This window comes from Mesocricetus auratus, unplaced genomic scaffold (genome assembly GCF_017639785.1).
Source record: "Mesocricetus auratus isolate SY011 unplaced genomic scaffold, BCM_Maur_2.0 Super-Scaffold_100001, whole genome shotgun sequence".
NCBI classification, from domain to species: Eukaryota; Metazoa; Chordata; class Mammalia; order Rodentia; family Cricetidae; genus Mesocricetus; species Mesocricetus auratus.
This window is the reverse complement of record NW_024429187.1, coordinates 467,293-539,184: the sequence shown is the minus strand read 5'-3', so window position 1 is coordinate 539,184 and position 71,892 is coordinate 467,293. Positions and strand designations below refer to the sequence as shown.

Genomic DNA, 71,892 nt, shown 5'->3' with positions numbered 1-71,892 from the left:
CAGTTATTTGTCTGTAAAAGCTCCTAGCCTTGAAAAGGAACTGCCTGTACTGAGCCTGAAGATATTGCAACATTAATTTATAGACTCACTTTCTCCTGCAATGTCTGATGAAGTGACCTATGCAACACTTATGCTTCAGGATTCTTCAAGAGTGAGAAGTAAACAGGATGGAAATAACCTAAGAAAAGAAGGTAAGAGCTTAGATGAAGCACCCTATCTATAGTCTTTGGAATGACAGGTGTTAAGCGCTTCGAGATGCGGGCTTTGACACTGAAGCGGAGGGAGAGGGTGCAATATAATCCACAAAATAGAGACAAACAGTCCTAGATGTGTCAGCAGAGTGAGTGTCCTTAAGAGAATATATGGGGCTTTCAAGACCAGTGTGAATTGTATGGAATCACTGTCATGAAGCTTTTCACTGTAGGAAAAAAATTAATGGATATGTCAGAGACTGGGTCTGGGAGTGAGAGATTCCTATTTATAGCCATCCTTGACTCTTATGTCTTGTCAGCAATATCAGAGAAATGTTTTTCTAGAAGCCAAAAAGGATTCTTAAATATGTAGAGGAAGCTCTGCTAGTGTGTGGTATAATTTGCGGAAGAAGTCAAGTACAGTTAAATCTCAAGTGAACAAGAGCTAGCTTTTTGTCTTACGATGTTTTTAATTTAAGGTCATTGGAAACCCAGGTATAACTTGGAGCATTTTTCAATAATAAATGCTATCTATGCACAGCTTTATTGAAGTGTAGTTGTAAAATAAATAATATCACCAGTTTTGCAGTTATGTAGATGGGAACGCTGAGTCTCAAAGAAGCTAGGTAGTTTGTCTAAGTTTCTACAAGTGTGTGGTGGGCAGAGTCTTCCAGTGTGGGCTCATTCCCTTAGGCCCAGCTAGCAGACATGACAAGTCTCTAGAGTAGGACATCACTGAATACAGAAGACTGTCTTCTTCTCTTCCAAAGTCCTAGAATTATATGAATTGTTTTTTTCTGCTTTTTGGATTTTCTGTGTGTGTGTGTGTGTGTGTGTGTGTGTGTGTGTGTGTGTGTGTGTGTGTTCATCAGGGAGAGGATATACAGTAAACAGCATAGAGTTTGTGGTCTTTACTAAAGGTGAGATGATTATGCATCTCTGTCTTGTTCTGTCTTGTAATTCTCATTCTAATTTTTGAGGAAAGGGGTCATGTGACTATCCTACATGTGCTACCATACTCACCTAGAAAAAAGATTGTGTGAATCAAGGAAGAGGAGGGTGACAGATATTTTCATGACAAACATGGTCCAAGAGTTGCCTGCTGGTTCTCTGGGCTATTTGCAGACTAGACTATACATTTTCATCGAGGGTTAATTTACTATTTATAACAGTATAAATAATGTCTTAAAAGTTATTTAAAAGTATAATCTACCTTTATAAGAAAAGTAAACCATCTCCTTTTGGAGATTTGTGCCTTAAAATTCAGGGTCTCTGCTGTTGCCAGCATCATTCAAGAGTACTCATTTCCACACCTCATTCGCAAAATCAGTGGACTTGAGGAAGAAAGATGGGGGCTAATTTTAAAAATAAAAAAAACAAATTAAGAGAAATTCACTCTTAAAATGGGGAGCTGAGGGGGGACCATCTCATGTTTCATATTAGCAATTTCTAAACAGTGTTAAAAAACAAGGGAAATTTTTAATATTGAGACACTTCCTCAGTGGGAGAAACAGCCCCGAGTGTAACACCATGCTATGGTTCTATTTGCTCATCCTCTTTTGGCTTCCAGAACACCCAGCTCAATCCTCCATTTGGCGAGGAGCTGCCTTGAGTCTGATGACCCTCTGCCTGTTGCTGGTGACAGGACTGGTGACCTTGGGGATTATATGTAAGTGAACTTGTATTAAACAAAAGATAAGCAGTTATTTAAAAGAAAAAACTTGTACAATATGCAAATCCATGAAAGACATAGTTCTAGCATGCAAATCTTCAAATAACTTCTGCTACCCCAGATCTGCTCCATTCTCCACCACACCTTCAAAGAGCACTAACAAGGGGCCTATTTTACTGCTATGGGAATTCAAGCCCCCCCCCCCCCTCCCCAGTAATTTTTGTCTTTTGATGAACTAGATCACACTGTGAGGAAGACTCTTCTTAGTAACTGGTTAAAATTGAGAAGCTCATTTCTGAACAGACAAACCCATTTGTTATTCTCAGTTAAAAACAGGAAAGCAAGCTAGAGATGTATTTGCAGAAGGACATGAACGTCATTTACCTTGAAATTTAGCAGAAGGCTAACTAAATCTGCTCACCCATGGCCTTCCTGGGGGGAGAGAAAACACTAAAGTGGCAGCAACAACCTTACTTGCCTGAATGAGGAAAAACACATAGAGAAGGAAGAGAGGGGTGTGAATTACAACATACCTGGAAGAAAGAATTGAACCATCTATGTGTCTCACAGTGGAAGCCACTCTCTAGCAGACCCTAAGAGAAGATTATCTTGATTCATATGGACAGGGTAGGGTACTGTGCATTCTAGTACATGGAAAGACATCCCCTGAGGGATGATAGAAGTCCTTCTGTGCATATTTTTGTCTGATTGGTTAATAAATAAAGCACTGTTGGCCAATAGGGAAGCAAGATAGGTGGGACTGGGACTAGGAGTTGAGGAGGATTCTGGGAAATGTAGTCAAGAGTGGGGAGTCGCCATGTGATCCTGGGAGAAGAGGTCACAAATCTGGCATTCTCAGTAAGATAAGACCTTACAAAAATATGTATTATTATGGGTTAATAATTAAGTCAGAGCTAGCCATTAAGAAACCATAGCAAATGGCCAATAGCTTCATAATTAATATAGCATCCTGTGTGTTCATTTGGGACTGACGTGACTCTGGGACCAGGCTGGGGGGAAGAAAACATGTTTCTTATGGTGCCCAATGTCATTTGCATGAATTTCCATGTAGAATGACAAAAGCTTAAAAGGGATTTTTAGAAACAAAGGAAGAGAGACTAGCACAGCTTCTTAGTAGCAGCATTTTCTCCAGTGGGCTTTGTTTTGCTAGAGACAAGGAAAGACTTGCATAACCACTGCTGGAGGTAAACTTACATCTACCATCTTGGAAAGACAGCAGTTAAAACAGCCACGGCTTTGATTTTTAGCAATGTTTTCTAGCAGATAACAGACATGTGGTCAGAAAATCATAAAAATTTAGAGTAAAGTGAGATTCAGATAAAGTAAAACCTCTAAAAGTTATATGGTATTAAAAAATACATGTAGGCTTGGAAGAGAAAAAGAAACCGGATAATGGCTGGGTGTGGTGGCACAAGCCTTTAATCCTAGCACTCCAGAGGCAAAGGCAGGTGGATTTCCCCCACAGAAAAACCCTGTCTCAGAGAAAATAAATAAATAAATAAAAGTAAAATAAATAGAGTAATAATAATAATTAGATAAGTTAAAAAAACATATAAAGATGGAAAATACACAGAGAGTCTCAGTAAGACAAGACATTATAAAAATATATATTAGTAATTATGGGTCAATAGTTAAGTCAGAGCTAGCCATGAGAAACCATAGCAAATGGCCAACAGCTTCATAATTAATATAGCATCCTGCGTGTTCATTTGGGATGGACGTGTCTCTGGGACCAGGCTGGCGGGAAGAATGCAAGGTACAGAGGGTATATACATTATAAAATATAAAGTATGAGGGTGTTTTGGTCAGCACCCATTTGCAGGTGATTCATAATCAAAAGAGTTTATTGGAAGATGCTGTATAATTTACTGTTTCTTGTTGATGTGACAAAAAAAGCAGCTTAAACAAGGAAAGGTTTACTTTGGTTCATGGTTTAGTTAAGATGGAATACAGTTCCTCATGGAACTGGCGTGTACGGTAGTTGATCGCACTACTTCAACAGTCAGAGAGCAGAGGGAGATGAATGTCACGTTCAGCTTGCTTCCTCCTTTTATTCAGTCTAGGTCCTCAGACCAGGGGATGGTGCTATTGACACTCAAGGGGGTGGAGGGAACTTCTTATTTCAGTGAAATTTCTCTGGAAATGCCCATATAAACACATCCCGAAATTTGTCTCCTAGGTGATTCTATAGCCTGCCACATTGACAATAAAGATTAATCATCATAGACACTAATGTCTCCCATGCTCTATTCACTTATTTCCTTATATGAAAGGCTTCGTTGGTAGTTATTATTTGGAAATATGAACACAGACTATTCATCTTGTTCTTAGGAAATGAAATCTGATACTCCTGTTGAGGTAACAGATACTCAGTAGATACTGTTAGGAGAATATGTAGCTTATCTTTTAAAAGATGCATGCCCCCAAAACAAATGAAAATAAAATCATGTTGCTGCATCATGAAATGCACTGTAATTTTCTGTAAAGTGCAACGCTTTTGTTGCAGTGGTTGCTACATGCAGTGTGCTAATGAATCACTGGAAGAGCTTAATAAAAATGTTTTTAAATAGATACATGGATCCAAAACTAGAAATGGTTAGAATGGACCAGGACCAATCTGGGATTATTGGAAAGACCCTGTCAAGTATGAAAGAAAGGGAAGAGAGAGATGGGGGTTGAGCAAGAGGACCTGGTGCTTGCTATAGAGAAGGAAGAGGGAGGGAGGAGAGGGTAAGGAAGAAAGAGGGAGGAAAAGAAAAAAGAAAAGAAAGAAAGAGGGAGAGAAATGAAGGAGAGAAAGGAGGGAGAAAAGAGAAAATGAAGAAGGAGGAAGAGAAGGAAAAGGAGGAGGAGTAAAGGGTTAGAGAAAGACTTCCCAGTGGCCTGGGGATCACACTCTCCAGTCAGCTTGGCAGCCTTGTGACAATGGCAGGGAACATGCGCTTGTCTCGTTATGTCTTGCAGTTTTGCAGATGTCAAACGATATTAACTTGGATTCAGAGAAGTTGAATCAACTTCAGAAAGTCATCTACCCACAGCAGGACAATCTGTCTGAGCCACTGAACATCTCCAGGAAAGGTCCCTCAGAGGAATATCTCCAGTCTCAGATCTCTGCCCTCCTGGAGAGACAGTGGCAGATGGCTACCAAGCTCTGCAAGGAATTCCTCACCCACACTTCTGGTAATTTGACTTACATCTGCAGAAAGGCCAGATCAAGCCTGTCACCCTGATCAAAGTCCCCACATATAGCACAGTACTTAGAAGTTGTGTTCTTTAGCAATCCCTTGACCATGTCATTCTAAATGTATGAAGGACAAAGAAATACAGATGTTTCTTTAATACTTCAGAAAGTACATATTTTGGAATCATTTCCAAATGCTATCAGCCAGGATACTTCTCACTTTATCAACCCCTTTGAGATGCTCTGGTTATCATAAGAATACTAAAAGGCTGGGCCTACAAAGAGTATTTCCATTGTCCAACGCCCAGTCAGGGTTACTCCGCTTCCAGAGGGTCCTAGCACAGTATGTTTCAGGACACTTGCACTCAGATCTGTTGTCTGTATGCATGCCTCAGTTTCTAAAGGTTTCTGCAGTCACCCCACAGAATGTGTACTTTTCAGTATAATTTCCTTTTCAGACCACAAGTGCAATCCTTGTCCCAAGACCTGGCAATGGCATGGAAACAGTTGCTATTATTTCACAACCCACGAAGAGAAATCCTGGAGTGACAGCAGAAAGGACTGCACAGACAAGAATGCCACTCTGGTGAAGATTGACAGCTTCAAAGAAAGGGTAAGACTGAGCTTCTTCCCCAGCTATAGAAATTGTCCACACAGTGAAAAATAAATATGTAATGCTTCTTTTTCATGATAGGAAATTAGTGGATTTTGAAAAAGATCTAATAAATGAGTTGAGGAACTGGGTGTGGAACCCAGGACATAGCTTATGCTAAGAAAGTGATCTACTGCTGAGCTATCCCCAGATAATAAATGAACTTAATGAATTTTTAATCTTGCCTCCTCAAACCGGCAGATGGCTTCTCACTTGTTCTGCTCTCTCCCTCCCCCAGGATTTCCTTCAGTCACAACCATCACTCACACTCTCTTTCTTTTGGCTGGGATTGTCCTGGAACTCAACTGTCAGGCACTGGCTGTGGGAAGATGGTTCATCTCCCTCTCTAACCTTGTAAGTATCAATCTGTTGGGGCTGGAAGATCAAGATTTCCTTAGAACTTTGAGAAAAATTATGTAAAATGACAGAATTAGAATCCTAGATATGAAAAAAAGAAGTACACTGCTTGAAAAGAGAGAGAGTTTCAGCAGGGAACACATTGAGAGCTGGTAAGTAATTCCATCTATTTGTCAAGCTGAGAGCAATGCGCTGAACATCATGTGCTGTTTAACTACTTTCCTTATTAAGCATGTATAGCTAATAGTATGCTCAAAGTACTTTGCAAACATAAACCCTTGAAAGATGCACTTTCATATCTCCACTACAAAATAAAAATGTTACCACAGAAAGATTCTCTGACATACCTAAGATTGCCCAGTTCAAACAGGATCAAATCAAGATGGAACATTTTAGATCACCTGTTCATCCACTCAGCTGTTTTATCCCACCCTGCACAACCTTCAAGGGTGGTGTTTGTCATTAGGACACACATTTAAGCATTGACACAAAGTACTCGTCTGAAGGAATTGTTGCCAGTTTCCCACAGAAAGTAAGTGTGAACCACCTGATTAGCTGCTGGATTAGTTTCAGGATGCAGACCACCAGTTAGGTCCCATGCATGTCCTGACAAAATGCATTACTGCAGACTCTCAATGACAGTAGAAGTCAGCATAAAAAATGCTTCAAAGTCTTGCCCAGCCTGATCTTCTGTACTTTTCCAAAGACTCCTAAGAAAGAAGTCCAGACTCACTGGGAGCCAGCAACCCAGGGGCCATGTAGTCTCAGGCTGGACTTGAAGGGGAAGCCAGTGGGTATATGGTGTGAGTTGGGAGATGAAAACTAGTTTTTGTTTTATCTACAAGATGGTACCAAGGGATAAATCCTTATTTTCTCAAGAACAAGTTTTGTTTTAACTTTAATGTTTAAAACTTAGTTTTGTATTTATTGATTTGGGGAGGTCAGGGTTGTATGGTTCCAGGGCACACGAGTAGAGGTGAGAGGCCAACCTTCAAGAATAAGTTCTCTGCTTCCAGTATCTGGGTTGGGGGAATTGAACTCAAATCATGAGGCTTGGTAGCAAGCGCTCTCACCCACTGAGTCATCTCAAAAACACTTTTTTAAAGCAAGGATTGGAAAGATCACTCAGTAGTTAAAAGCATCACCCAGAAATAACTGACAACGACCTGTAACTCCAGCTGCAGGAGATTTGGCGCCCTCTGTGGGCGCCTACACACATGTATATTCTGATCATGGTCTTCCCACCCTCACCTCTCCTCCCAGATTCTCTCCACCTCCCCATGCATCCAACTCTACACCTCTTCTCTCTCTCTTTAGAAAGCAAACAAGCCAATAAAAAATGTGATCAGTGTCAGGCATGGATTCCCTCTGATAGAGTAAGCCTTAAATTCAATCAGATAGTGGCTGGCTACAGCGTTGTGCCTCTATTGCACTAATATTTCATGCAGAATTGAATATATTCTTCTTAAAGAAATATTTTGCTGGGATCACAACTAATCTGGAATTACAGATGTTGATGCTTGTGGGGGTCTTATAATAGTATGGACTTTCCCTCTCAAGGTGACCGAGAACACTTAAGTCTAGTTAAGTTTCATATGTAATAATATTAATCAGTTTAAATCAATTACTTTCCAGATTTAGCTATCAGGAGCATGCCAGGTTCAACAGATCCAGAGGCTGCGCTTATTTTGAAAGAGGGAACATTTACATTTCTCGCTGTAGTGCTGAAATTTTTTGGATTTGTGAGAAGACAGCTTCCCTGGTGAAGATTGAAGATTTGGATTGATCTGACTCGTCTAAGTGTATCAAGAGGAAGGGTCTATTGCAAACACATGTGAGAAAGGAGGAAGCTATGGTATTTGAGTAAAAAACTGAATAAAAAGTAGATGTACTTCAACTTTCCCACAGATGAATTTGCTTTACAAAACATTCTCAACTTCACTGTCTGACCCTCTGACCTACTGTACGCATTACTCGGGTCTTATAATGATCCTGAGTACCCAAGGAGAAACATGTCATTTAAGTTTGTCTCTCAATAATCATGGTGATACTTAGATATTAACCACCAGAGCAGCATGGGCCATGTAAGGGAACGAGTTCCAGGAGAACCCTGTTATAAAGACTGCCCTGTCATACAGGTCTTTCAGGGATTCCAAAGTAAAGGAGCTGGGACAGCAGTGCTATATGACTGAACTACAAATGCTTTACTGTTTTAGAGACTGTCTGTCTGAACCCATTTAAAAAGCTAAGTGTTAGCATCCATGTACAGAGTAACTCTGCTTTGTCTTCCTATGAAGCTACACTACCAGTTATCATAACTGATAGCCTAGATGAAGTAGGATAAATACTGTCTTAAATACTTTTATCAATTATTTAAACTGATAATATTCAAGCTACTTATTTTGCACTCTTGGTATTACCAGAATAATAAATATGTTTATTCTCTTAATAGTAATATGCCATTTCATCTTATTTGCTGTATGTATGAGTATCAGGTATGTGTGTGTGGGTATGAACATACGTGTGGATACTTGTACCTGTGCACATGTGTGGAGATCAGAGAAGCACACCGAATGTATTCCTCTATCACTCCCCACCTTACCTTTGATGCAAAGTCTCTCCCTGAACCTGGAGCTTGTGGATTTTCTTTTCTGCTAGGCTGGAAGCCAGAAATCTCCAGCATCTTCCCATCTCTGCTCACTAGGTGCTGGGCTTAAGGCATGTACTTGACCACACCTGACTTGTTATTGGGGTGCTAGGATCTGAACACAAGTCCTCAGATTTGCTCAGCAAGTACTCAGAACTGCTAAGACATCTTTCCATCACTGCTTCACTTTCTTCAGAAAAATATTAGAATATTATTTGGATACATGTTATCAGAACAATTACTTTTTAAAACTTGCTGAAACAGTTTGCCCACATCCCTGCAAAAGATAAATACTGTAAATCCAGGCATTGGGAATCTTTCTGGAGAAAAATTACTTATTTAAGGTTGTTTAAAAAGATAGGGTTTTGATTTTTCTCTTCAAATAATTATACACCAATTGCAGAGTTGCCATCTAAAAAGAATAATAATTAACTTGTGATACCAATTTGAACAGTGGCCTAAAATTTACTGAAAAAAAAAAAATGGATTGCATTCTGAGTACTGTTAATAGTTGCTTGAAGAGACAACTTCACAATATTACACAGTAGCTTATTATCTTTAAAATGTTAAAATTATGGTATCATTATCATATAATATATATCCAATGGAATTCTAAAATAAGGCAATAAGACTAAGGGTAAATATCTTTTTTTTCTTTTATCATTTTTTATTTTAATTTTAAATAGCTTGTTTTACATGTCAATCCCAGTTCCCTCTCCCTCCCCTCCTCCCGCACTCCCCTTCCCCTCCAGCCTCCCACCCTATTGCCAAATCCTTCCACATAGGGGATGCCTAGAGTCTGTCATTTCACTCTGGGTAGGGTCCAGGCACTCCCCTAAGAGTCCAGGCTGAGAGAGCATCCCTCTTTGTGCTATGGGCACACGATGACTGTTTGTATTCCAGGGATAGACACTGATCCACAGCTCAGGGCCCCATAGGTTGCCCAGGCCTTCTCGCTGACACTCACATTTGGGGGGGTCCAGATCAGTCCCATGCTGGCCTCCCCACTGTCAGTCTGGGGTCTAAGAGCTCTCCCCTGTTCAGATCAGCTGTCTCTGCTGGTTTTGCCAGCCCATTCTTTGCCAATTTGCTCATCACTCCTCTCTCTGTCACTGGGTTCCTTGGGTTCAGTTCAGTGCTTAATTGTGTGTTTGCCTCTGCTTCCATTAATCACTGGATGAAGGCTCCCGGATGGTTATAGACATCAAGTTCATTATCAGGAAGGGGCATTCGAGGTGGTCTCTCCACTATTGCTTAGCTTGCCAATTGGTGTTATCCCTTTAGATCACTCGAGGTCACTCTGGTGCCTGATCTGTCTTCTAAACTATGATTCCCTCTTCCCCCTATTCTACCCCCACCCACTCAACTTCCTGTTCCCCCATGACCTACTCTCTCTTCCTCTTCTCCCCCTCTCTTCTTCCCAGCTCCCACTCCCCCCCCATCCCTCGCTGTGTTCCCCATCCATTCAGAGGATCTTGTCTCAATCCTCTTCTCTTGGGTACTATGCATATATGCATATCTTTTAGGTTCTTTCCTGTTTCCCAGACTCTCTATCAGTGGAAGTGCAGACTGGCACTATCCTGATCCATGTCTAAAATCCATATATGAGTCAGTACATGCCATGTTTGTCTTTTTGCGACTGGGTTACCTCACTCAGGATGATTTCTTCCAGTGCTATCCATTTACCTGCGAATTTCAAGATTCCATTGTTTTTTTCTGCTGAGTAATACTCCATTGTGTAAATGTACCACAATTTCTCCACCCACTCTTCAGTTGAGGGGCATCTAGGTTGCTTCCAGGTTCTGGCTATTACAAATAATGCTGCTATGAACATAGTGGAGCAGATGCCCTTGTTGTATGAATTTGCCTCATTTGGATATATGCCTAAGAGTGGAATTGCTGGGTCTTGTGGTAGATTAATTCCCATTTTCCTGAGGAATCTCCATACTGATTTCCAAAGAGGCTGTACGAGTTGGCACTCCCACCAGCAGTGGAGTAGTGTTCCCCTCTCTCCACATCCTCTCCAGCATAAATTGTCTTTGGTGTTTTTGATTTTAGCCATTCTGACAGGAGTAAGATGGTATCTCAGAGTTGTTTTGATTTGCATTTCCCTGATGGCTAAGGATGTTGAGCACTTTCTTAAGTGTCTCTTGGCCATTTTAGCCTCCTCTATTGAGAATTCTCTGTTTAGTTCTGTACCCCACCTTTTAATTGGATCCTTTGGTGTTTTGGAGACTTGTTTCTTGAGTTCTTTGTAAATTTTGGAGATTAGCCCTCTGTCAGATGTAGGGTAGTGAATATCTTTTCCCATTCTGTGGACTGCCTTTTTGTCTTGTTGACTGTGTCCTTTGCCTTACAGAAGCTTTTTAGTTTCAGGAGGTCCCATTTGTTAATTGTCGATCTCAGTGTCTGTGCCACTGGTATTATGTTTAGGAAGTGGTCTCCTGTACCAACTCGTTGAAGACTATTTCCCACTTTCTCTTCTAAAAGTTTCATTGTGGCTGGATTTATGTTGAGGTCTTTGATCCATTTGGACTTAAGTTTTGTACAAGGCGATAAACATGGATCTATCTACAGTCTTCTGCATACCAGTACCCAGTTATGCCAGCACCATTTGTTGAAGATGCTTTCTCTTTTCCATTGTACAGTTTTAGCTTCTTTGTCAAAAATCAAGTGTTCATAGGTGTGTGGGTTAAAATTAGGGCTTTCAATTCGGTTCCATTGGTCTACCTGCCTATTTTTGTGCCAATACCAAGCTGTTTTCAGGACTATAGCTCTATAATAGAGCTTGAAGTCAGGTATGGTGATGCCTCCTGAAGTTCCTTTATTGTATAGGGTTGTTTTGGCTATCCTGGGCCTTTTGTTTTTCCATATAAAGTTGATTAATGTTCTTTCCAGGTCCTTGAAGAATTGTGATGGAATTTTGATAGGGATTGCATTGAATCTGTAGACTGCTTTTGGCAAGATTGCCATTTTTATTATGTTGATCCTACCAATCCAAGAGCATGGGAGATCTTTCCATTTTCTGGTATCTTCTTTGATTTTTTTCTTTAAAGACACAAAGTTCTTGATATATAGGTCTTTCACTTCCTTGGTTAACATTATCCCCAGATATTTGATGCTGTTTTTGGCTATTGTAAAGGGTGATGTTTCTCTAATTTCTTTCTCAGTCACTTCATCATCTGTATATAATAGGGCCACTGAACTCAAAAAAAAGGGTAAATATCTAATAAGACTACAAACTGAATGTAAACACACATTTTAAAGTACAGGATATTACTTTCATCATAATGTAAGTGCATAAGGCCTACTAATTTTCACTCAGGTCTGAATCAAAAATGAAATATATAACGAAATAGATGCTTTGCTTTTCCATTTCTCATAAGCAGGTTCCTTTCACTCTCTCACACAAAGTATAATTACTCATTAAACATCAAAACTCTGCTCTGACTCCCACACATTTGAGTTTCTCTTTATTCCCATGGGAAAGATGATTTCTCCTGCTTTCCCTCCATTTCTACCGAAAGAATCTGCTATTTATAAACTAATCATCTTTGCTTGTTTTTTTGTTCCCATAAAGAAGTGATAATTTTCTCCTGGTATCTGACTTTTGCACTCATTCAAAAAGAAACTTTGTCTAACCTCACAAAGGCTCTGGATTTTGATAAGGTCAGGCCACTCACCCCAGGCCCCCTGGATCTTGCTGTCACCACATGATCCCCAGTATCCTTTGAAGAAATAAGGGTATCTAGATGCATCCATTCCTGGGGGTCCATTGCCTTTGTGTGTCAGAACACATAGCTGGCATCTGAGACGGGAATTGTTCCCAGGGATTTTTCTTTTGTCTCTTACCCTGTCTCCTGAGAGATGATAGAAAGACAGATGTATGATGGTAGATAGGTGGATGCCGATAGATATTTGTAGACCATGTTGCAGATCTACAGGATCAGATGTCTGGGAAGGTAAGACTGGAAAATATATATATTTGATAAACTCTGCAATGTTTTGTAGGATCACAGCCTGAATAAATGGCCTCAGTACAAATTTCCTGGGTAGACAGGTTGTATATGGCACTTTTTTGTTGCTGTGATTAAGATACCATGACTAAGGCAATTTATAGAAGAAAGGGTTTGCTTGGGCTTATAGTTCCATAGTGATGTGGGTAGACATGGCAAAAAGTAGAAGCTATGGTACCACGGCAGAAAGACGAGAGATCACATCTTTAACTGAAAGTACAACAGAGCACAAAGGACTGGAGGTACAGTGAGGCTTTGTACCTGCAAAGCCCGTGCCCCACTAACATGCTTTGTCCAACAAGGTCACTCCTTACAAACTTCCTCAAACAGTGTCAGCACCTAGGAAGCAAGTGCTCAAATACCTGAGCTTATAGGGGGCAGCCTTGTCCAAACCTCAATACAGATAAAAATACTGGTGTCAGTGTCAGAGTAGATGGCTCTCTTTGAAGCACTAGGAAAAACAATTCTTATTCAGGGAACACTGCACAAGAGGAGGGAGACGGAGAATGGGGGTGTCCTAGGTTTTTTAAATTGCTGTGAAGAGGCACCGTGACCACGGCAACTCTTATAAATGAAAACATTTAACTGAGGTGTCTCGCTTTCAGTTTCAGAGTTTCAGTCCATTATCATCAGGATGGAGAGCATGGTGGCGTGCAGGCTGACGTGGTGCAGGAACTGAGAGTCCTGCATCTTGGCTCAGAAGCAACAAGATGACTGACTGTCACACTGAGTGAAGCTTGAGAAGAGAGACCCCACAGTGACAAACCTTCCTCCAACAAGGCCATACCTCCTAATGGTGCCATTCCCTTTGGGGGCCATTTTCTTTGACATCACCAAAGGAAGCCTGAGGGGATGAGGGACACCAGGAGAACAAGGGCCTCTAAATTAACTGAGCAGAGCTAATATGAACTCACGGAGACTGAAGTGACTAGCACAGGACTTGCACTACCCAGGTCGGCACCAGATCCTCTGTGCAAATATTACAGCTTCCAATTTAGGTTTTTTCCCATTTTTTATTTTTTTGATTTCATTTTATATTCCAACCACAGTTCTCCCTCCCACCCTCCCTCCCCTCCCCGCAAGCTTACCCCCAGTACACTCCTCCACACAGGTAAAGGCTTCCATGAGGAGTCAACATTGTCTGGTACAATAGCTTGGGACAGACCCTCTGACATGCATTAAGACTGAACATGGCTTTCCACCATAGGGAATGTGTTAAAGGACAAGCCAGGTTATCCAGGCCTGTTTTATAAACACTATAAAATAAGTCCAGCATTAAAATAGTCCAATATTACCTTAGAGCCATTGATGTATAGACTGTTCTTAGATGACAACCAATTTAGTGGGGTTGTTTATTTGTTTGTTTGCTTTCCTAGTTGAACGTATAAACTCCTCCCTCTCTACTTGGGGTTCATCATGCTCTTACCCAAGACATGCTTCTATCCATGAGCCCTGATGTGTAATGCTTTGTGTGAACCTGGGTCTGTCTACTTGTTCAGTTTCTTGGCATCTCCTACCTTCAGCAGTTGGTTCTTGTACACTGAGTTTTTCTAGACACAGTTTTAAAGCAAAGGAGATCAAAAGACAAAAAGAAATAATGATAATTTTGGTAAATTTGCCATTGTAACCAAAATATTGTGGGGTTGACATTTAAAAAGTTCATAAAAACAATAGCATAGAATGTAGAACCAGAAGCAAATGTACAAATTTGCAGCCAGTTTAGTTTTGGTAAGAAACTGTGTCATCAGTAAACAATGGTGGGAAAGCTGGGTCTTTATCTGTAGAAGATGAGGTTGAGCTTCTTTCTCTCCCTTTATTCGAATCAATTCCAATGAATTAAGGATACAAATACAAGACTAGGAACTGAAATTACTAAAATAAAGCATAGGAGAAATGGTTCATGAAATTGTTCAGGGCAAAGAATTTTTGGATATGTCCCCAAAAGCACAGGCAAACAAGACAAAATACACAGGTGGAGTTATGTTGAGCTTAAAGACCACCTGTTACGGGAAACAACTGAATGAAAATGACTGCAGAATGGGGGAAATATTTATAAAACACCCATCTGACAGAGAATTATGACCAAGACTGTACAAAGAACTCAAACAATTCAATAATAAAAGAAAGCAAATAATTTGATTAAGAAAGCATCTCATTGATAAATAAATAAAGAAAATGTGATATCGGAGAAAGATAACTCAAAATTATGAGAAGGGAGGGGATATAAAGAAGTTGGCTATGGGAAGAGTTGGGGCAGTGAATGTGTCCAAATACTGTTTGAAATTCTCAAAAAATTACTAAAAATATTTTTTAAAGAAAAGGCTGAGATGGGGGATCACAAGGAGTTTGAAACCAGTCTAGCCTGGGCTATATAAAAAATCTAAGGCAAGCCTTAGCAACATAGTAAAGTCCTATCTTTCAACAAAGCAAGACACCCACCAATAAATAAATAATGAGAAAATACAATATATACACAGAATGAAATATTATTCAACCATAAACATGGAATTTTGACATTTGTAATAGCATGAATTAAAACAGAGACTATTATGTTAAATGAAGTATGCTATGTTAAACTAATCAGTTACAGAAAGGGCAAAAGCCACATGTCCTCATTTACATGTGGAAACTAAAATGTTATCTCATATCAGTAGAGAGCAGAGGAATGGTTATGGAGTCTGGGATGAGTGTAGAGGAAGAAGAATAGATATAGCCATAAGTACTTGGTGCAGTTTACTGAAAAACAGAACCTTTAATAATCAATAGCACATTGGATAACTATGGTTGGTAACAAATTCTATGATTTAAATTACCTAGTAAAGACTTTGAATGTTCCTAGTGTAAATAAATCATAAATATGTGAGGTGATTAATATGACAATTCTTCATTGGATCATCAAACACAGAGATGTCACACTGTGCTCCACGGATGTGTACAACCACTGTGAGTCAAAAAAAGCATATATATGTATGTGATTTTAAAGATCCTTTTTTCCTCTGGTGTGTGTGTGTGTGTGTGTGTGTGTGTATGTGTGTGTGTGTGTGTGTAAAACAAATGATATATACTAAGGAGCTGTCTAGTGACTACCAACTAAGTCTAGCTATTATTTCTAGCACAATGTCCTGTGTGTTGAATGACAGATTCTTGCAGTCCTTCTAGTCGGTACCCTGCCCCCCAGAATGCTCTGTATGGCTCTCACTACTGATGTCTTCTTACATGGAAATGCTCAACATTGTGCTGGTTAGGTTTGTTTGTTTGTTTTGTCATCTTGACAGAAGCCTGGGTCATCTGGGAAGGGAACCTCAGTTGAGAGAATGCCTTCATAAGATTATCCAGTAGAGAAGTCTGTGGGGCATCTTCATGTATAACGTTTGATGTGGAAGGGCCCATCTCACTGGGAAGTGTCCTGGGCAGGTGGTCCTGAAAAGGCAAGTTAGGCAAGTTATGGAGAAAAATCCAGTAAGCTGCACTCTCCATGACTCGGTTTCAGTTCCTATTTGCAAGTTCCTGCTTTGGGTTTTGTAATCAAATCTATAAGGGAAATAAACCATGACCTTTAGGCCATGGTATCTTTACTATAGAAATAGAAAGTAAACTAGGACAACTCTTTATCTCTCTATCTACTGTTTGTTTCAGGAAAACCACCAATGTGGGGAAAGATATTTTTTCATGCAGCCAAGCAGCCACTCATGGGGATAAAAGAGCAGGAGCTAATGACCAGCAGCAGGTGGGAACACACCAGATCAGTCCAGACAATTCCTAGAGCTGGGGCTGCTGCTCATGGGTTATTTTTATATTTCCTGTGTCCACCGTGAGATGGCGGCCAGAAATGAAGTAGACAAAGATATCATTTTTGCCCATTCACATTCCTCATTCTTTATTAGTTGAAAACTATGAAGAAACAAAACAAAACCTGGAAGAACTGATTAAAAGGTCATTATTTCCAGTTAACTAACTCTGTTTCTGAGAAAATCAGCCCTCAGGAGTAAACTCATGTGGGAAATCCTTCACCTCTTAGGTTTGATTCAATACTTTTGTTGGTTTAATTTTTTTCTAAAAAGAGGGGTGAGCACATTTTAATCCACCATGTATATGTTTTTGTATATCAACTGAATACACACACACACACACACACACACACGAGAGAGAGAGAGAGAGAGAGAGAGAGAGAGAGAGAGAGAGAGAGACTTTCTTCAGAAAACCACTTCTGTGCTCTTACACTTGGTCTTTGCTGTCAACTCTTAGAGATAATTTAACTGCTGTAATTATTTGATGGTAATTGGTTTTCAGGGTTTTCCCCCTTGGTTTCAAATAAACAGGAAGACCATGAATCCAAACAAGACAGAAACACACAAGTTTGAGTTTATTCTGGACTATCTAGCAAACTCCTGCCTCAATAAACAAACAAGCAACAAGCTTTATTAGTGTGTATGGTAGCATCATACATGGAAAATGTCAGACACAGAGTGAAGGACACACCTGACCTCACTGTGGTATGAACTGGGTTCTGACAACAAAAAACATTGGTGTGCAGCAGAAATAAAATTAGATCATCATGGAAAGAAATGGCTTGTGTCCCATTTCTGCCAGAAAGGAATTTTGGTAGACAGTAACTAATCCTACTCCTTCTAGTCACACTGTTATGTAACACTCTCTAGAGATGCAGCACTCTCTATCCAGAGCTTTGTATAGAAGGTCCACTGTGGGACATATATCATCAAAAATTAGTAGACATTAAACATTAGAAACAAGTCTTCATAATAATTAGTGGTTACTTTCTTTACACAAATGTAGAATTTCCTTCATTGTTCTCCAAAGCAGTGAGTCTTTTAGTTTCATCTAGTATCATTTTCTCCATGAAAAATAATCTATGATTTCCATTTTAGAAAACTCTAGGATGACAAGCACTCTAACATATTCCTAACTCCTTTATGGCCACAAGACATCCAGTTAAAGGACATTAGGTATATAGTTTTTCATGACAGTATTTTCTTAACCAAGTTAGAGATCTGATTTTTATTATACTTTGGATTTTACTCCAAGATGAAGTGATTGTTGAACATAAGCCAGAAAATGGTTTTAACTTAGTAAATCAAATATTTCTATTAACTTATTAAATCTTTATACTAAAGGCCTGTCTTCAAAGCCTCATTAATTACATCAAAAACAGGACTGGAAAAATAACTAAAAGTTAAGAGAGCTTTCTGTAGAATCGTGAGAACCACATGTGACCCTCCATCCCCCAATTATCAAGCCAGGCCTGCCACACAGTAAGGGAGAAAGTACATTATCTCTGATGCCCTCTTCTGGCCTCCATCTGCACACATACACAAGGGAATTTAAAGAGAGAAAAAAATAATATAAGGATAGTTTTGTTATTTCACTTCGTAATTCATTATTTCCATATTTCATATTCTGAGAGCCCTTGGAATTTGCTCTTATTAAACCTGACCATGCTTCAGAAATGGCGCTTAACTTTTATAGACATTCTTTCCATTGGATTGCATTCATTTGAAACTTATACTTTTACAGTGTATGGTGTTCAAAGGACACAAAGTATATTAAGACTTTTACTTTAGTGGACTATCATTTAAATTGTGGAGTTCTACAGTTCTTTCTGTCTTTCTTCCTTTTTTTTTTTTTTTTTTTTGACACAGGCCGGGTCTCATGTATTCTTTTTTTTTTTTTTTATTTTCCAGTTTAAATTTAGATAAGAAACGAGGTTGCTTCACAAGTCAGTTCCAGGTCCCTCTCCCTTTCCCTCCCCTCCTCCCATGCCCTCCCCCCAACCCCCCCCCGTTATCCCCTCATTCCCCCAGGGAGGGTGAGGCCCTCCATGGGGGTGTCCATAGTCTGTCATTTCATATAGGGCAGGGCCTAGACCTTCCCCAAGAGTTCAGGGTGAGAGTGCACCTCACATTGTTCTATGGGAGTCCAAAATCCGTGTGTATACTTGGGATGGGTACTGATCTGCTGCCCAAGGCTCAATAGATTCCCTAGGCCTCCTCACTGACACCCAGATTCAGGGGGTCTTGATCCCATGCTGGATTCCCAGGCTGATGCCTGGGATTCAAGAGTTAACCTTTGTCTGGTCAGCTGTTTCTGGGGGTTAAACCAGCCCAGTCTTAATCCCTTTGGTCATCAGTCCTCCCTCTCTGTTACTGGCTTTCTTGAGTTCAGCTCAGTACTTAACCGTGGGAGTCTACAGTTCTACAGTTCTTTCTTTCTTCCTTCCCTTTTTTTTTTTTTTTTTGACACAGGCCAGGTCTCATGTATTCTTGAAGTCACTATATAGGTGAAGATTAAAATGAACTTCTAATCCTCCTGCCTGCACTTTCAGAATTCTAGGATCACAGGCTGCCTTAGTTTGTTTTCTGTTGCTTTCTGTAGGCCTAGTGATGCTGCTGTAATGTATTTTCTCTTGCATACCCAAAGGAGGCTCCATTTAAAGATGCAAGTCAAATCCATATAACTATTAAATATGGCTTCCCAAAACTGTGTGGGCTTTTGGGAAAATCTCTAAAGTTCCTAAATGCAACTGGGAGACTGTAGGTGTCTGTGAAACCAAGTGAAATCTAATAGCAAACCCAAATATTCTGAAGGAAAAGAGCCACCTGTAAAATGAGGGGACACAGGCTGAGGGGACCAGTAAAGGTTCCTACTTGCTAGGTGGGGGGCGGGGCGGGGCGGGGCGGGGCGGGGCGGTCTCACTGTGTAGCTGAGGCTGGTGCACAACTCAGCTGTCCTGCATCAGCCTCCTGAGTGCTGAGACTATAGATATCGCACACCGCGCCTCATTAAGTATCGTTCAGTGCCTTCCATAGCGGGTAGGATTAGATGGGAGTGGCGTGGCGGCTGCTGCATGTGAAGACACGTCTTCTATTTCTAGCAGGGTTAGACCTATGTAGTGGTTTTCCAGCAAAAGGGTCCCTAATCCCGCAGCTCCCTTTCATAAAACACCAGGGGAAAGTTCTTCCATACCACCACGAGGCGGCAGTATCCCTTCAGGGATAAAACTGGTTCCTCCCACCCTCAGGAAGGTTTTCTTGGTTGGCATTCGGTATTGGGCATGATATTTTACTCTTTCGGCTTTTTTGCTCTTGGGGTCGAGGGGCACAACCCACCTCCCCAGTAAATAACACACAGAGACTTGTTCTTCGTTATGACAACCCATCCTTAGCTTGGCTTATTTTTTGCCTGCTTAAGTTATCCCATCTACCATTTCCCTCGGGGCTTTTGTCTTTCTTATTCTGTATAACTTACTTTTCTTCTTACTCCGTGGCTGGCTGGGTGGCTCGCCCCTGACGTCCTCCAATTCTTGTTCTCTTCTGCTTTCTCTTCCTCAGTTGTCGTTGTCTGCCTGCCAGCCCTGCCTATCCTTGCTCCTGTCTCTGTATTGGCCATTCAGCGATTTATTAAACCACCAGGTGTTTTAGATAGGCAAAGAATCACAGCTTCACAGAGTTAAACAAATGCAGCATAAACAAAAGTCACACGCTTTAAAATAATATTCTACCAGAATTCTGGGTGTCCAGATTCTATTCTGGGACATATCTTCTAACAGCTATTCATTCCTGATAGTTGTTCAGCTGCTGGCACTAGAAATTGCTTTAGGGAACAAACTTAAGAATAGAATTCAAAACTTCTGGATTCAAAAGTCTATATTTAAAAGTACTAAGATTCAGTTCCACTGCTGCCAGATGTATTGATAGAACACTACACACACCAGCAAATGCTTATAGATTATTGTTACCTGGAACCAAGTGACAATAGTCTCTTAGATTTCAGAAGACAAAAACATGTTACAGTAGTAGAGCATTAGGGTACGTATAGAGAAATAAATAACTTGACGTTTGCCGGTGTCCTCTAAAGTTTGCAGACCTTGCAGAAATTAATGGCTGAGGGAAAGCTTTGATTTTTCTCCCAGTGCTCATGTCAAAGTCACTCCTGTGTTCTCTAGCTCAAGAGTTGGATTCCAGAAAAATAAACTTTAACATTGGAACCCCCAAGCTATTGATTTATAATTTAAGACAGCTTTACAACCTTCAGAGACTTTTCCAAGGGACCCTAACCAAGAATGAGCCTGATGGAACTTGTATAAGACACAGATAAAGCTGAAGACCAGAGCCCCCGGTACCCTGACCCTGTTATGTAATACTCCCAAATCTCTGAAACTTCATTCTCCTTTTTTATTTTTTCTGAAGGCAGATATACTTTGTTTTGCTTTTCTTACTATGGAAACACACCTCTATTGTGGATTCCATGGCTCTTGATAATCATCAGTATACATCACAGTACTACCAATGTGACAGGATCTAGAACCGCCTAGGAGATAGCCTCTGAGTGGGCCAGTTTAGGATAATATACATTAGGTTACTTGAACTGGAGAGACATATTTTAACTGTGGGAGACACCATTTCATGGACTGGGGTTCTGAAGTAAATGAAAAAGAGGAAGGGAGCTGAACACAAATAACTATTGCACCTTGTTTCTATGGATGCAGAATGACTAGCTACTTCAAGCGCCTGCAAAAATGACTTCCCCATCATGTGACCATGGCCACAGATGAAACTTGTGGACCAATAGGCTAAGAAATTTAACATATGCTTTCCAATGGGAATCTAGGAGATATAACAATTCTAGGGAAAGAATAGAAGATTATTTCTGTCCTGCTGATATCTACACCCTACTTAACACAAGGCACTTCCATGAAGACTGACCCTTAATCTTCATGTCCCCCTAACAAATAAGATAGATAAGTCTCTTGAAGTGGTGGGAATTGAAGCAGGCTAGCAGGAGGAATAATTTAGCAGCATGACACAGGCTATGCATACACCACTCTTCTAATGCACTTGACAGCCTGAGAACTCACTTCCTATACACACACAGAGCCATCTCTGGACAATGCACTTGGTGACATGCTAGCAATCTGGAAGGGACATGCTGGCAAACTGGGACCTCCACTTTCATCAGGTCGTACAGGCAGCTTTAAACAGTGACAGCAAGTAACATCCCTTTGTGACCTATTCATAACACCCAGTGTCTACTCAAATACACCCTATGACACATCCTGAAAACAAGAAAGATGTGTCGATCCAGACTGAATTAGTTTTGACTGCATGCTCTGGGGAAGGTATGCTTTCTATGTGAACTTTTAGAGAGAATCTCCTATTTACATTCTATGGCTATAATGTTAAGAAAGACCAGCTGTGAACAATAGGAAATCGCCCTGGGGACAACACCTCATCCATCAAGTGTGAAAAATGAAAGTTTATTTTCAAAGAGAGGGCTTGAATAAGAATGCAACTAGAAGTGCTTCCTGCTTGAAAACAGCCCTGTAGAGAGGTGTTTCCCCAGGGTGGAGGTACACAGAGGCCAATGCAAACTGTGGGCCAAGGGGACTGGAATGCCTCTCAAGATATCAGAGGAATTTGGTAGCATTGTCCATCAATTAATACTGTTCTTTCAGTTATGAAAGTTCCAAGCCTGAGTAGAGTTCATGTTTTCTTGCCCCACTAGTCTGAATATCAGAGGCCAGACAATGTGAAGCAGGGAAAAGTCCCTGCAAGGAGACCCTGAGAAGTTGTTCCATAAATCTTTGAAGAAATGCTGGAATCATGGGATCATCTATTGAGGAAAATTATAGGCACAGAGGAGAGCCACCCCAATAGACAGACCAAGTTATACAGCAGGCAAAAGAGCTGGAACAGTGTGGCTACCCGAGGTCTTTAGATCCCAGAACATGCGCTATGGCTGCTGTGAGGAGCAACCCCCAGCACTGCAGGGCTCAAAGAAGATCCAAGGAATGAGTGTATTTTTTTTATCTGAGGGAATATGGGCCCATTCTTTCTTCATTGTTTCCTTCTGACTTTTTCTTTATTCTTTTGCTTCTTGTTTTTCCTCTATATCTTTCCTTCTCTCATTCTTGTTTTCCTTCTAGCTCACTTTATTTTTCTGTACAGATTATATACCCCAGTGGAATTTTTCAAGCAATACAAAAATTACAATGTTGTTATAATCTATTTTTCAAGTGAATGATTATAATGAACACAGGTAACAAACATGTTTCTGGCTATTTTTACATTGTTAAATAAAGTCATCCCAAGGACCCACATACAATTACATCTAAGTACTTATTGTAGATTAACAGAGTGTGAGTAAGTAGGGTATTTTTTTTCAGTCAGTTCTTTTACTGCTAGGCTGCATATTACAGTTATAAAGAAGGGGCCAATCATTTTATTATTTATCTCAAGTGGTAATCTTATTTCAAAAGAAATATTAGAAGAATCACAAATCTCAACTTTTGTATATGAAAAAGAACCAGTCAGCTCTATTTTAAATCTTTAGGGTGCATAACAGTTTTGTTTGTTTGTTTTAATCTGGAAGTTGGGGGCAGAAATAGGTACAAGGAATTAATCATCACCTTTGATCACAAACAATCCTAGCTAGGAAAGTACATCAGCTAATAATAATTGGGCTGCTTTGTTTTTTATTCCTAACCCTAATGAATCTATCACTCAGTGTGTCCTAGTGAACTTTAGATTGTTTTCTAATTTTTTTAACCTCAAAGCCATTATTAAAGATCTTAATCTAACCAAATGTGATTTTAAGGCTTTGTTTCAACTCTAATGCACACAGAAACCTGTGAACACATCTCCCAATGAAAGATTAAAGGAATTTAAACTAGATGGGCAACTGGGACTCAGTTGTTTTTCTTAATTATAAACATAAGCCACAGTCTACACAGCTCCTCAACAGAAACTCGTGTGTTCTAGCTGTATGTCACTTCCTTATTTTATATTTTATCCTCTGCAGCCTCTGCTTTATCAGAGGCAGGGAACATTTTATCTTGCCTTTACTTACGTTAATTTATCCACTAAACTAACCTCTATCATAATTCCTTCCTATATTTATTAAAAGCCCTCAGTCATCAAAATCCCATTTAAACTAACATTATTATTAAATAAAACCATTGCTTCAGTTAAACAGTACATCTCAGGAGGAAATCATCTTCATAATAATACATAGGTAAAAATGCCCAGTAGAACAGGATATTCCCAAGAGATGAGATGACCATTGACACCATGCCTGATACCAGAGAAAAATAGCAGCTGCAAATATGCAAAGACAAAGCAATTGCAAGAAACATCCTGGGCAGAAGCTCTTGGGGCCTTGCCAAGCTGAGATTCACCCAACAAGGTTTTGTTTTCTGGTGGACCAAACCTGAAGTCAATTGCCATCTGCTACTCCTCTGACATTGCTACTGGAAAGTCACCATGTTCTCCAGATGTTGGACAAGGAAATTTAAGACTTGGTGTTTTCCTATTGGGTTTGGGTCTTGCTTTGGTTTGATAATTTCCTGCTATATTATTGTTCTTTCCTTTAGGAAGAGAAATACTTATCCTGGGTCATTTTGTATGGAAGTATGTAACTTTTTATTTCATAAAAGTGAAACGTTTTGGCGTCAAGTTGATAAGGGACAGAATTTTGATGGCTACTAAGTGTTTCCAACTACACAGAATCTAGAATCACCTAGGAGGCACACCTCTGAGGAATTATCTAGATTAGATTAGCCTGCATGCATACCTACACAGGATATTCTAGATGAAGTTAATTTTGATGAGAAGATCCATTTTAATCTTGGGGTCATCACTCCACAGGCTGGGGTTCCTGACTTAAAGTGAAGGAAGCAATCTGAGCATGAACATCTACTGATCTCCGTCTCCTGGCTGTGGATGCAATGTAACCTGCAACTTCAAGTTTCTGTTACCTAACTTCCCCATCAGCAGAACTGTATTCTCAAGATGTAAACCAGAACAAACTTTTGTTCCCTGAAATTGGTTTGTTCAGACATTTTGTTGCACCTAGGCACTTAGCATCCTATCTGTGTGCTTGCACCATTTCTCAGATGTCTTACTAAGATACTAAAATCCAAGAGAGTGCATCTAAACAGACAAGTCCTCCCTTAGCCATGTATGATTCCCCCACCTTGATCTTTGAGGATCTGATTCAATGTGGATTTTCTATGTTCTTTGTGGGACACCTTGGGTATGTTTGCAATCTTTCCCTTCTGTTAGGAGACTGAGAATCCCATAGCTAGATGATCTAGTTATTTTACTTATGGTCAGGAATGTTGTTCTGGTAAAGATTTGGAGGTGGGACATTCATGTTGAGGTACAGTGCTAATCCTTTTCCATGTCCTCAAGCAAAGAGAGTAGGAATATTCTTGGCTTTTTTTGAAAGACCAAAGATCATGAGATGTAACACCAAATGTATTCCCTCCTATACTTGTATTTGCTTAAACTAACTACAAACATCACTGTATGTTTTGATTGCTTTAATAATAAAAATGAGAAGTGGTTTATTTGCCCTACTCTTGAACTCAAATGCTTGGAGTCCCCTGTGTCCCCACACAGTTCCTTAGTATCTTCTTCAATCCATGGAAACTTAGTATCACTGGCTTTGGTGGGACAACAAAAGATGTACCTATTTATTGTCTTTCCAGCATTGACCTGATTCTTTTCTTTGCCCAGGTTCAATTGTTAACTTCCGTTGGTGGTCTACCCTTCTTATTATTAAGCCCCATGAGTGATCCTCATTTTTTCTTCACCTTCCCATTGAATGACATATGAAATTTTTCATTCGATACACTGGCAGCCCTCACCTTTGGGGACCTTTATCTTATTTGTTATTCACTTGCAGTCCTCCCTTTTATTTTTCCAAAGAACCAAGTAACAAGTTTGTTGAAGGTCTCACAAGTTACCTGTCCTTGCCATTTTGATTCTAATTGTGATTGTCAAACACCCTATGCATCTCTCTGATACATTCTTGACTCCACTTGTTCACCAGAGAAGGTTTGCTTGTCTTTTTTTTTTTTTTACAATTATACTGTTACTCTCTAGCTTGACAACATTTCTTTTCCTTCAACAGAGATGTATTTCTCAATACCCCACTGGGAAGCAAGCATTTCAGGCCCCAAATCTCATCTTACCATCTGCTTTCTTGAACCATTCTTGTTATTATTACAGGTTTTGTCCTCTACAAAGTATCCTTCGACATTTTATTGACTCTGACTTGCACAGCTGTTATTAAAAATGTGTTTCTAGATTCAATCTCCCATGGAGGAAAAATAAAAGGAGAAATTGACCAAGGATATATTTTCAGTAAAGTATTTGGCTGTCTCTATAGGAAATTCTATAACCAGAAGTCTGCTTACAGGTAATGAATATTGAGATCCCTGGGAAAGAAAATGGATTAAGTTGTACACACCTTTTGCACATAGAAATTTTCTACATTTTTTGTAGTTTTATTAATATTTTATATTTGGAGAAGCTGTAGAATGAGATTGCATTTTTAATTTTATTCCAGTTTCTCATTGCTAATACATAGAAATATGTTTGAGCTCTGTTGAAATTTTATCCATTGCCTTTGATATGATATAATATTTATTTTAGCAATTTAAAAAACTGTATTGGTTCATATATTTTTATGTACATATATATGTGTATTCTACAGATAAAATGTTTTATTTAACCTTTCCCTACATTAGAATTTTTTGTCTTTTTCTTGCCTTACTCCACTGCGGAGTTCGATATCTCTAACAGACAACAGAAGTTGTTGAATGAAGTGACTGATGAAGTTCATCTTTATCTTGCTCCAAGAGTAGAAATATGTTTTCTCTACTAGAATTACGGTGTTAATTTCAACATTAGAGCACTTGCTTACTTGTGTGCTGTTTATTTCATATCAAAACTTGATTAGATTTGGGAAATCCACTCCTAGTTTCCTAAGTTTTATTATACCAGGACTTTAAGCATTTATCTATTAAATAATTTGTTTTTTCCTCTAAACTTTATTTTGAAAATGCTAATAAATTTCTAATACAGTTGTTCATATCATATTATTCTTCCTGTATATTCCCAGACTTAATTTTCTCTAAAGTTGAAATTTGCCTATTTCATCTTTGGGGAAAGAGGCAAATTAAACTTCACAGTCTTATGTTCAGTGTACTGTGTGATAAAACGTACATGGTGATAAGCTATGAGTTAGTATTTGGACAGTCAGCAAATAAGGAAAAGAAATCTAGACATAAACATTAGGAGAAACAGAACTGTTCCCACATTATTGCTACTGTTTGTTTGAAGCAGGAGATGCACACTGTCCAAAGTTCCTCTGTGTGACAAGTATCTTATTTACTTTCCAACTGCTGTGACAAAACAATATGACTAAAGCAACTTATAAAAGGAAGCGTTTAATTTGGGGCTCATTTTTCTGGAGGGTTAGAGTCCTTTATTATCATAGTGGGAAGCCAGGCAGCAGGCAGGCAGACCTGCTTTGAACAGTAGCTGAGAGCTCACATCTCAACCCACAAGCACAAGACAGAGAAAGAGTTGACTGGAAATGGTTTGGACTTTTGAAAACTCAAAGCCTTCCATCAATGAAATAGCACCTCCAACAAGGCCACACCTTCTCATCCTTCTCAGACAGTTCCACCAACTGTGGACCAAGCATTCAAACATATGAGCTCATTGGGGTCGTTCTCATTCAGACAACCACAGCAGAATAGTAGCTAGAGATAAACAACTGTGGCAGCTACAAGCTTTCCTCTGGAAGGTCATTCAGCACACTTTCCACCTGTACACTACGGGCTGTCTCCTCACACATGATATTTTTCTCCACAGTGCAAAATGAATAAGAAATATACATCCCTTGTATGTATCCACAGTACATCTTACTTAAGTCAGACATGCTTCTTTCAAACCTATAAGAGAAAAATAAGGACACTTGGCAAGTTATATTTTGATTACACCCACAGAAGAGAATTTTCAACATAAAATTATTGTGTGTTCTATTGTCTAGGTCAAATTTGAGTTGATGATTGGGGTACATGTATGTGATGTGAAGCCCTGTTTACTTGGATTTCCACATCTAGAATATTTCTGTTGTTTAATTCCAGACTAACCTTTCTTTCATTCCATGGCTGTTATGATTTACTTACAATAATGGCAAGTCACAAGTGTCTTCTTTAACTTTCTGTAGTAAAACTTTGGCACTATCTTCACCAAGTGTTTTAATAATGATGACCAAAGCTAGAATAAACCTAATTTAGGAAACATTAAGTGCTGCATCATCTCTAATGAGGCATTTCCTTCTAGCAATGTCTCACATACTCCCTTCTGACTAGATGTTTGCAAATTGGTTGAGTGATCATAAATGTATATTTATAAATTAAAAACAATATGTTTGATAAACATAGCATTGATTCTTGGGTCAATTAATAATGGCCATCAGATAACTTTATCAGTTATTTTAGGAAGCAGAAGAAGCCCTGAGTGTGTGAAGGCTTAAGTAGGTGTGTGTTATTGACATGAGCTGGCCATGTTGAGGACCATGACCTCAGACCCACACTAAAATGACAAAGCCTTCATCCTCTTGGAGTGAGGCTTACAGGGATGGCAAAGCCTTTCTCTCCCTGGAGTGAGGCTCAAAGGGATGGCAAAGTCTTCCTCCTTCCCTCTTCCCCAGAATGAGGCTCAGAGGGATGGGAAGGCCTTTCTCTTGTACATGTGCAGTTGTTGCTGGTGTAGAAAAGTCCACCTTAACATTCTCACCCTGGATATTTGTGGCCTAAATGTTGTCCATTTCCCTTCAGAAACTGTCCCTATTGAGATCAACTAAACCTGCCTCCTTGGTTTATCTGTATGAAATAGCACTCGCCCGCTCAACAGTAGAATAAACACACTTCTGAGATGCCCAACTTTTCCACCAGAGAGCCCAGACTTTCTTTGTGTGCATGTGTGCCTGTCTTTTCTTCATCCCTTACCACCCCAGTCAAGTCCACCCCTAAGGCAGCACAAGGATGTAACAAGTTAAATTTTCACAAGAATGAGATTCCAAGGGAGCTGAAGAAATGGCTCTGTGACTAAAATGGAGATCCCAATGGACCTGAGTTCAGCTCCTAGCTTGTGGTGGCTCACAAACACCTATTACTCCAGCTTTGGGGTGTACAATGCTTTTGGCTGCCAGGGGTACCTGAAATCGTATGTGAATACTCAGACAAACAGATACACGAAGAGACACATAATTAAAAGTAAAATACATGTTGAAAAAAGTATTTTTATATGATGCCAAAGTAAACATCACCATCTTCCAGAAAAAGCTCCCAAAGAATAGCAACAAAATTACACACACACACACACACACACACACACACACACACACACACACACACACACAGCACATATATAATGATTATTTTAGGACTGTTTGATAGTATCAAATATCCACTGATCATATTCCCTTATTGTTTGTCAGAGAGCTCTGCAACTTAGCTGGCTTGAATTCAGGGTGTTAGTATCTGGGCTTTGAACTGCCTTTTGTGATGTTACCTTTTGTGATGTTACCTTTTGTGACAGCTGCCTTGTGTTTGAAGTGTCTGAAGCTTATCTGAGTTCTTCCTGAAGCATTCAAAGCCTCTGCAAAATTGGTGGCAGAAAAACTGGGAAAACCAAGAGGTCTGGTGACTGATTATTGCTTTGGTACTTGTTTCCTTTGGGAGCTTCAGATAAGAGGTTTTCGTTTGCAGAAATTGATTTGCTAAGGTGTAGATTGTATACACACATACACACACACACACACACACACACACACACACACACACACACACACACACACTCAGTCTTTTGTGAAGCAGTGGCAGTCAGGTCACCAGAAACTGGCTCATCTGCTGTCGTTAAACCAAAATTCATGTTGGAGTGACCCAGTTTCTTCCACAGACCCACCAAAAAAACACAACACCGACACTTGGTGCCCAATGTCAATGTCATGGGGTTGGAGAAAGAAAGGATTCAGTTGCTCCAGGACTCAAGGCTTTGTTTTTCAAAAGTGCACTCTCAGAGTATGAGGACTCCAGGGTTTGTCAGGGTCATAGGGAATTGCCCCATCTCAGAAGTGGCAACAAGTAAAATGACTCCTTAGACAAAGAATAAATCAAGGGAAAGGGCCCTTTTAAGTAGATAAAAGGGAAAGAAGGAAAATTAAAAAAAGAAAATTTTTTGATGGAAAAGGAGAAATGTTTAGTCAAGAAAAGGGATTTCCCCAAAAGAAGGGAAAATGCTGAGTCTAGACCTAGAAATAAAAAGGTCCCATAAACAAAAATAAGGGAAGGAAAAAAAAAAAGAACCAACCTCTTTCCAGTAGGAATAGAGGAAGAAAAAAAGACTCTTTCCAATAACAAGAAGAAATTCCTGTTAACTGCAACTCAGAGTTCCCTGGCTCAAGCTGCCTGTCAGTCAGCTCTTGAGGTCAAGGGTGGGCCAGCACAGAGAGGTGGTATCTGAATTTCAAAGGATGGCCAGGGCTTAACTGCTTCATCCTGAGCTAGCACAGCTGGCCCAGAACTTAGACCTTTCTTGTTTGTTTGTTTGCTTGCTTAAACTTGGTTTAAATGTTGTTTTGTTTTCCCTAATAACAGGAATGACTCATGGTGCATTGACAAAAACTAAAATAACCCCATCTCCTGGTAAAGACGATTTCAGTCAGGGCATAAGTGCTAAGCCAATGCTGTTTGAATTTTCAGAGTCATTAATCATTCATTGTATGGAAGATGCTATCTTCTCTTGATCATCTGATTAATGCTTAACTGAATGTTTAATTTTCATAGTTAATGAACTAAAAGAGGAAAATTCATCATTTTGAGCTATATTATTGGGTATGCTCTTGTCTGTTTATCATTATTGAGAATTTGCCTCTGCTCTTTTAAGTTGCTACCTAGAAACTCTTGACTAAATTCCATAAAAAAATGTAGCACCCTAAACAGAGTGGTTGTTAGCTTATTAAATAATATGGCTGCTAAGGCAAAAGCTCATAGAAATAATCTCTTGCTGAGATGCTAATGAAGCAGGGACTACAGCTGCTGAAAGGCATTAATTAGATTGTAGAAAAAACTGCTGAACCGAGTCAGCCTGTGTATCACAAGGATATTTTAACAACAGAAGAGAAAAAGTGTGATGTTAAGGCAAAAGGTGTTTCTTTTCACTATGCAGGGAGAATCCATTTAGTCCCTTTATAAATTGCTTTTCAGATATTTGTTGTTGATTTCTCCTAAGAAATTGTTACAAACTCTTGACCCGTCATTCATAGTCACCCACAACTGCATAATTTCAGCATTAGCATAGGGCACTACAGTCTCAGTTGGAGCCCTTCAGGTCATTGACAAAGTAATGATGAGAATGCAGAAATCACAGTGCTTACCATCAGCATGTTAGCCTTTCAGCCAAGGGGCACCTGGCTGGCTTCCTGCTCAGTGTGTCCTAAACTAACAAGTATTGGGGGTGGGGGTGTGAACTGCAACAGAATGGTGATATTCTTGCATATCCAATGCATGGTCCTGGATTAAATCCCCAGTATTGGAACAAACATAGAGAGGGGTTACCAGGGCTGAAGAGACGGTTCTGTCGTTAACGCCAACACTGCTCTTTCAGGGAAGTCAAGTTCAGTCCCCAGCGCCCGGCTCACAGCTGCCTATAACCCCAGGTCAAGAGCTCAGATGCCTTGTTAGAGTTTGTGTGAGCACTGCACTCTTGTGCACCTTGTGATGAATGTGGAGCCTGCAACAGTACCCAGCAGACCGAGACTAACGTTTCTTTTTCTAGACTCATAATCTGTTCCCCAAATTTCATGGATTATAAATACAAGTGGAATTTTCACATGGTTTTGTAAGGTCTTGATTTGTTCTCATTAAAAAGCAGAATAAATACAATGTATGAATCCAGTTATTTCCGTATATTTATAAATACCTTTCTAAATATGTTATCAAGTTATAAATGTACTTACAAATCATGCAATCTATGGAGAAGTTTGTATTATTTTTTTACACTGTAATGTTCGTCCAGTGAGTCTTCAAATAATGCACTCAACAATCTCTACTTCAGGGCTGTGGAGATAGTTTAACAGAGTCCTTGCCTAGCAAGTACAAGGACTTGAGTTCAATCCCAGAGCCCATGGATAAAATCTGAGATGGCAGCACATGCTCAGAATCCTAGCATTGGGGAGACAAGCAGATCCCTGGGGTTTGCTGGTAACCTAGACTTCTTGCAGAGTTCTGGGCCAGTGAGAGATTCTGCCTCAAAAACAAATGTGGAAAACATCTGAAGAATATCTTCAGAATTTGTTCTCGGCCTTACATTGGATACATACACACACACACACATACTCACACACACACATACACCACACATACATGTGCCCTACACAAATATGCATCACAAACACATGTATACCACACACACACACACACACACACATACACACACACACGTGTATATCTCACACATACAGACAAACAAATACAATACAGCCCAAGTTTAGGTAATTTAGAGTTCTGTCAATATTCCATTCACCTTTGAACTCCAGAATATGTAACGATATTAAGTACTTAAAAGGCATTTAGTGAATGGTTTTGGCTTTTGCAATCTTAACTATAAGCACTAATTACACACACAAAAAAATAAAAAAAATCCGTAATTTGATTACTGTAGGTTAGTGAAGATTTGACAACTTCACAAAAAGACATGTGTGGCCGTTGTTTACCTAATCAAGCACATCACAGAAACCTGAGGGTAGGGGCGGTTGTCGTTAAAGATGTGTCAGCTGATGGTACTTTTAAAGGCACTCTGCCAAGCTCCTGAAGATGTGTCTCCATTCAAGCCTAACCACAAAAATCCAACAAGCACAGAGACTTACCCTGCAGAGAGAAACGTCTCAGTCAGTTTCTCAGGTTTTGCAAAGTCTTTTCTGGGTGACAATCCCAGCCAAAAATTGCTTAACTTCTCTGACTTTACAAATTCCTAGAGAAACAAAGATGGCAAGTTTAAGAAGCTGTTTCTCATGTATTGCAGGCTTCTGTTTGGGTGTAGCATTACCACTTTTCAAAGTCATTTCAAAGAAACAGAAAGTGATTTTTAAGATGTTAGCACAGTTTCCTGCCTCGCAGGAGGAAAGCTGAACCAGCTGTGTAGATACAGGGAAGAATGAAGAGGAAAGTCCAGTGCCTGGGGGCAGCTGCGCTGTGTTTTAGCTGGACAACCTGCAACTACTCAAACAGTAAAAACCAAAGCCACCGCAAGCTAGTCAGGACCGCCGCTGACCCTGGGAATTTCAAACAGTCCTTTGTTTCATTGTTATGGTGTGGTCAGCCTTGCATAAAGTGCAGATTCCATAATGCATCTAATACTACAACATACCCAACTCAATCTGTGTAAGAACAGAAATCCTGGTCAATCCTACTTCATTCCAGAATCTCCCCTCCAAAACCTGTAAGTATGCCGGGCGGTGGTGGCGCACGCCTTTAATCCCAGCACTCGGGAGGCAGAGGCAGGCGGATCTCTGTGAGTTCGAGGCCGGGCTGGACCGACAGCCTCCAAAACAATACAGAGAAACCCTGTCTCGTAAAACCAAAAAATAAAAATAAAAAATAAAAAAACCAAAACCTGTGAGTATCTGTTTTCTCCCAGTAAAACTTCTCATAAGACAAGCCAGGCAAACTCCCAGTGACGAGACTCTTCCTTGAGAAGCTTCTGCTGGTTTACTTTCATTTTCTAATAAAACACTTGAGCTTTTCACTTTCTATGTTGGAATTCTTTGTCTGATGTCTACAGGAACTTGGCATCAGTGGGTTGAAGTCTCTGAGATCTCTTCAGCCTTCACCGCTGGAGACAAAAGGACCTACTGATTCATTGAATAACCTTAATACAGGGTCAGTTTCCCAGGTCTCAATATTTGGGTAGTGAAAATTCAGTCTGGGGCAAAGGAGGTGGCTAATGACTGCAAGACAGACTTAGCAGAAACAGAGAAGTGGAACAGAGCTGCTGCAATAGAGCCAGAGAAGAGCAACAGCTGCAGAACCCAGAGTCAGCACACAATACTTTGCCCAAAGTGTTTTTCAAGGCAGGGTTTCTCTGTATTGTTTTGGAGGCTTTCCTGGAACTCACTTTGTAGACCAGGATGGCCTTGAACTCACAGAGATCCGCCTGCCTCTGCCTCCCGAATGCTGGGATTAAAGGCGTGCGCCACCAACTCCCGGCTCAAAGCTATATTTTTTAAAGTAAGTAATTATGAATTATTAGTTGATAAAGGTCAATGAGACAGCATAATCAATAAAATTCGCTTCTCCTATAAAAGATGACCAATTTTCTTATGGAGAGAGGCTGAGCCATTAAGCAGATTTATTTTTACTCCAAGATAAATGACTACAATCTAAGATCAGCTCACATAGGTAATTCCAGAACTTGAGAGGTTGGGGCAGAAGGACTGATGTGAGTTTGAGATAAGACAGGGCTACTGAATGAGATTTGTCTCATAAGAAAGAAAATAGTAAAGGATTACTATGTGAGAGAACAGACTATTTACTAATAAGTGAAACACAAAGACATTGTTTAGACCAGCAACCTGTGGGTCACTGTCCCTTTGGGGATCGAATGACCCTTTCACAGGCATCACCTAAAACCATCAGAAATATCAGCTACTTACATTACAATTCATAATTGCTCTGGGCAATATGTCTGGTTAACATTTGCCGCCTCTCTATTAACACAGTATATTTACTTAAACAAGTGTCATCCTATCTGGCTTTACCTGGCTTTTTTGTCTAGTAAATAAAAACTACAACATTTGACAATAAAGAATATCCTCCTATGTGTGTGTTTTTATGGGGATAGTGAGCCCTAGCCATGATGGCCACACTCTCTGTCTTTGAATAGCTATTCTGGAGCACACACAGGAAACCTGTTTCTACACTTCCAACTTGGAAATAATAGACCTGAGGATTCTGGGAGTCCATGCTCTACCCTGTATCTTGCAGCTTCTAAGATTCTGCAAGATAAAGCCTATGGGTTTTAGCTTGACTGTGATTTTCCCTGAGACAGATATGCAAGTCCCACTCCCCTCCCTGTGCAACACAAATGATCCTGAGTCATGAGTGGGTCACTGTGTATCTTCCCAACACGTCCCTCTTCACCCCTTATTTCATGATGTGAAGTGAATCCTTTCCTAGGGAACAGAGGCATAGCAACTTACCAGCACACTCTTGTTCTTAAGCTTCAGCAGGCTGGCATTCTGAGTAGAACACAGCATTTCACTATTTTGCCATGTTCCAAGTCTACTGAGTTTGAAATAACAGCTGTCCTTGTGCCATTTTGAGCCCTTTGGACAAGGTTTGCATTTGTGCTCTAGAAAGAGGACAGAGACTTACAGGTTTGTGTGAACACTCTTGACTATTATTCCATTATTCCTTGACAAGATTTACTGTTACTTCTCTTTAGGTAAACAAGAAAGAAACAAAGGCTTCTACATCCCTATACATCACCCTAAGGAACATAACTTGGGCAAACAGAAAAGTTCAAGTTCCTGGCCAGATTCAAACATATTGTCCATCATCAGGAAAGCTGGATAGTTTTCCTTTGTTTGTTTGTACTCACTTAACAGACTCTTAAAAATTAATCCCAGCAAATGCTATCTAGTAAAAACCAGGTTCACTGAGCCACGTCGGTCAGCTTTTTCCAGCAGTTGTCTCTCTGGCTTTCAACCTCTGGAATATTTTAGAGGAGCCTTAGAAGCACAGGAACATAGTTTAGTCACAAAAACTGCACAGGTGCTGGAAGGGAACACTCCTTCCCCTGGTTCCACACATCACCTGAGATTCATTTCTTTGCCAGGACCTTTCACTCTGTCAGTACTAGCTCAGATTTAGGAATGGGGTGATGTATAAAGAGGCATCATCCCCTAATCACCACCTCTTGAGTTTTGCGCCCAGGACAAGGGTAATAAAGTGCAGATTAAAGAAACTGAGTATGACCGTCTGGTGCTTCATTATGGAGCTGTCAGAACCCTCTAAACTGACAATCTAGTTATTTCTGCTTTAGTGTCCCCCCCCCCACCAAACTACAGGGAAATATCATTAACTCGCTTACCAAGCACACTTCATTCCACATTTAATATTGGCTCTGTAAGACACTGATTCTTAAAGGACCCTGAGATTTAGTTTGTTGCCCAGGAAACAGCTTTGCCAGCAATATAGGGTTACCTGGTTCTTTTCTATACAGCTCACGGCATAGCTGGGTGGCTAGCTTTTGCAGCAGGGAAGAGAGGTGCCTGATTTTCTTGGAGCTGTTGTGATTGTGCGTCAGCTGTAGGGAAACATTTCTCTGAAGCTCTTCCTTGATGTCTTGTAGTTCATTTGATTTTATGATTACTGTCTCCAAAGTTGTATAAACTCCAGTTTTTTTAAAGACAGAAGAGAAGAAAATAGTAGATGATTAAAAAAAACATAAATTCTCAGTTATTCCTACGAGCTTTAGAAATGTCATGCATTTTTTCCTTAAGAAATAGCATTGAGCCGGGCGGTGGTGGTGCACACCTTTAATCCCAGCACTCAGGAGGCAGAGGCAGGCGGATCTCTGTGAGTTCGAGGCCGGGCTGGACCGACAGCCTCCAAAACAATACAGAGAAACCCTGTCTCGTAAAACCAAAAAAAAAAAAAAAAAAAGAAATAGCATTGAAATATTAAAGTGGTAGGAAAAGGCTTCTTCCGTGGGAGTTATTGGAGGAGATGGAGTATATGTTATGGACTACGTTATATTATAAGATGCTCTTTGGGGCATAAAGCCTTAATTCAAAGACTAAACATTGGTTCAACAACTCATGGAATTCTAAATCAGCCCTAAAATATCTATATAGATGCATACATTTATAAATACATACATATATATATGTAACACAATAAAAATTAAGTAGGTTGCATTTAAATATTTATTTATATACCTGTGTAACAATAATAATTAAAGACTGAGAGTCTATGAATTTGAGAAAGAACAGACAGGGGCATAAGAAGGATTATAGAAAAAAGGGAGAAATGAAGGCACTCTATTTTAATTGAGTTTAAACTTTCTTTTTAAAGAATGGGATGATACATACACAATCCTCCTAAAACCCCCAGTCCAACAAGCAGCAGAAGGCACAGAAGAGTCAGACTCAAGACTGCTTTATCTTGCGAATGGGAGGGAGCAGAAGGTACTGTGAAAAGAAAAAGAGCACAGCGTTTAAGAAGCAGCTCACAGCTGAACTTCATTCATTCACTCATTCATTCCCTCACCCTCCCCTCAGCTCCTTTCTACTGTGCATTTTATAATGGAAAGTAATTTGCTGGAAACCCAAAGACTTTAATTTTTTTCAAGAAAAATCAGATTTTATTTTGAATCTTTAACTATGCTGTCTTTCAACCAAGAATTGTTTGCTCGTGAAAGTCTTAAATTTCTTACTACTAAGATCAAGGCACTGATTTTTTTAAAAGTAAGAAACATTCAGGAAGTTCTTTTGAATGAGAAAGGTGTCTCATAAACCCCTGGACTGATAAAAGATTCAAAAAAATAAAGATACGGTTTATAAATTAGAGGGGAGGAAGGAAAATGGGGGCTACAGATAGAGTGTATCCCTGGATACATTTGTGGAAAGTGAGTGTCTGGAGGCTGAGGGAAGCCAAGTCAGGCTGAGGAGTCTCTTGGAATGCACAGGTGAGGCTTGGCAGAGGAAGGTGGTCTAGATGCTAATGAGTTCTATCCCCCTCTAACTCCAAGATGCAGAACAACAAAGCAGGCTATCACTGGCTATGCCCAGGCATCCCTCATCAGCTCTCTGCCTCGCTTAGTCTGGATCTGCCTTTCTCATGACAACTTTTTCAATAGTTTCTATGATTTTCACTATTTCTTGAACAATGAATCACAGACTAGACCATTTTTCCAAAAGTAATTGTGAATTACTGTTAAGGGGTTACATGATTTAAATTATCACCATATATGGATATATGAAAACATTGTTTCAAGAAGGCAATTCAGGAATTATGTTATTTTCTTACTCTGTTGCTGAAATTTGTCTTATATATATCAACAGCTGATAGCATAACAATGTTGTAAAATCTCACAAAAGAGACATATAAAACATAAAATTTGATTTCTTAATATTTTGTAAAATTATTGTTAGTGAAAATACTATAAATCTTCTACTCCTTGTCTGAGGTTTAAAATGCAAAGTCATGAGCTATCTTTTACCAGAATTATTATCTCATTTATGTATGTATTCAATTATTTAAAAGTTATCAGTTGTGTACCATTTAGGCACTAAACATTCTTGTGGCAGCTAATAAAACAAAGTAATAGGGTGTGCATGTTTATGTTGTCATATAGATGCATGTTAAAGTGAAAAGGAACAGCTAAATGCTTGATAGATAGATAGGATAGATAGAAAGGATAGACAATAAATAGATATTTGAAGTCCTTATATTTTAGAAAGTATATGGCTTAGATGTCATGAACACAAAGAAGAAATGTGCAGAATTGGTATGAAGAACATGATGGTAAAATCATCCAGCTCAAAGACTATAATTCAGGGGAGATATTTTCACTTGTGGAACAGAAGATGTTGAGAGTGCTTAAAGATTGTCCTATATGAGAAGGAATGCTCAGGGAGCTTAAAGCAAAGCCAAGCTTGCCTGTGGAAGGGTGGGGCAGGCGCTGAGGGCTGGGGAGAAGTCATGAGGAGACACTTGGAAGACATGGCACTGGAAGCTGAAAGGCATGAGATTACTTAGAAATGCTTATCGGGGATGGAGAGACCGCTCAGCAGTTGGGAGCACTTGACAGCTCTTCCAAAGTTCCTGAGTTCAATCCCAGCAACCACATGGTGGCTCACAATCATCTGTAATGGGATCAGATTTCTTCTGGTGTGCATGAAGACAGAGCACTCATGTACATAAAATACATGAATAAGCAAATCTTTAAAAAAAGAAAAGAAAAGAAACTCATATTGAATGGCACAAAAGAAGGATACCTGAAAAATGCCCTGGAGTGATCCACCAAAGAGCACAAGCAAGAAGTCAAGACAAGCAGAATATCAAAACTAGCTCACCCACAGGAATAGTGAAATTCAGGAGGATATGTTCCAGAGAACACCCAGTGTGAAGGAATTTCACTTAGGTTTTAGTGTGTTATGAGTGCTGTGTTGAGTATGTCAAGTTGTATTGAAGGCAGAGTCTCACACATGCTAAGTAAGTGCTATAGCACAAAGCTATATCCCTCTTATGATGAGATGGAATCTTACAAACTAACTGCCCGGGGTTGACTCTGAACTCACTCTGCAGTCCAGGCTGGTCTTAAAATTGTAATCCTCCTGTCTCAGCCTCTTTAGTAGCTGAGATTAGAGAACTGCTCCCTCAGGCTTAGCAAAGAAAGTGATTTTTAAAGAGAAAGTTTGGCACTACAAAGACAGTAGGGAAGTATAGCAGTGAAAGCATAGGGGTAGGTGGTCATGAGATAGCACAGGAATTAAAGGCACTTACTGTGCAAGCCTAAGGACTTAAGTTAAATCCCTGGTGGTTCACATGAAAGAAGGAGTGGACTGACTCCTCAAGATGTCCTCAGGCCTCCACACATGTACTGTGGCTAGTGCACACATAGATACACATATGTATGCACACACACACTAATACACATGCATGCACACACATTAAACACGCAAAGTATATTTAATCTAAATTTAAAACAAAAAATAGACATCTGAATGCCAGGATAAAACAAGAAAGCCCCAGAAGACCTGGATCAGAGTCAGCTTTGTGAACAATGAGGAAAGATACCATATAAAAAACTGTTCTCTCTCTCTCTCTACACACACACACACAGAAAGTGTTCTCTCCCTCTTTCTCTTTCTCCTATTCTGCAAGCATTTTACTTTTCAAAACTATAAAAACAGGAGCATATGTCTATAACTTTCCTGCACAATATATAGTCTAGTTCCATGACTTCATTAATAAACACACACAACAACAACAGCAACAACAACAAAAAAAACAGAAATAAACCTTTCATGATAAAACACCAGCATTTCTACACAGAGGCACCCTGTCTTGAAAACAAACAACAAACAAACAAAAACCCACCATATTGGAAAATACCATCGTGTCCCATGTACCAAGCTGAATACTTTTAAAATATTGTAATTGCAATGATTTATATTTATGCCTTAAGGAAAAAATCTCTATAATCATTTTGGTACTTTGAGTTTAAACAAAAGGCTTAATTAAAGTCCACACAGAGTAATCACGATATTTGAAGTGTGGGGCTGTGACAACCTCCACAGCCTTGCATCACATCCACTACTCACAATCTTACCTTCTGCCCCACCTTTTTCAGACCTCTGTGTATGTTCTTTCTTATTAGAGTCCTGGAATTTGAGATTTGCATAAACAATTTCTTCAGACATTGGTCAAAGGAAGCAGATTGTCCTTTGAAAAGGTGAGAGAGAGCTGGAGGATGAGTAAGTCTATCTGGAATTTTAATCCACTGTGTGAAAATTAAGATAATCTCACAAGCTAGAATTTCTTTTTTAAAAACCCACTGTGCCTGCCAGTCTCTCAAATATCTGCCCAAGAGGCACAGACTGTTCGAAACCTCAGGCAAGAATAAATAAAAGTCAAAAGAGGAAACATTTTTCTTCCTCTTATTTCTTCCCTTTTCTCATTTCTACATTAATTTTTGAAATTGTGTTTGGATAATATTAGTATCGGGCAAGTTGCACAACTCATTCCTACCACACAGTGAAGATACAGCATAGGATTAAACTCTCTAGCAGGGAATTAATTGGAATGATTTGGCTCTCAAATGCTCCCTGATTGAACCACAGGGGGCAACCATGGTGCCCTGTGAGTAGTATGGTCAGGTTCCCAGAGAAGAAGTGGCTTAGTCAGAACTGCACGAGCACAGATCTCTCTCTCTCTCTCTCTCTCTCTCTCTCTCTCTCTCTCTCTCTCTCTCTCTCTCTCTCTCTCTCTCTCTCTCTCTCTCTGTGTGTGTGTGTGTATGTGTGTCTCATGCAAAGGTTCTGGCTAGATTAACAGGAGTTTTGCTCCCAGTACTGAAGAGGCAGAAGAAGGTAGATCTATATGAGTTCCAGGACAGCCAATACTACATAGAGAGACACTGTCTGAAACCACTCCCAAAATAACAAATTAGCTAAATAAGCAAACAGACAAATAACATGAGACACTACCACCACCACCACCACTTTTAAATGAGCTTAAAACTGTGGTAATATTGAATCAAAGCATGCCATAACCTGGGTCATGCTGGTACCAGCTTCCTTCCCTTTTTCAGTGGTTTACTCAAACACAACATGTGGACTGAGATTTTGTGCAAAAAGTTAAGTTTCATGTTTCCTGGCCAGCAGGGCTGTTGACAAAAGCACAGGTTGTTACCCTAAGAATGCATACTCCCAGTCGTGGTTCAGTGCCCCAGGTTCATAGCTCTTTGTTGTTGTTCAGGGAAACTAAGTATTTTCATGGTTTGGAGACTACACATTAGAGACTGGGTGTCTCATCATTGGATGTTGCCTATTTTTTAATATCTTCTAATATTTCTTTGAAATTCTTAATGATATTGATGCATAAATAACGTTAAATAGGTTGGCATTGTTTTTAAAACTTCTTTGTCTTGATAAAATGTTATACAGACAGGCAGCACTAGATGGACTCTGTGAGTTGTATGTGTGTATTTCTGTGTTTAGATATGAATTCCAGCAATAGTCAAAGAAAAGGAGGTCATGACTTTTAGGGAAGTATTGGACAGCATGGGAGAGGTTAGAGGGAGGAAAGGAATAGGGGGTTATATTTTAATTTTGAAAAGGATAGAAAACTGAAGAGACTCTATAACACAGGCTAAAAGTAAGCAAAAGAATCACAAGTACAAATAAACCAGATATTTACAAAACCATACTGAAGAAAAACTCTAAACTACTAAGAAAATAAAACAGGAAAGCATGCTTTAGCATTAGAAGTATTAACAGTGTAAAATCATTTGTAAAAGTTTCAATAAACATTGAATTAAAACAATAATGGATACTTTCCTGATACTTAATAAGATGATTTTAGAGTATAGTTCAAAATAATTACAATGAAATATTTTGAATGCTTCCATCCCCCCACTAAGATCCCACTAAGAGATACTGTCTCAAAAGGCAAAGTAGATTCACATATACTCCTACATGCGTGTATATGAAAATGCATAGTAACTTACACACACATATAAGCATACCATGACTGTTAAAAAATACAGAATTTTTATTTCCTTCTAACTACTTCATGAGTGCTGGTTTACAAGCCTTCAAGATAAGTGTTCTTATTATCACCTTGATTCCATGGCAGGTAAGTAAACTATAATCAGAGTCCTCAACCAAGATCACCCAGACGTCATAGCAGATAGAGAAACGAGGTGTAAGCAGATCCCAGCTGCTTGTTTCAGACACATATTGTCCCACAATGGGAAAGCACTGGCCTTTCCTTCTTCCTGGTGGGGTATCAAATATGTCTATAGGAAGAATAAAAGTTCTCACACTTTAGAATAGAACACATGAGTCTGGACTCAGTGTCTGAGTAGAGAAAGGTTTCTCAACCAGGTATGAAAAGTCATTGAAGATGAACAAATTTGGCTACATCAAAATTAAATATACACATATAGCAAAATACACTGTAGTGAAAATACCCATAGCAAACTGAAAAAGTGTAAATATGCATAAAATCCACCATATATATTATAGAAATCATAGAGGATGGGGTGAATTTTATAGACTTACAGTTTTCCTTAGTTGTGATAAAAAGTAAATTGGATATAAAACTTTAAACTCATCTTGTACTTCCCCTTTGGAGAGAGTGATAAAAGCCTCTACCTGTGCTGTGGAGGGAGGACCCTTCCTCTCACCCCTGTGCTTCTGATGGTTCTCTAGCAATCATCAATGGAAAGTCCTCCTCACAAGTTGTCATTCAACTTCCTGAGTACTGTAAATTTTCGCAGTTAGAAGCCCATTACCAAGTATTATAATTAGCTTCAGTTGTCATCTTCCCAAACCCTGTGGTCATCTGTTGGGGTTTCAATTAAGGGACTGGCCAGAACAGAGGAGTATGACCCCATCTATAAGAGACTGTCTTGATGACTGAGGTAGAGGGGCACAGCCCATTCATATCATCCCTAGTCGGATGGAGCAGGGATGAACACTAGCCTGTGAACAGAGAATCAGGCGGGGTAGGGGAGTGCGATGACTCAGACTCAGACTCTCCCCCGCCCCATTAGTTACTGGGGAGAAAAAATATACACTGAGTCAGGAATCTGTCGAAGCAGGATCTCAATTTATTCCAACAGGCAGGAACTTATATAGGGCTGAGGTAGGGGATGGGAATCATAGGATGGGGTAAGGTGAGGTGAGGAGTAATTACATACAAACTATGGGGATTCTCCATGTTTCTAATGTTTTAATTACAGTGAACCTAAAATATTCTTTCCATTAGTTTTTAAATTTCCAATACACATATGAGGAATAGTTTCAATATTTGGGGGTGTTATGATAAATCTTGAGGGGGACCTTGGCAGATTCCATGGCAGGCAAGGGTGACCAAGACAGAGGGACAAACATGTCAGACAAACAGAGCTGAGTGAGAAGTTTTATTAGAAAGGGAAGGGGGGGTACAGAGACACAGGGACAGAGAGAGGCTAGAAGAGAAGAGGGAGACAGGAAAAGTCCTGTCTGCCCCAAGGGAAGACCGGAAAGAGAGTAGCCCAAAGAGAGGAGTGGATAAAGAGAGCAGAAAGAGAGGAGCCGGAAAATGAGCAAATGGGCAGAGGTCTTTCTTTCAAAAGGCTGACCGGGGTACTGCCTGAGTGCATTCTGCCACGTGTCAGGGGTAGGCCAGCATAATGCCTGAATCCAAACAGGTGGTAAATTAAAAGTCAACAAAAATTATAATCCCTCCTTCAATTACTGAACTCTGCAGGTATGGTTCCAGCTTAAGCAGGAATCTACCATGCTAAGTTGTAGTGCTGAAGACCGTGCCTACGTAGGAAACAAGCCTTAATTTACCATGAATGTGTATAAAACTAATGGGTTACTTTGCTAAATTTCACTATACAACCTGTATGACAGTTGAAAACTCAAGAGATACTAAAACAAAAACAAAATGGGGGCGGGGTTCAAGGACCAAGAGAGAATAAGTGCAATTCACAGTTGAAGCTACTCCTAAGTTACACAGCTTTATCGGGTTTTGGACACAAAGTCCAGGGAAAGGCAAGCCATGGTCTGCTGACAGGGTATCAGAAGGTAGGGCTGGTGCCAATCAAGTTTCCCCATGGTGATCGCCAGCCAATCAGGGGCTGCTAGCTGACGCCGTTGGGCCTTCTCACGCTGCTGCTGCCGTTACTCCCACAGAGGAGCAAGGACAGGGCCAGTGAGGACAGGGCCAGTGACAGATCTTGTGGCCCTCTGAACCGAAGCATAGAGTCAGTGCTGAACCATCACACTGGAGTGGTGCTGTATCATCCATCCATCCGTCTTGCTCCGTCCCTGACCCCAGAGAAACTCAGCCCTCAGAGTTCAAAGGGTTAAAGACAACGGATATGATTATTAGTTCTCCTTTGGACCTAAGAATTTTCTCAGCCTCTGTAGTGACCGGAGCGCCGTTCCCATGATGATAGAAAATGTATATAGAGCGTCCCATACCAGCCATGTTTTGGGGCATCAAAGGACAACGTTTGGTAAGGAGATGATAGGTTTGTTCTCAGGATAAGGCTGGTAGCTTTTGCTTAGTCTGTGAGGCAGAGGGTATGCATATGAGCCTTACATAAAAGCAATTGTCATCAACAAAACAGAGGCTCAAGTATAAAAGGAAAAATGGAGAAGGATAACATTACCTCTCCACCACAACCGCCCCTCCCTGCGAAAAGGAGACATTTCATTAAAACAAAGCAAAACCAACACTAAACCAAACCAAACTCTCTGGGGAAGGTGGGGACTGGATTTTTGTTCCACAAGGCTTTCTGGAGAATATATGTCACAGTTCTTGGAAATGACACATAGACTCAAAGGCATACCTGAGTACCGCCCCCCTTTCCAAATAGATCAATGACTGAGTAGTGAATAGGACACAGAGAATGTGGATTTTTTAAATGGGGGTTTTGTTTTCTTGCGGCTTTTCTCTGGTAAATAACGACCTGTCTGTTTGCCTTATGTGCAGATGGGAAGAAACTGCTGACCCTCTGGACCCTGCTATGTGGTGGTGTTGTTGTTCTTCTTTGGGGGTTTTTCAGTTTTCCTAGAAAATGTAAGTGATCACTTTACCCCCTAGAAGATCAGTCTTTTCATAATCATGCATTACATTCAGAGTGCCGGCTGCTGCTGATTCCTTCAAAACTGGGATTTCATGCCCTTGGAAAGGTTTTCCTTCTAACTGAACATCGACATTCACAAGTAAAGAGCTGTGGAAGAGTAGTGTAAGTGTTGTGCGGAAGGTTCCTTCAGTCTGAAGCAGGATGAGAGGGGACTATGTGCGAGTCATGGTCAGGTAAAGCTTACCAACAGCTGGGCGAGTGTGCTCCCTGTTAAGGCCTTATAGGTACAACATTCATGTCAGAAAATGGAGCCAGCTCTGACGGCGGTGGAGGTAAGGAGCAAGCTGAGGTTATGCTGTGCTGCCTTTCCAGAGTGTGTTAACTGTCACTGCCACATGGGGGTGTGGGCAACCTTATTCTCACAGAAGCAGTGGTGGGAGACATCACCCTCGACCTCAGCATACAGGTTCTTCTGACCACGGGGTGTCCGGCTTTTCCACACAGGCACTGGATGGTCTTACTCTGTCACGAGCACTGCCATTTTCTCTCTCACACACCGTTGCTGGTCTTGCTCCACTGAGACGTCTTCCTCAGCAGTGTGACAAGGTCGCAACACACCCCCAAATGAGATTAAAACAACAAAGAAACCTCATTAGCCCCATTCTTCCTCCAAGTGCTGCTGATGTTTGCTACTTGATGCAGAAACCTCCTTGAGATCTTTCCTTTGCTTGTTTTTCTTTCCCTCTCCTCTGCTCCCTGCCTGCCTTCCTCCTTTCCATTCATCCTCCCTCCCTTTCTCTCTTCAGGGTCTCATGTATTCTAAGCCCATGGTCTGCCATGAGACTGCATCTCCAGCTCAGACCGCTTGGTTTAGTTCACTTTCTGTGAAGACCATTGTTGTTTAGAGCTGATCCAGGGCCTTGCTCACGGTAAGCTTGGCCTCTTGCCATGGTACTAAACCCCAGTGCTCTTCCTTTTTCCATTCAAGTCACTTTGGCAAGGTTTCTGCTTCTGCTTTTCTCATGAAACCTGTAGTCCAGTTTACCAGAAACACCAATGCTGCTAATTCCAGTAGCCATCATCAATTTCATCTTCACTGACAATCCACACTCATTTAAAAATATTTTCTCTTCAAAAATTTCATACTATTATACAATATATTCTCATCATATCCATCTCCCTTGCACCATCCACAGGAGCTCCCTTCCAATTTCATGCTCTTCATTTGGCTATGCTAACCCACTGAACCCAATTAGTACTCCCTATATTTACAAATGGACAACCTGCTTGCAGCCATGTCTCCACAGGTGAGTCACTCCCTCCCTCTGCAAGGATCCACTGTCCATCCAGCAAGGATGGAGCCTCAGAGAGAGGGCCTCCCCAACTGGTGTTAGAATTTTAACTGGCTTGATACTGAGAAAAGTCATCTCCAAGCAATTAGTCCTTGATGCAGACACAGAGAACTGGTCAAACTGCCAATCTAAGTAACTGAGCACTCAGCTGTGGATAAATCAGCTGTACTACCCTCCCCCCCAATCCAAGGTTCATATAGTATCACAGAAGACTAAGTGGAAACTATGTAGCTCACTGATGGATGAGGAAGAGAGCTATGAGATGGTGACTTCCTTTTGTCAGGTTGGTGCTGACATCAGCTCAGATCAGTTCTGCTTCTCACGTTTTAAAACTCCTTCCTGTCTACATCACTGCTGACTCCATTTCCTTTACTCGTTCCATCTTTTCCCTTGCACTTACAGGTCCAGTGTTCAAACATGTCCCTTTATGCATCCAATCTTAGAAACATTGTTGGCCTGCTGGCCTTCGAACTGGTCTCAAAACGTTATCACATAAATGCATCTCTAATCTGGGACCATTCTTTGAATTCAATCAAAATTTTTAAACCAATCTAGCTATTTGATTAGCTGATAAACATCTCAACCTTAATCATGATCATGCTGAAATATCTTTCCCTCCCTCTCCCTCCTTCTCCCTTTCCCCTCCCCCTCTCTCCGTGTGTGTATGTGGGGGGGTGCGCGCGTGTGCGCAAGAATATGGGTTCTCATTGAAGTCAGAGTCAGCCTTGAATGTCTTTCTTCACAACTCATCCATCTTGTTTTGCAGACAAGAGCCCCTCATTGGGACCCAGGGCTCTGATTAGGCTTAGCTAGCTAGCTAACACTTCTCAGGGATCTGCATCTCCACTGCTGGGATCATAAGAGAGTGTCACCACACCCAGATTTCTCCGTGGGTTCTGGAGATATAGTTCAGGTAGTCACACATTAATAACAGTCTATTAACTGAGCTGTGTCCTCAACCCCCAAACTCTTTATCCCTCTCTTTTCTCTCAAGTCCTTTATCTGTGATGGTCCTCATCTTGGGGAACAGTAAATATATTCTTCTAACTTCAAAGTCAAAACACCTTATGCATTTTTCAACTTTTTTCTTTTCCCCTTTCCAAATAGAATCAGTAAAGTATGATGGACTGCCTTTTCACTGAGCCAAAGGTGAACTCTCTCCATTCACTTGCCGTTAGCCAGACAGCACCTCATTTTCTCCTCTGATGTTTGTCTTTCTTCTACCGTTCATCTCTGAGAGCAACTGTGGCTGTATCACATAATAATGCACTTTCTAGTCATTTTTTACATTATTTTTCCTACTATGACTTTATAATAAAAGTGAGTCAGATTTGAACTGGCCACATTTTAAGGTTCCATAATCACTTATGCCTAATGGCATCTGTATAGGCAAAGTTTATTTTTAATAATTAAGAAAACTCATCAGATCTGTTGGAAATTTTTCATTCACTTAGAGCAAAGTCTTATGAATGGCTACACTGCCCTTGATGCACCTAGTCACTCTGGACTACTGATGTTCTGGACTACTTAATCCTTCATGTGTCTGTAGGAACGTGGACATCTTCATTATTTGGTGAACAAGCCAGGCACAACCACCTCAGATCTCTGCATCATTTCTTCCCATTGCTTAGAAAAAAAGTCCTACCCTGGAGGCGGACATACCTCCCCAGCCCACCTTTCCTCAGGTCCACCTAGGCCATCATCACCTTTGTCTATCCCTGCCCTGAATGTTGGACTAGTACCCAGCAGTCTTCCTTATGCCTTGACCTGGGTGTACCTCATGAGGAACTACATGGCTTCAGACATGCAACTTTTATAAAAGCAAAGGGTTTTTTCATATTCATTTTTGTATTCCAACAGCTACAAAAAGATAAATGTCTGCCACAGGCAAAGTGCTCAGCATGGGTGTAGTTGGATGTACAAATAGAAAAAAATACACTAGCAAATGAATGATAAAACTGAATTTCTCGTAGTCCAGGTTTTGGACCAATTATCTGATAGTAATTGTTTATTTGAGTCCAATATTTTAGGGTAATTTGGGACTTTCTTTTCTCAAGTAATTTCAGTGAGATGAGTGTTTCTGCTGTGTTGTCATATCATACTTCATGTATATATAGAGCCTTACTGGTGGTTAATGCTTCCAGTTGAATAGTCTCCCATTCATAGGCTTGAGTGGGAGGCATCCATTTGTTTGTTTTTCCAGGATTGGGGAAAAATACCTTAAGTATTGTTTCTCTCAGGGTTATTTACAAACAAATAACTTCATTGTTAGTATTCAGGCATCTGTCCTTGGAGCTCTGATAGGATACATCTCTGGAGCACTGCTTTTCTTAAATTACGACCTCCATATATCTAGTACTGTGAGTTAGGGAGGAAATAGGAAATGTAAAAGTTAAATTTCATTGTTTATCTCTTGCCTGATTTCTTTCCTCAAGAACAAAGGACAAAGTAATAGCATCAACTTCTGAGGAAATGCTGTTTTTGAAAAACAATTAGTATCAGGTCAATAGGAAAGAACAAAGTCTTCAATGTTATAACTATAGAGGAATCCATTTGTTTGTGGTAAAGTATCTGAGGTGCAATATCCAATTTTAAGAGAAGTGAATAAATAAATAAATTCCAGTAGTATGAAATACCAGAAAAGGTGTCAGAGTAAATTCCATTTCTGGAAGTCGGTCACTGCTATTTTAAGTTACAGGGAGATGTTAATTCTGCAACGCCTCTTTCTCACCGCTGTGCTCTTGGTTGACCTGTCATTGTAGAGATAACAGCTAAAGTCATTTGACTGACATGGGATGTGAAAGCAAAACCCGTTTTATCAGTGTGAAATATAGGTGAATCTTTCCCAATGATTGTTTTTCTCTTACAGTTTTTTCATGTCGTATGTTCATTTTAGTTGGAGCCTCAAGAGTCGTCAGAAATAAGACATGTGACGATGAAACAAACATATGCACGAATTCCTGGCTTAAAATTAATCAGAACTGCTTCTTTCTTTTCCAACATAAAAATGCATGGCTGTCTGCACAGGAGAACTGTCAACGCTATGAAGCAAACCTGGCTAAGTTCACCACCAAGACAGAATTGGTTAGATTTCCCACTTTTCATGCTGAGCAGTAAAGATGCAGAACTTTTGCCTTTGGGGAAGTTGGAGCTCAGAAGGGAAGACAGACAACTAGAAATACTCATAGAAAATACATAAACTACACAGCATATTAGGTGTAATCAAAGTATATTATCACTTCTCCAAGTGGGTAGATTGGAGACAAAGTCACATTTCCTTGAAATGATGACATCTGAGCACAGAAATGACATTGAGGAAAACTGAAATCTCTGGGGGAAAATATAGTGGCATCACAGGATTAAGATAGGCAAAACGCCCCCCCCCCAAAAAAATAAAGAAAAAAAAAAAAGAAAAGCCGGGCAGTGGTGGCGCACGCCTTTAATCCCAGCACTCGGGAGGAAGAGGCAGGTGGATCTCTGTGAGTTCGAGGCCAGGCTGGACCGACAGCCTCCAAAACAATACAGAGAAACCCTGTCTCATAAAAACCAAAAAAAAAAAAAAAGGACTCATTTTCTTTGCTGAGGCAAATATAAAGTTGGGCATTAGGTACTCAGCCCACTGTAGGACCTGTGGTAGGTGTGTGACAGATGCAAACAAGGGCAGTGCCTTGTCACATACTGAGAATGAGACTGCTAGGAGCTGTCCCTGATAGAGCTCTGTTTTGTCACAGGAAACTCTGATGAGCCATGTGCAGGCACTGCGATCTTCATTTTGGATTGGACTGAACAGACGAAATTTACGCACATACTGGGTTTGGACAGATGAAAGTGTATACAATAACTTGTAAGCCTTCAATATGCTTTATTTAGTGTTAATTATAAATCATGGTAAAAATTCTAACTCTATAAACAACTATGCCTACTGCTTCTTTGTCTACATTTCCCAAACTGGCCCTCCAACAGATGCCAAGGAGATCCTTCAGACAAACCGGTAATCTTTTGGGAGCATCTGCCCTCAAGCACCAGTGCTGGTTTAATTGCGTTGTGCATATCTTCCTTCTATTCTAGATTTGACAGAAGTCTAGGCAGTTTAACTCTTCCCTGAGCACAGTTTACTCTTGTGTGTGCCCATGTGCACTCATGTGGTGTGTGTGTGTGTGTGTGTGTGTATGTGTGTGTGTGTGTGCGTGTGTGTGTGTGTGTGTATGCGTGTGTGTGTGCCCATGTGCACTCATGTGGTGTGTGTGTGTGTGTATGTGTGTGTGCGTGTGTGTGTGTATGCGTGTGTGTGTGTATGCGTGTGTGTGTGTATGCGTGTGTGTGTGCGTGTGTGTGTGTGTATGCGTGTGTGTGTGCCCATGTGCACTCATGTGGTGTGTGTGTGTGTGGTGTGTGTGTATGCGTGTGTGTGTGTGTATGCGTATGTGTGTGTATGCGTGTGTGTGTGTGTATGTGTGTGTGTGTATGCGTGTGTGTGTGTGTGTGCGTGTGTGTGTGTATGCGTGTGTGTGTGTGTATGCGTGTGTGTGTGTATGCGTGTGTGTGTGTATGCGTGTGTGTGTGTGTGTGCGTGTGTGTGTGTGTGTATGCGTGTGTGTGTGCCCATGTGCACTCATGTGGTGTGTGTGTGTGTGTGGTGTGTGTGTATGCGTGTGTGTGTGTATGCGTGTGTGTGTATGCGTGTGTGTGTATGTGTGTGTGTGTATGCGTGTGTGTGTGTGCGCGTGTGTGTGTGTATGCGTGTGTGTGTATGCGTGTGTGTGTGTGTATGCGTGTGTGTGTGTATGCGTGTGTGTGTGTGCGTGTGTGTGTGTGTGTGTGTGTGTGTGTATGCATGTGTACGCACTGCTGAAGAGTGAGTGTATGAAGATTTACTGATGGCTACCTTGCCTTTAGCCACCAAGGGTCTAAGAATATGGATGAGAAGTGATTGGGAAGATAGATGATTGAATATTTATTCAATATTCCAGAACTTCTCTACTGTCCCATGCCTGAAGAATTAATTGTTATCGTTAGACTCAGGTTTTGTTCTGGAAACATTTAAAATTTCCTTTAACTTAAGAGTAGAAGAAGGACTTAGAAGATGATTCTATTTTTCACAGAGGAGTCACAGGTTTCCATGCACCGAGTGCCTTTTCCATGGCATGTGCTCATTCTGTGATATTAATTTATTGTACCTCCCAAAAGATTTCTTCAACCAAGAGATTTTTCATGGTCATTCATTCTATTTATATCAAACTTAGGTTGAAAATACAAAATGACTGGAAAGGAGCAATATAACTAATAATTGTGGTTTTTTCACCTTGAAAACCAATGTAAGACATCTGTAAAGCAAGTTAATTTTGAGTGCAAAACATAATGCCTATGGTGTTTTCTTGAAGTAAATATTGGCAGTTTAAGATGTTATATATTCCCATTTTTTAAGAATGAGGAAAGGTATGAGCTGGTGAAAATGTGTTACTTTGCTAGGATCACCACAATAAATGACACAGACTGAACAACTTAAGCAACTGATCTGGAGTCTAGAAGTCCACAGTCAAGGTGTTGTCAGGGTCTGTTTCTTTTGCCCCCTTGCCCTGGTGTGTAGGTGCCTGCCATATCACTCTATCTCGCTATGGCTCAGGTTGAGGCCTGAATTGTTTCTCCTTAGCAGAGTATCAGTGATACATGTAGTAGGGGAGTGTAGTTCAGTAGTAGAATTTACCTAGCAATGCAAAAGCCCTGGGTTCATTCTCAACATGGCAAAAACAAAAACAAAAACAAAAACAGTCAGATTATATGATATTAGTGTTTATACAAAAGTTATTATTTCGATGGGCATTGGTGGTGCTTGCCTTTAATTCCAGCACTCGGGAGGCAGAGGGAGGTGTATCTCTGTGATTTTGAGGCCAGCATAGTCTACAGAGAAAGTTCCAGAACTGCCAGGGCTGTTAACACACAGAAACCTTGTCTCAGAGAGACAGAGAGAGAGAGAGAGAGAGAGAGAGAGACTTTTAAGCCAGGCATGGTGGTATGCCTGAAGAGTAGGGCTTCCACATGTGGGATTCCTATAACAGCTGATGGGAATACTGGCATATGGGCATAAGGGAATGTGTAGGCATGGAAGTACAGAGGGTCCTCTCTGTCTATAGGCTCCATGTTCAGTCTCAGCCAACCACAGATGGAAAGCTGGAGAAAGCAAGCTAATTATGCTTCTACTGAACATGCCTGGCTTATTTTCTTGTCATGATAGCTTGATAATAGAGCATAACTACCACTTACGTAACATGGACATAATTCTAGCAGCATTATTTAAGGACAATCTGAAGTCTGTGAGGGGATGTAGGGGGCCTGACCTGAGAACCTGTGGCTAGTGGTCTTTCAACTACTTCTTCAAGGATACGGAAGAGCTGACTATACACATATATTTTAGTGAAGAATAATCATTGCTGACTCATGCCCCTCCAAATAAGGTACTGAAGGCATTTTGATTACATTATAATCAGAACTTCACCAAGATTCACTGTCACGCAATTTCTAATTTTGAATTCTCAATATTACATGTTTATATAAATGACCTAAAGTAAGAACTTCAAAAATCATTCCTAGTAACTCTGCTTAGTGCCTTGCATAAGCCATGTCACTCTACTAAGTTAATAATAACTATCTCATAATGGAATTGGTTCCCAAGTGACCAAGTGAATCCATACTTGAAAGTTATGACAGACCTCTACTGAAAAGCATGAAAATGTTCCCTGAAATGCAAGTTACACTCCCTCACACAACAACGCTAAATGTCTAAATATGTTGATTTAGTCTTTTCCATTCCCAGCATAAATGGAAGAATCTGACTCCTCTCTGCAGGGTTATATTTTCTCCCTTGTTGGCAGCATGAAGTGCCAGGGTTTGCTGCTGAGGAGTGGCGTCACACACCACCTCCTCTGTCAAGTCCAGAGGTTAAGTGTGATGGTTCATAAGAGAGGAACAGTTTCCATAGCATCCTCTCCACAGAGGACATTTGAACTGTGTTCATCAAAGTATAGATTCATTTTAGGAGGCTGTTCTGGGTCTGAAAAATAAAGAAGTCAACCCTTTGTTTTGTTCCAGGAAGAAAGTCCAAGATCACGGTGATTGTGCCTTCATGCATAAAAATGGTATAGACAGTACCAATTGTGATGACCTAAGAGACTATATTTGTAGCAAAGTAGGCCAGTGCCCTTGAAGAATTCTTCCATCCGAAAGAAAATGAAAAGCAGTGTCTTCTTTTATGTATGTTAAACGGATGGTGATGTGTTTTTGTTCCCATCAATATTGTTTTGAAATATAATTTGGCTGATGAACATTTACATGAATTTTATCATCAAAATAGTTATTAAGAAGTCTAGAGATTAAGCTAAGTTTGAGAAGGTACTGCTGGGTCATCGAAGTTGGTGCATTGGGGGTTGGGGGAATGAAAAGCCTTGCTCAGGAGTGATTTGTCTCAGTGGGGCACACTGGAGGGCAGAGAGAAAAGAAAGAAAAGTCTCTGCTTGTCTGAAATTCATCGAAATCTTCAGAAAAGAGAAGCAAGAGCTCTGACAGGAGATGAGCTGAGAAAAGTTTCATTTGTTTTCAATACATGGTTCATGTGGAACTGTGAACGAAGGCATGATAGGGAACTACTCTGATCCAAGGCCTGTGTCACTGGAGACCAAGCAACTCTCCACAGGTCTCTAGACTCTCAGTCAAACTGAAGGATGAAAGCCTGAATCTATTACTGCCACAATGACAGAAAGAGTGAAGGAGCCAAGTATTGTCATGAGTCACTGTGAACAGAACATAAGCAGTCAGAGGTAGAAAGGAAGAACCCAGGTGACCTCAAAGGATCCATAGAGATTAGCGGAGATCTGCAAAGCTGTTTCACTCAGATCCTATATAGTACTGAAAGGGTCTTAGGGGGAAGAGGTTAACACTGGTCATCATTAAAAATCTCTTCATCCACCATAGTCTTTTCTCATATATGATCCTAGGGTTTGTTTTATATGTATACACGTGTGTGGAGGAATACAAGACATTAACTAGAAAATGGACTATGGGTGGGGTAAGAGCTCTGAAGGAGGAAAGGGAGTAATACATACATGTGACATGAAACTGGGAGGAACACGGTGAGGAGGGTTGGGACCATCAGGAAGAGGACAGAAGGACCAGAAGGACAGAGGAGGAGAGTGGGGCAGAGCAACTTATAAGAATAAAACATACAGTTCCTGAAACCTGTACTGGGCTAGATAAGTGTCAGCTCATCTTGGAAGGGAGGGCTAGGTCATGCAGCATTTAGGTAACTTTGTGATTTAGAATCTGGTTTGCCACTTAGTTTTCTGTGGTCAAGGAGCCTGAGTTTGTATTTTGGAAGTTGAAATAGAGACAAGTTTGGGGAAGACAGGAACTGGTTCAGAATGGAGAATCCTAGAACAGTTTCCATTGGGGTCTCTCATCTTTTCCTTTCATTCTAATAGATTCCTGCCTCCACCTTTATCATCTGGGAGAGTTGCTCATCATCCTTAATCTCAGTGTAGTACTATCTATAAATACAATATGGGGGGCAAGCATTGGGTTGCAGGCTGAACTAACCGAGGTGTGTTTACAGTAGCCTTAGCTCACGGCTTCAACTACAGTGTCTTTTGTTAAATATTATCATCTCCAGAGTCATTTTAAGGACAAAGGAAGGTTCCCATTCATTGTTCAGTAGTCAGTAGATATTAATTAAAATACATAAAGCATAATTGATCATTTACTCAGAACAAAGCATACATGAAAATGTGATGATGAAACCCATTGTTTTGCAGGCTGATTTACAAATTTATTTTAAAACTTAAATATCTTGCATCTTTTAGAAAAGGAAAGGAAGCCATTACATGCCTGTAATCCCAGCACTTCAGATGTTGAAGCAGAATGATGAGGCCAGGTCAGCCTGTGCTACATAGTGAGATCCTGCTTAAAAAACAAAATAAGGTGCTGTGGAGATAGCTCGCTCAATTCAGTGCTTGCTGTGCAAACACAAGTTTTATTCTCTATCACCCATATCAAAATCCCAACCTAGAAGCCTCAGTTCATAATCTCGGCAGTGGAAAGTCAGAGAAAGTGTTCCTGGGGCTTGCAAGCCAGCCAGTATAGGAAAGGTAAGCTCCTCTCCCAGTGAGAGACCTTCTCAAATACCAAGGCATATGGCTGGATGAAGAGATGGGCTAGCCGCTCTTGTAGAGGACCACAATTCTGTTGCTAAAACCCATGTCCAGGAATCCATCTCTACCTGCATCTCCAGCTCTGTCTGACACCCTCTTCTGGCCTCTAAGGATACCTGCACTGACACGTTCATGTTCATGCATGCACACAAATCTACACTTTTTAAAATAAAAAAAGGTGATAGGCAATAGAATAAGGTAACACTCAGTGTCAACTTCTTACAGATGCACCTACATGCTCATATACATACACAGGCCAAAATAAAATGAAATTCTATTGTTTAATGTTTTAGCTTAGCTTCATTTTTGTGTTCCCCAATGTAATGAATTCTCTTTTGAATATTAACATTTCCTACAAACTATGTATTCTTATATCCTTTAGTATTTTAGCTAATTCTTTGAGCAAATTAAAGCTTAAATTATTTACCTGACATTACACTAGGTGATAGAACCACATTTAAAACCCTGTTCTTTCTCATACTCAGTATAGACAATCAATAGAAAAAATAGAATCCACATCTCATCACAAGAAGATTTTATCAACATTTGTCACTCACTGTATAGAATGACCTTTAATAATGCTTAAAATGGGTTGACAGGAGAAATAGAGTTTTTTAAAAAGAAAATAGAACTAACATGCTGTGCAAGAAGTGTACATCGTCTGAGAGGGAATCATACATGCTCAACTTTCTTGTACAGTGAAGCTCTCCAGAACTCAATGCAGAAAATGTCTTATGTCTGTGTATGACGAACTTGCCACCAAACCATACTGAGACAGAAAATATATATAGTAGAAAGAGCCAGGCTGCCCTTTGGTGAACAGGACTTTGAAGGAAAAGATAGCAAAGAAAGCGGCAAGGGAGAACTTCATGATGATGATCATGCCTTTCTTCAGGATAGCTGGGTGATGCTCATCCACTCTCAGCCTACCCCAGATGGTACCCAGGATGGACTGCTCACATTGGGTCAAACAGCTCAGAATTATTTTCCATCTTACGATTTTCCATGGAGTGTTAACCAGAGACCTTAGACTGACAAAATCATAATTGGCTTGTGTTCTGAAGCCATCTTTCACTAGAATGTCTCTCCAGATATATCTGGCTTCCTACTCTTTATACAGGGTAACCTTTGCTTAACACCTTGACACACTTATGCCAGAATATAACCCTTGGTACATTATCTTGTAAGTGACCAACTTTGAATTACAGAAGAAAACAAATTTCAAGCAATTCAAAATCCTTAAAATGCTACTATTGTCCAGAGTGGATCAGAGCTAGAAAGGGGTCAATGACCTGTACTATGCCTAGGAGACCCACACCCAAGCAGAATGTAAATTTACACTCAAAATGAATGCATAAGAATGGAAGAATCACAAAATACGTATAGTTGGATGAACGCGAAACATCACACAGAAGGATGAATTAATGCACAGCAAAGGAAACATTGGGTGGCCAATGTCAGAAAGAAAGAAAGGTTTCAGACTGATTGAGGTGTTCAAAATAAAAGTATAGAAAACTGAACCCAGTGCAAAATAAAAGAGGGGTAGAGTTGAAGTAACAAATAACATGAATTTTAAAAAAGAAAAAAATAGTCTATGTGGTAGTGGTCTGAGAACTTCAGTATAATGTCTGGACAGGTGAACAAACCTAGGGGAGTTTTCTAAAAAGCCAAACATCATCTATAAAACTCTACACCAACATAGTTAATAGAAAAGAAAAGTGTTTTCTCTGAAAATTTTGGTCTTACAGCCAGCATTTACTGTGAGAGCTGGCTCTGTAACCAGATGAAAAAAAAAAAAGAAACAAAACAACATTAATTGTGAGTAAAGTGACCTCAGGTCACAGGTGTCATAAATACCCATGTGAAAAAGCCTATCAACACAGAACGGTGAGCAGCTACCCCAACTCTTGTGATCTTCAATCAACAGAGTCGACCACATTTCTACTTTCTAATGACAGACAACTGGAGAGTAAAATATATAACACAATCTACATTGAAACCAAAACTAAATATCCAGGGACACAAATCTGCACGCGAAACCCTAAGTGTTTTGAATACAAATAAATAGAAGCCAAAATCAATGAAGTGGGACTCTCATTGAAGAGTGCTTGTCACTAAGATGCCAGCTTTCTGCAAAGTGAAAAGAATTACACTGTGGCTCAAGATGAACTGTCCGAGGACACACATGTCTCCCTTCATCACTGTTTCCTGTTGCACGCTTCAGTTCTTAGGTGGAACTACTCAGAGAAACCCTGTCCTGAAAAATAAATAAATAAAATAAATAAATAAGCAAATCTTTCTTTTTCAAACTAAGCTCTTTTGCTGTCTATGCAAACATGGCTTGTGAAAAAGAGGACACTGTATTTTATGCGTAGCCAATATAATATCATAAAAATGCAATGGATAAAATAGTTTCTGAAAGAATTCATGTAACACAAAATTAAAGCAGTATATATGCCTTGTTTTGTTAAGTCGGGATATCCGACTGTATGTAACCGAGGCTGCCATGAATCTCATGAAAAACCTGTTGCTTCAGCTTCCCATGTGCTGGGATGCCAGGCTTATGCCACCATATGTGACAAAAAACATTATTAAAAACCATGTTGTACATAAGAGCAAATTTCAAAAACAAATCACTAAGTCCTGTCTCATAGTAATAAGAGCTAAGTATACAGAGAAGGTTAATTTCACTGTGTCATGCATGCATTGATCTCCTCAATGTTAACCTAATACCTAGAATTTTTCAAATATTGAACGTATATGACTAAAACCATAATTATAAGAAAGTGATACCACAGGGTTTAGTTTTAATGAATCTATTTATGAAACAGCTCCTTGTTGATGCTTCACATGACCAGGAGGGGGCACCAGAAAGCCAGAAAACCTTCAATGACCTAGCTGGCATTGGAGATCTGCAATGTCCTGGAACACAAAATCATTAGGTGGTGGTTCTTAATTCACTGGCTTTGAGGGTTCTAGGAACTAGGCTAATCCTGTCCTCGACGCACAAAGAAACTACGGATTCAGTTTCATTTCTCTCATATTGATCAGGCATTTCATTGCTCTAGTCATTCCATCAATATTGCCACACACTATCTACTAACGTCTCTGAAAAAGTTCCATCTTTTTAACTTGGGGAGGTTATCGAAACCCACATGGTGGGAGCAAAGAGCCACAGCCTGCAAGTTGTCCTCCAGCCTCCACACACACCACAGTGTGTGCGTGTACACACCACACATGCACACCAATTTTAAATGTCTAAACATTTCGGTCTGTTTTTCCTTATTATTAAATGCTGTGTTAGATAAACAAATACGCATATCAAGTTTAGACTGAAAATAAGTTAAGTACTAACCCTGTGGTATCAAAGTCAATCGTCCTTAAGTGTGTCTAGTTTTGTTTGTTTTGAGACAGAGTCTCGCTGTGTAGCATTGGCTGTCCTGGACCTCACTGGTTAGAGTAGGCTAGTCTTGAGCTCGCAAAGACTCACCTGTCTCTGCCTCCCAAGTGCTGGGACTAAGACCATGATATACCCTGTCCAGCCCTTGAATAGTGTCTATTAAGCCTGTGTGAAAGTAAGTGCTGCTAATCTCTGCCTGCTAATCTCTGCATAATGCTTCCTGTCTTGCCTAGGGATTCCTAGTTCTAAATTAAGCCTCTTCCCCATTCAACCTCTACTAAGAAAACAAAGTAGAGCATGCCCTTTAGCTCAGTCAATAGCAGAATTATGGTTACAGCTGACTGTTTTTGCTCAGTCACAACTGCCTTGTGAAACAGTTGCCAAATTGTCACTCAGACTGTGACTACAACTTTTGTAAGTCTTAGTTTCTCTGTGGCTTTGACTGAGCTCCCAGTGTTCAGAAAGAAACATCCAGAGAACTGGGTTGTTTTATTCCCATTTGGGGTGAACCCAGGATCTGGAGCATGCTATGTAAGTACTCTGTCACTGAACCACATTACCAGACTAGGTAAAATTCTAGTAAAATTCACCTCCCTCCAAAAGTTTGCTAAAATATTTTTTAAATGCCAGATAACCTCTACACATTGTATCATCCATCTATCTATATCAATCAATCAATCTATCTATCTATCTATCTATCTATCTATCTATGTATCTATGTATCTATCTATCTATATCATCTATTTTCTTCTACTTCTTCCTTCTTTCCACACAAGTTCTGTTATGTAACTTAGGTTTCCTTTGAAGTGGAGTGGTTTCTATCATTATTCCTAACAATATCAATCAAATTTTGGAACTGATTGACAGAAACATGGAGTAGTTTGGTAAAGAAAACTAGAGAAGACTCACAATGCAGTAAAGAGGAGCTTGGTGCTTGATTCTTTTGGGCCTCACAAGCTCAGAATGATTAAAGAAATGGAGATGATGGTGATTATGATGAGGTTTCAGATGGAAAGGAAGATTCTATTAAAAATGAAACCATTGACTATATTTTTGCACTATGACAAATAACTTGGCCACACTCAGCATTCCAGCATGAAGAGGAAAGGCACACATATAGTCAATCTAACTTTTAAGATTGATTTTTTATTATTTTAAATTATTTATATGTAGATAGACCATGTGTGAGACTGCATGTGAGTGCAGGAGCCCATGGAGATGGAGGCCCAGGATATGAAATCTCCCTGGAGCTGGAGTTGCAGGCAGTTGTGAGCTACCCAACAAGGATGCTGGGAAGTTAGTTTTCTTAATAACTGAGCCTTCTCTCCACCCTAACCACACCATACCATCTGTTTGTTGCTTGGTTTTGATTTTGTTTTGTCTTTTGCTGAAACAGTGTTTCACCCTGTAGTGTAAGATGGTCTGGAACTATCTAGCTCAAGCTGCTCTCTCTCAAACACCTTTCAATCTACCTGCCTCTGCCCCCTGAGAACAATCCTAGGATGGACAGTTAGGAAACACTATACCTGTGTTATACTCCTTGGGAATTCTTTTATTTATCTTTTAAATTAATTCAATTATTTGCTGGATTTGCATATAGTTGGTATTATTCTTTGATTAGAATTGCAAATGATCTATTTAGATATGTCTGAATTTTGATGAAATTGTGAATGCATAAGATCTCCCAAAATGTCCTTCAGATTTGTGACTTCTTGTTTCTAAGAAAAGAACCTAAATGAACTTCTGATAAATGACATAGGTTTTGTGGTAAAATGAAAAGAAACTGAAGAGGAAGCAGACACGTGAGGTAGGGTTTACATCCTCATTTGGTTGTAAATGTGCTCTGAAACTTTAATGCAACGTAAAAGATGAATTTTCCAAAACCAGCATAGAGAAAAGTTAATTTTCAAAGATTATACATAGTACATATTACTTGAAAGGTGGTTTATCATATAATTGCTTAGCAATCTTTATTATTTACTTATTGCCTATAACGACCTTGTATGATTACATCATTTTACAATGACTCTGTAGATAAAATTAGTTATATGTGAGGTTTGTACTTAAAATCAGTCTTAGACACATAGCAGGAGCATGGTCTGAATGTCTCATCTCTAATAGTTGAATCTTTCAAGTATTTTTGTGAAGCATAGAACAATGATGTATTTTTGCACTTAACCCTGGAAAACAAAAAGATATTTCCTGTTTTGTCATCAACTTAATATGAGTATGCTCTATTGTATTTCTGGGTATGAAATTGTCATTTATTTTACGATTAAATCATGTTCAACTCAATACATCCCACAGTCAAGCCTATTATGTGTTTATATTAACACACACACACACACACACACACACACACACACACACACCACTTGAGCTGCCACAGTCAGATTTACAAAATTTGTCCTTTGGGGTATTTCTTGCTATTTATTTATGAGGAAAAAGTATTACTTACTGTACACACTATAGTCAGTAGAGGCCATCAATGAGATCACACCCTTCCTCTGTTCAAAGTTTTTACCTTAAAATGGGCAGATGGAGTTGCTGATGAGATAAATTAAAATCTACAAGTGCTCACCTTGTTAAACAGAATTGTTTGCTTTTTTTGTCTGAGACATTGGTATGTTTTACACAAACTGCTCATTTTCATGTGTATATTAGAGAATGAAAACACTTAGGGCAATTATTTCCCAAATGCTAGATTCACGGAGCTGAAGAAGTAGCTGGTATTGAGGTTCAGCCTGAGAAAAGTTCTGTATCCCTCTGTGACAGTCATTGGTACTGCTTTCAGGGAGTAAAGATTACATCATCATGCAAAGAACGAATAGGTCACAGGTGACACCTCACTGTTTACTAGGCTGTGTCTCAATATTTCTTCTTGACTGAAGGTCAAGTTCTCCAGAAAAAAAAAAAAGATTCACATGAAGGTTTGAATTTGATACAGGATACAAATTTGCAAGGGATCTGCAAAACCAATACCTGCGGCTGAGGAAGACGGGACTGGGCAAATAGAGATGTTCCACAAAGGCTAACTAATACTATCGGAAGCCCTGGAGGTGTCATTCAAGTTTGAGAGAACTTGACAGAATGCAAGTGTCTGGTCTTCCACAGTTCCTCACGCATCAATCCTTCAGGATAGAAAGTCAAGAGGAAGGAAGGGGAAGTGAAGGGAAAGGGGCCCCTCCAAGAATCTGGTTGAAGCTTCTTAACTGACGTCCAGTTAACATTCTCTGCAAAGGTTGTTTTCATGCAAGCAAGGTCCTTCTTCTATACAGGGGTTTCATACAGGAATGCCAAGATGGTGATGAGTCAGACTCAAAGCCTAATTGAGTATGACCATCAAATATAGCCTGACGCCTTGCCCAGGGCTAAAACTTAAGTGGTCAAGCCATCCCTTAAGAACCTCTGTGACCCCTAGTTTTACCTTATTGCGATCCTATCCAGTGCAGCTCCAGAGCCAACCTGCACTCTCGTTTACAGAAAGAAAAAAAAACAGTCACTTAGCAAACCTTTGTTATGCAACTTGAGAGCCACCAAAAGCACACGTGAGTCTGCTGCTGCGATGCCTATGGGTGATCTCTTGGGATGCCCACATGCACACTTGGGATGCCCACATGCACACTTGGGATGCCCACATGCACACTTGGGATGCCCACATGCACACTTGGGATGCCCACATGCACACCTGGGATGCCCACATGCACACCTGGGATGCCCACATTCACACTTAGGATGCCCATATTCACACTTGGGATGCCCACATGCACACTTGGGATGCCCACATGCACACCTGGGATGCCCACATGCACACCTGGGTGTGTTTTATCCTTTTTCCGGGCACCTCTCTACTAACAATTTCATAGTTGCTCCCCTGAAACCCTTTTCTGTAGCAAAGTCAGGAATTCCTGCAGTTACCTGAGAAGAGGAGCGTTTGCTCCGAATTGGCTGTGCCGAACAATCTGTGTGGTGTTTCCAAAAAAGGAGAATCTGATCAAAGTTAATCACTAACAACACTAAGGCTGTTTCCTTGCCTTCTTCAGAATGGCTGTAAACCATTTAACAGATTTATTTAGGCTTGGTTATCAGTTCATGCCTCCTGCCTCCTTCCTCAGATGTAATTCCATCTCATGAAACTTCTTTGTCTCTCTAATGAACGATCTTTTCTTTCATTTCTGAGAACTGCATTGTTTAGGGTTTTTTTTGCTTTATTTTATTTTATTTCTAGACCACAAGATGTCTCAGTAAATAAAGGAGCTTGCCACCAAGCCTTATGACCTGAGTTTAATCCCCAGGACCCACATGGTTGAAGAAGGGTAAAGACTCCTAGAAAGTTGTTTTCTGATCTCCAAAAGCACAACCTCAACACACAAAATAAAGAAACAGGGGCTGGAAAGATGGATTACTGGTTAAGAGCCTTTGACTGCTCTTGCAGAGGTCTTGAGATCAAATCCCAGCAACCACATGGTGGTTCAAAACCATCTGTAATGGGATCTGATGCCCTCTTCTGGTGTATATAAAGACAGACCACTCACATACATAAAATACAGAAATAAATATAGCTTACATTTTTAATGTTTTCATGGCTTATTCACGTGACAGAGTTTTGCCCGTTGTCCACTTCTTGTCTTAAATACTACTTTTTGGTAAATTCTGTGTTCTACAGAATCAGTTTCTCCCTTCAAAGCCTAAGCCACACTCCATCACCATCTATTTCCTTCCCCAGTCCCATCTTCCTCAGCCAAGTGTGCTGATGCGAAACTCCTTGCCATGCATAAACCTCTAATTCAGTCATTTTCCCTAGGAACTTGACCCAGGGCAGGATTATATTGAGAATAGTGAGCTTCTTGAGAGAGTGAATTGCTCCCATGCCCCTTACCTCTGCTTCGCTTTAGCTTTAAAAGTAAAAGAGCTTACAACTAGGGTACTTGTGGAAAATAGCAGCCTAGTAGGCATGTGAGGGGGCAGGACGGGTGCTGGGCTTCAAAAGGCTCTTCTGAGAGCTTTCTCACTCAGACTGTTTGGAATTCCCCTAGAAATTCCCACCTGTCGGGTATGACTTGACACCACCTGAGCTGTGGTACAAACAGCCTTTCCCCCTAGGGACATCTGTCAAAAACAGCACCAGCTGCCGAACACTGAACACTGTAGCTTCCTGAAGGGGTGCTGTGACTGGATATGGTTTGAGTGCAGCCCCAAAAGCTTTGTGTGCTAGAAGTTCAGTCCCCAGGGTTCTGAAGTCTTTCAGAAGTGGGATTCTGGTAATAGGGTTCTGTTCTGGGAAAAGTAGTTCTCATGGGCACCTATGACATCAGGGCATAACAGAAGGATCCTGGGCTCTGACTTTCTCTGCCTTCCTATCTCTCCACCTGACCATTCTTGCACTTGCTTCTGCCATCATGATGCCATCTGCTCTGAGGTTCTCAAGCCAAACCCGTGGAGTTGCCTGATCTCAGATGTTCAGCCCCCAAAACTGCCATGTAAACAAACCTCTTTTTAAAATATATTACTCATACCTGTGCATTTTGTTGGCACATAAGAAAGCTAACTAACACACATGGCACTAATCATTGGAGCAAATGTAAAGTTGACCAAAAAATCCATATAGGAGTAAGATGTGCTGAGATGGGGATTTAAAAATTCAACATTATTAATAATAATATATGCCTGTATAAATCTGTGTACATGCCCAATGTAAACTTGGAAAGACCCTACATTCCCCTTCCAATTATGTTTCTCATCAAACAGAAATAAAGACAAAGTTTTCAAATTAAGTGTTTTAAATACAAAGAACTAAAGCAACCCATTTCTAAAGTAACAAAAGGATGCATAAGAATGATCACCCCCCCCAAAAAAGGAGTGATTTCCCACTAGGTAGCAAACTGTGGTGCAGATATAAAATGTCCTGGGAATGGTGCTTTTCACTTCTTATCCCAGCATGAGGACTGTGGAGGTGGGACCATCCCTGGGAGTTTGATGATGACCTGAGCAACAGAGGAAGTCTGAGATTTGTGTGAGATATATGGTGAGATTATGTTGGAGGTTTTGAACTATTTTTTAAAAAAATAATCAAATAGAAAAGCTAGAATTGGAAGACAAAGTAGAGAAACACAAGGCTGATTTGAGCTGATTGAAAAAAAATTTAAGGCAAAGATAGATTAACTGAAATTACCAAATATGGGAAATAAAAAGAAAATAGTACGAAGAAAATATCTCTGAGAGCTGTGCTATGGTAACATACATGTCAGCATATACATTATAAATAATCTGCATCATGTTTCTGAGAAGAAATGAAAGGGAATGGAGAAGAAAGAGTATTTGAAAAACTAACTGCCACATATTCTGAAATTTAATGAAAACAATAATCTCTGTATCCAGTAAGCCCAATAAACCATATGATATATCCTAGGAGATTTAGGGCTAAACACACACAGTATTAAAAGTGATGACAAAAAGATTACCCTAGAGATGAGCATGATGCCTTGTACCTGTACCTGAAGGCTGAGGCAGGAAGGTATTTTGTTGTTGTTTGAAGCAGAACCTCACTGTGTGGTCCTCTCTGTCCTAGAACTCACTTTGTAGACCAACCTGACCTTGAACTCATAGAGATCTGTCTGCCCCTGCTTTCCAAGTGTTGGGATTAAAGGTGTTACCCACCGTGACTAGCTAGAGGCAGAATGGTTACAAGCAGTGACTGAGGGTAAAACAGTTTGGACCAGAAGAAAATAAATTGACATGTTCAAAGTTAAGGGCTAAAAATACATAGAAACTATTTTTAAGAATGTAAAGCATAACCAGAAAAGTCAAAACTATAAGGATTCAATACTAGATGTCATGTCTTACAAGAAATATTGGAGTCCTTCCATACAGAATATTGTACAGTAGCTTCAACTAAGTAAAAAGATATTTAAGATTAAAATAAATTTCAGTGGTAAATTAAAAGATAATATAAACACATATTATAGCTCCATTTTCCTAACTTGTTAAAAGGAAATTTTGTAATGCAACAATTTAAATTTTCAGGTGTTTCACTTTAAATTGGTGTGGATATATGATGTATAAAAATGGAATTCGTGGGACTGGGGAGGTTGCTCAGTGTATAAAGCACTTGTCATCCAAGCTTGAGGACAGGCTTTCAGATTTCTAGTACCCAGATATAAGTTGGGTGTTTATAAATATAAATATTCAGAAAGCAGGGTGTAACAAAGGCAATTTAACTATACAACAGTAATAAACTGGTCCTTAAGGCCTAAGATCTCCTCAACCTTAGGTTTTTGTTTTGTTTTGATTTTCGTTTATGTTTTAAAATGTGTTTACATCACAAATTCCTTCTTGTGGAGCAGGCCTCAAAGCAGCCAGAGTGGATGATTCCCTCCATATCATCTGGGCCACTATTGCATCAGGGAGAGCATCTTGATGTCTGTTTGGTATTGTTCACATTTGCCTTTTCTCACCCCCAGCAACCTGCACAGCAAGTTCCATAATGACAAAAAAATAGGCAGCAGGGAAACAGCTTCCCACTTTGCAGCTTGATTTCACTACATCTTGTTACACAGGTATGCGATTTCTTTAGCTCCAGAGTCTTATCGATTAGTTCTAATGGGAAGTCAATAGGATGGCAAGATCCTGGGTTGTTTTGGGGGTTTAGGGGCCTCCCTAGCTAATGATTCATAAGAAAGGATCACATATCTGGAGCTGATATTTTTGTTTATCAAACAATGGTTTCTAGGAATAGCACTATCTTGGTATGCATGATAATGGTATGTAAAAACTTAGGCTTTAGGAACCAACTTACAAAATTGTTGGTTTCTATATGATGTTTTCTTACACACTCACTTCATTCCCCCTACCCTTCTCAATACCAGCCATACTTAAACCATTCCAACTCCAATGTTCTCCCTCCCATATCATGTATAGTCCATTATTCCCCTCCATGAAGACATACCCCAACTGATGACCCTTTTCTATTTTCCCAGTTTCTACAGGTGCAACAAATTGAACTAACATGTCCTGTGAGAAACAATGTAGCATTTGTCTTTCTGGTATGGTTTACTCCAGTATTAACTTTTCCTGTTCCATCCATTTACCAGCAAATTTCATTTTTCTTGTAGTTGAAAAAAGCCTCTTGTGTACATGTGCCACATTTTCATTAACAGTTTATCAGTTGATGGAAATGTGCTGGCTCAGTTTCCTGGCTATGGTGAACTGAGAAGCAATGAACATGGCTGAATCTCGGTCTTCATGGTAGGATACAGGGTCCTTTTGGTCCATGCACATGGGTGGAACAGCTGGATGATATAACAGTTCTGTCTCTAGGTTTTGTTTGTTTTGCTTGTTTTGTTTAACTAATGTCACAGTGGTTTCCAAAGATGTACCAGTTTGCAGTTCCACTAACAGTGTATGTGGGTGCTTATTTTCTCAGGTATATACTCATAAACAAATGCTACTTACAGCCTTAATCAGAGAATGTTATCTTTTCGATGAACATCAGTAGATGAAAAGACTTGAGATTGGATAATAATGGGAATAAATGATGGCTGAATTTTCAAGGAATGGGTGGGAAGAATGTAAGCCCTACAAGATAAGAATGAGGACCTCACAATATCTTTTGTACATGCATGTGCATTGCAAGCATGATCTCAGAGTAAGTATCATTTCATACACAGAACCTGCACAAGACTTAACCTGTCAATAGCTAGTCATGGGTCAGGGAGGGGCTCACAGAGCCAATCACTTCCTAACAAACTATTGGCTACTGATGGGTTCTAGGAGTGGGAGAGCCATTGTCTTCAGCTGCATACCCACTAATGATCCACCAGACTTGGATGGATAGTTTCAAATTCACTATCACACCAATGTCACTAGCTAAATTCATAAACTCCTTAGTCCACGAAAGAAAGCAAAATGGCGTGAATGGGAAGAAGGGATACTTATGGAGGGAAAGGGCTGGCATGGATGAGAGGGATATGAGGAAAGGTCAGGGCTGAGAGTAGTCAGAACGCATTATATCCATGTACAAAATTACCAATCAATAAACTTAATGAAATTTAGCAAAAAAAATTGATTGGTCATTATGACCTGCCTATGATCACTTAGTATCTCTAATAATCTGGCCAGCTAATATAGACCAGTGAGTTCCAGTTCAGTGAAAGAGTTTATCTCAGTTAGTAAAGTAAAAATGATCAAGGAAGACCTTACTATCAACTGTTGGCATTCATATTCATGTTCATACATATGCTTGTGCACTCATGCACACACATCTATCTACCCACACACATGTGAACATATATACCATGCACAAGGCAATTGAAAAAAGGAAGAAGGGACAGAACAATTGAAATTACATTTGTATTAATATGAATTAAATTATTGTAAATTAAGATTAATCATAATCCTCAAGGATTGAAATCACTTCCAAGTATAGGTGGGAGTTATAGAACTTAGAGGAAACACAGTATATAAAACATGGAAAACAAGTAACAAAATGGCAGGTCTGAACATCCTCAAAATCCTTAAATCCTATTAAATGTAAATGTATTAAACAGTTCAATCAAAAAGCACAGACTAGCTAAATTGATACGAATAACGATCCAACTAAATGTTGTATATGAGACTCATTTTTTAAAAAAGTATAATGGTTGGTAAGGAGAAAAGTGATATTAAAATATTAAAAGAATGGTGATGTGGTATATTAGAATCAGATGAAACAGTCTTCAAAAAAGTATTGGTGTATTCAAATGATACTTAAAATGATGACAAATCTACCAGAAAAGCATACTAATTTCAACACAAGAACATTTAAAATCTAGCCAAATTGTCTGGAAAAAAGAGTTAACATAACTGAGGGGAGAAAACAGTTGAACAACAATGGCTGGATAGTTTCAGACCTCTTACAGGAGTGGACAGTGTGAGACAGAATATGAAAAAGAGGATAGACTTCTAAAGGAGCGTACAAACCAACTAGACCTAGCAGAGACACATAGGAAAATTTACTTAAAAATATCTAGTTTCTTCCCAAGGCAATATGAAGTATTCTCCAAATTAGGGATATGTTAATCAGTTTAAAATGACTGTTGTTTGGCTGAGGTGAATCAATAGTTAAAATCAATACCAGCATGGAATGTAAAAACATAAACAAAGGAAGTTAAATGACACAGTTATAAATAATCAGTGGATAAGAGAAGAAATCTATAAAATACTTTAAATTTATGAAAATAAGCACACAACATACAAAGATTATGGACTATGGAGAAACCCTCATCAGTAATGTACAAGACATTTAGAAATTTATGATCTAGATTTTTAAAAAGAAAATTAGAGTCAGTAATTAACCTTTTACTTTGGAGAACTAGAAAAATGAAAAAAAAAACAAAACTCAAAGCAGTAAAAGAAGGAAGAAAAACAGCAGAGAAAACCATTCTAAGAAAAATTATGTTGTCTCAAAGATCAACAAGATTGATAAAGTTTTATCTAGAAAGACATGAAAAAAGTGAGAGAGTAGACTGAATTATTAGTTGAATGGCCTGTTAGGCTACACACTCTGAACTCACAAAATCACTGTTCTTTTGTTCAGTGTAAATCTGAAGTGTATATTTTAGTGTTTGGCACGATGTAGGCACTCATTAAGTGTGTGTTGTGTGAATGAATAAATGTACTAGTGAGTGTGACTCAGTGGAGCTCAGAAGGACCAAAGAGGTGGTTCAGTAAGAAAAGATGCTTGCCACATAATCTGGTGACCCGAGTTTGATCGCCAGCCTCCTCACAAAGGTGAAAGGAAAGAGCCAAGTCCGTGCAGTTGTTCTCTCCTACAACACACACATGAGCACACATGCACATGCATACAAACACACATTAGATGTAGGGACTTCCCTAGATCCCAGCATTAGCACCAGCAGATTCTAATTACATCCGTTTATGCTTTCCTATCAGCTCTGCCCCCTGCACTCTAAGACACCCATTGGATCTTTTCCATCTCGACGTTTTACCATTGGTGTGTGTGACACTCTTGTTTCTTCTTTATCTGGTCCTGCTGCTCTCCACCCACTTCCCTCAACTATATTTGCAGGAGGCTTCTCTACAGGACTTAGACAGCAATTCAAGTCGTGTGATGTGGTTTTAGAGTTTCCTGTTAGGAGATTTAGACAAATGTAAGCTAGGAACACTGAGTTCCTAGGCTTGCGTATGAAGATCAATAACAAATACATCTTTGGGGAAAACATTTCAATTATTTTGCAGGTTTTTCTCCTACCCAGTAGGCAACTCCCTCCCTTACCTTCATCCCCTTTCATGGGCCCACCAGATTTCGGGAAAAGGAGAGTCCATCCTGAAACTCAGAAAATGGAGCCTAACGGGATCAGATAATTATGGTGGCATCAATTCTACACCATCAATTGAGTTATAAAAGATCACTAAGATAGAGTAACTAATGCCTGTTAAAGAACAAACTTTCAGGGGCAGGGAGATGGCTCAGTGGGTAAAATGCTCATTGCACAGCATGGAGGCCTGAGATCTGATCCTCAGAACCCACACAAATAGCTGGGCATGATGATATCTATGCTATGTTGGTACTACACATGCAAGGAAGAGTTGTAACTTCCAAATCTACCACGCACCAAGAAACAGCTCCCTTGACCCCAGACATCCACAGTCTGAGTGGAGAACCTGGTAGGAATGAGGAAGCAGTCCCCTTCCCACCCCCTGAGAGCTGTCAGAGGAAACCAGCTAGGACACAGCTTAAGGAATGTCTTAGGGTTTCCACTGATATGATGAAACATTTGTGGTACACTTTCATACTTACAGGCAAAAATGCAGACATATAAAATAAAAACAATATCTAAAAATGTAAAAATATAGACCGGTCATAAAAATGCACTACTGTTTTATAAGATGCTACTACAGGTGAAAAAGGAACATTTCAATTCATTTTTTGTCATTTTATAAATGAATAGAATGAGTTGTGAGTGTATGTACCTATATTGCCTTCTTCTATCCTCTCTCTTGCCAGCTCCATTCTTCTTCCTAACTAGGTACCCTCACACCCTTGTCTTTTTTTCCTTTTACGAGGGTCTTGTGCAGGTAACCGCTATTGTTGTGTGTTCATGAAATGTTTCAGCCACACCGTAGCCAGAAGACAGCATCTCACAGTGGCCTTCTGCATCCTCCAGCTCTCACAGTCTTGGGGTCCCCCTTCTGTGACGTTTCCTGGGCCTTTAGGGAGGTGATATCAATGCTCCTCTTAGGGATGAGCTCTCAACAGTCGATCTGAACTTGTGTGCATCTCTGCACTTCTCATCATTCTCTGCAGACATGGGTTGAGAGTAGCACTAGTCTATGGGTATAAGCATAAGGATTTAGGAGGCAGGTAGGCTAAACGTCCATTTGGCTGGACATTGGTAGCCTTACCATGTAACTCTAGTGGGCAATCAAGAGCAAGGACAACAGCATCCATTGTTTGGGGAGCCGATGTGTGGTACAGTTTAACCTGTATCCCTCCTTAGGATACCTCCCTTGAAACTCCTTATTCCAATTAAATTTTCAGTTTATACAGTAAGAGGTTTCTGTGTGTATTTTCCATACAGCTTTCGTTTTGATTAACTTTTACCCTAACCTGTTCCCTATACCCCTACTCTTATTTCTGATTAAACATTCCCACATCTAACATTTTATCCTCTATTTTCGCATTATATATGTTTTCCTTTCCCAGAAAACCCCAACACACACACACACACACACACACACACACATTATTTTTTCAACTCAGAATAAATTTATATTTCACATGGAATCATTGAATTTACTAAGAAAACCTGGGGATAGGATATGAAGTCTACACTGAGAGGAGAAAGCTGTGTCCAATTCCTCAACTGGCCACTGTGCAGTAGGTGGTTTTCCCTTCTCTGCCTTTTGTAACTACTGGTTGTTTATTCTATTGATTCAGAATGATATCAGCCTCTCACTACAGGCAAACCAGGCCACCACACTTCAAGAAAAAGCATGTCAACACACAGATAAACC

The 71,892-nt window shown here is 39.9% G+C and overlaps 3 protein-coding genes across 6 annotated transcripts in view; 2 read left to right on the top strand and 1 right to left on the bottom strand.

Moving 5' to 3' along the window:
- Positions 1 to 7,971, top strand: part of Clec12b (C-type lectin domain family 12 member B) — an 8,025-nt gene extending 54 nt beyond the window's left edge. Inside the window, exons 1-6 of the mRNA XM_005087137.3 lie at positions 1 to 191; positions 1,762 to 1,860; positions 4,849 to 5,064; positions 5,524 to 5,678; positions 5,956 to 6,071; positions 7,710 to 7,971. The exon at positions 1 to 191 is cut by the window's left edge and continues 54 nt beyond it. Coding sequence (XP_005087194.1) covers positions 101 to 191; positions 1,762 to 1,860; positions 4,849 to 5,064; positions 5,524 to 5,678; positions 5,956 to 6,071; positions 7,710 to 7,860 — 828 coding nt within the window. The 5' untranslated portion in view covers positions 1 to 100 and the 3' untranslated portion in view covers positions 7,861 to 7,971. The remainder of the gene's footprint in view (positions 192 to 1,761; positions 1,861 to 4,848; positions 5,065 to 5,523; positions 5,679 to 5,955; positions 6,072 to 7,709) is intronic.
- A 7,236-nt stretch (positions 7,972 to 15,207) lies between these two features.
- On the bottom strand, positions 15,208 to 40,232 carry Clec12a (C-type lectin domain family 12 member A). Of its 3 annotated transcripts, none has more exons than XM_040743726.1 (6): positions 39,953 to 40,232; positions 36,708 to 36,806; positions 35,818 to 36,006; positions 34,812 to 34,963; positions 32,481 to 32,584; positions 15,208 to 16,157 (listed from the first exon to the last, which is right to left on the bottom strand). In XM_040743726.1, the coding sequence occupies exons 1-6, from the start codon at positions 40,041 to 40,043 to the stop codon at positions 16,058 to 16,060; spliced, it is 735 nt and encodes a 244-aa protein (XP_040599660.1). In that variant the 5' UTR covers positions 40,044 to 40,232; the 3' UTR covers positions 15,208 to 16,057. The 3 variants fall into 3 exon arrangements, with proteins under 3 accessions (XP_040599660.1, XP_040599659.1, XP_040599658.1); XM_040743724.1 differs by lacking the exon at positions 15,208 to 16,157 and adding an exon at positions 26,973 to 27,498; XM_040743725.1 differs by lacking the exon at positions 32,481 to 32,584.
- Positions 40,233 to 43,996: 3,764 nt separating this feature from the next.
- LOC101829496 (C-type lectin domain family 2 member F-like) lies at positions 43,997 to 53,606 on the top strand. 2 transcript variants are annotated; one of them, XM_040743702.1, is made up of 5 exons: positions 43,997 to 44,356; positions 44,836 to 44,922; positions 49,151 to 49,365; positions 50,013 to 50,125; positions 53,368 to 53,606. In XM_040743702.1, exons 1-5 carry the CDS (start codon positions 44,287 to 44,289, stop codon positions 53,480 to 53,482), a joined length of 600 nt encoding a protein of 199 aa, XP_040599636.1. In that variant the 5' UTR covers positions 43,997 to 44,286; the 3' UTR covers positions 53,483 to 53,606. The 2 variants fall into 2 exon arrangements, with proteins under 2 accessions (XP_040599636.1, XP_021079297.1); XM_021223638.2 differs by having other exon boundaries at positions 43,998 to 44,356; positions 49,178 to 49,365.
- Positions 53,607 to 71,892: the final 18,286 nt, after the last annotated feature.

Coding starts and splice junctions, on each gene's coding strand:
- Clec12a (XM_040743724.1), bottom strand. CDS start 40,043: ATGTCTGAAGAAATTGTTTATGCAAATCTCAAATTCCAGGACTCTAAT. Junction 36,807..39,952: donor TGAAAAAGGTGGGGCAGAAG/GTAAGATTGTGA, acceptor TTCTTTTCACAG/TACCTTCTGCTCCCTCCCAT. Junction 27,499..32,480: donor GAGACGTTTCTCTCTGCAGG/GTAAGTCTCTGT, acceptor TTTCTCTTATAG/GTTTGAAAGAAGCATGTCTG.
- LOC101829496 (XM_040743702.1), top strand. CDS start 44,287: ATGATGATAGAAAATGTATATAGAGCGTCCCATACCAGCCATGTTTTG. Junction 44,357..44,835: donor GCATCAAAGGACAACGTTTG/GTAAGGAGATGA, acceptor CCTTATGTGCAG/ATGGGAAGAAACTGCTGACC. Junction 49,366..50,012: donor TCACCACCAAGACAGAATTG/GTTAGATTTCCC, acceptor GTTTTGTCACAG/GAAACTCTGATGAGCCATGT.